Below are 72,089 nucleotides of genomic sequence, written 5' to 3'. Positions count from 1 at the left end.
AAGATATCACTTATACACCTTCAAGAGGGGGCCTAATGGGGAAAGGAAAAGGACCTGGGAAATTGAAGATTTAAAGGAAAAGAAAAAGAAAGGAAACTGGGGAACTTTGATGGGCCAATAAAGATAGTGCTTGCAAACTAAGAGACATAGCTGAAAGAGCTCTCTTGATCTCAGGTTAAAAAGGAGGGAAAATTAAAATAAAATGTCCTTTCCCCTTTCTCCACCTGACGTGTTCCATTCATCCTTCAAACTTAGCTCGCACATCATTTCTGTTTCGAAGCTTTATTTGACCTTTCCCCATAGGATTAATTCCTTCTTTTTATAATTTCCATAGCATTTAAATAATACTTTTATTTTAGTATTTATAACCTCATGTAATAGCTATTTGCTTACACATCTGCCTTCTTTATCAGGAGATAACTGATGTTACTTATTAATTTTTGCTCGTCAGGCACCTAGAATTGGCAATGAAAAAATTAATGGTGAGTTGAAGCAGGCATTTTTACAGGACCTCAAGAATTACTTTAGTTTGAACTTAATCTGCAAATTGAGTGGTTTCAGAATCAGCCAGTGTCTGATTGGATGGAAACAGAATTTCTGAATCTAGGTTTGGACTCCAAAGTCAGAGGCATTTGTTTATCACAGGTGGAGAATAAAGGAGTATGGTGCAGCCAGTCTGGCCAGGGGCACTTCCTGGACCAGTGGCCCCATCATCTGACAGAATGGAGAGATGAGAAGAAGGTAGAAGCAGGCTGTGCACCCATTCATTGGACTAGGATAAATTCTGGGGGTGTTAACTCAGCTGCAGGTGCTGCCAAAAGAGATTTACCCTGGAAGTAGAATTTGGCATCACAAATTATAGTCACTTCTGGTCTTCATCCAGGTCCAAAAATTGGCATGAAAAGGTAGAGATTGAGCATGGAGCCCAGAAGCTCATGGTGAATTAGGCATGGAATTCCAGGCAAACAGGATATGGTACCAAGATATGAGATCGGTCCCCTGACCCTGGCAGGACTTCAGCTCCTGGTAGGAGTAATGGTATTGACTCTTATATTCACTCACTAGGCAGACTACTGCAAGCAACTTGCCCTGTCCAAGCACCTACCTGGAGCCAAACATTGCCCTGAACAAACCAAGGAAAGGGAACAGGGACCACAAGAGAAGCCTAGGCATGGGAATTAGGAGAAATGGGATTGAGGCTGGGGGAGTTACGCTTGGAACTAGGGCCCACATATGGTCAGGATCCTAGCTTCAGGGAAATCAATGCTGAAATCCCAGTCTCTATAGCTGGAGCTGTTAGAAGAATTAGGATTAGCCATGAGAATTGGAATGTCAACTGACTCCCAATATGTGGAGGAGAATTGCTGGGTTAGAGGTTGAGTAGGGACTGCCAAGCTCAGTTCTTTTCTGCTGTAAATCCAAGTGGCTTTGTGGCCTTGGGTGCATCTCCCCACTTCTAGTGTTTTTATTTTTTTATAAGCAGAATTTTAAAAATGTTACTATTTATCAGGCACTTGCTAGATGCTCTTAGAATGTTCTAGATGTTTTCCATCATTTCATCCTTGTATCAGTCCTCTGTGGTGCTATTATGAGAGCAAAACCAAGGCACAGAGAGGTTAAGTGACATACCTAGGTAGGAAACTTGGCATTTGAGGCTGGAAGTTTAACCCCAGAGTGTATACACAAATTCTTAACCACTGTGCTGTGCTGCTTTGCTAAAGTGTGTGTGTGTGTTGGGGATGGGATGATGGGAAGAACCAAAATCCCCACTGTTACCTCACAAGGACATTATGGCAGTTGAGAAACATCTGCCAAGAGCCCAGATTGACCCACTTTCTTTGGCCACTGAGTCTCCTCCAGATTAGAGACAAAGCTGTCTTGAAATCCAATCTGATGGCTATGGCCAGAGGCTCAGGCTTCTGTTGTCAGAGACACAAGAGACCTCAGACAGCTTGTGGATATGGATGGCTCGGTCCTCAACAGGCCAGTGTAATGATCCTCCCTTCTCAGGCTTTCTCTGGGTGGATCACAAATAATGCTCTCAGAACAGCCAATAGCATAGTTGGCACCCTTGGTGGCTGCAAGTTCTACATTATGCTGGGCCAAACATCATTGGTACCAGAGTCCCTGCTTTGAGAGCAAATGGTTGGTGTAAATTAATTTCTGTCTTTTCAAAAAGGAGGCAGCAGGTGCCTGCTATGCAAGAAGGCTTTAACCAGGTGTAACGGAGGCTGGTGATACCCACCCATACACACTCTCTTACTGCATCAGTACATGCAGGCCCCAACTAGCAACTGCCAGCACCCACATCCCCTGGGCACTTTCTCTGCCCCCCAGGCCCTACTTTGACCATCTGCACAATAGGCCTGGGATTCTGAGGAATTAACATCCTCAGGAAGTAGCCCTCAACTAATAGGGAACTAGTGGGAAGCCTCCTTGCCCCTCAGTGGGCATAGTTCTGAAATATGCGCTCTACACTGTCTCCCAGGTGTGCCCAGTGGGATTAGTTTCTATTGCCCAAAGTGGTGACTTGCTTGATAACACACCCTGTATGAACTTCCTTCCTTCTCTTCCCCGAGTCACTTCTTTGCACCCCTTTCTATGTTTTCTGCACCACCCAAATAAATTACTGACACTCAATTCATTGTCTCAGGGTCAGCTTCTAGAGAACCCAGACCAAGGCACCAGACAGGATTATTGAAAATTCTGAGACACATTCTCCATCTATAACGATCTCAGGAGTCTAACGTTCCCTGTATTAGTCTGTTTCCATGCTGCTAATAAAGACATACCCGAAACTGGGCAATTTGTAATGAAAAAGAGATTTAATGGATTCATGGTTCCGTGTGGCTGGGGAGGCCTCACAATCATGGTAGAAGTCAAAAGACACGTCTTACATGGTGGCAGGTAAAGAGCAAATGAGAGCCAAGTGAAAGGGGAAATCTCTTATAAAGCCATCAGACCTCATGAGACTTATTGTCTACCACAAAGAACAGCATAGGAGAAACTGCCTACATGATTCAATTATCTCCCACCAGGTCCCACATGGGAATTATGGGAGCTACAATTCAAGATGAGATTTGGGTGTGGACACAAACAACCAAACCATATCATTCCCCAAAGATAGGTAGGTCACAGAAGTAAGACAAGCTTAGAGACGCCTGGAAAGGGGCTTTTAAAATCGGCCTAAAGGAGAGCCTAAAATACTCTAAATTTCCACTACACCTCCCGGGTGGCTTCTAGAGCACTTGGAGTTACTCCTGGACTGTGGTTTCTATCTTTGAAAATGAAGACACAGGTGACCCTATTTCTTTAATATGAAGGTTCCTCTTGTTGTTCTGATCTTCTTCTGCCATATTTAAACGGAAATTACTTTTCTGCTCCAGTTAGCAACAGTTTATGCTTTCCAGGTGAGTAAACATATTTCTCTGTGGGAGTAAAGGAAGCATCCAAGTTGATTCCCACAGTTGGTTCTGGCTGCCCTCACATTTACCCAGGGCAACCTCTCCTAGCTACCCAGCCTCACTTCCTTTGATTTAATACAGCCCTAAATCTGCCAATAGTAAGAATTCTAGTGCCATTCTCACCCCTGCAAGGCTCAGTCTCTCATTAAGAAATGTAGAAAAGGTCAATAAATATGGCATTTCCTTAAGGCAGTGCTTTCTATCCCTTTTCACATTATGGGACCAAAAAAAATGTATAATATTTGTTTGACGCACTGGGGCAAATGAATAAAGATGCTCTTGGCCAGAAGCAATTGAAAGAGGATTTTCTACCCTCCAGGTTCCAGACAGTGGCCCCAAGGGCTGTAAAGATCAGTACTGCCCCAGCAAATCTATAACCTATGTGGCATGCCAGTTGTATTAACTGTATTAACAACTATTTTGAGTTTATTCCATAGAAAGTCACAACATATTGCAGGACAAAAGCACAGGTGGTTCTTCTCAGAAGCCACAGGCTCCCCCTGGGTCCTAGTTCTGATACTTACTAAGGTCTTCTTAAGAATAATAATTCAATTTTAAGTTATATTTTAAAAATTTGCTTATTTTTTAATTGACATAATAATTATATATATTTATGGGGGTATAGTGTGATGTTTCAATACATACATGCAATGTGTAATGATTAATTCAGGGTAATTAGCGTTTCCATCACCACAAACATTTGTTACTTTTTCTGTTGGGAGCATTCAAAATCCTCTCTTGATCTGAAAATGTACAATAAATTATTGTTAACTATAGTCATCCTACAGTGCTATAAAACACTAGAACTTATTCCTCCTATCTAGCTGTAAGTGTATATTCCTGAACCAACCTCTCCTTATTCCTCCATCTCTCCTCCCCTTCCCCACCTCTGGTAACCATTATTCTACTGTCTACTTCTATGAGATCAACTTTAGCTCCCACATAGGTAGTTGTCTATCTGTGTCTGACTTATTTCACTTAATATAATATCCTACAAGGTCATCCATGTTGCTGTGAATGACAGGATTTTATTCATTTTTATGGCTGAATAGTATTCCATTGTGTATATGTACCACGTTTTCTTCACCCATTCATCTGTTGCTGGATACCTAGGTTGATTCCATATCTTAGCTATTGTGAATAGTGCTGCAATAAACGTGACAGGCAGATATTTCTTAGATATACTGATTTATAATTTAAATAGAATAAAATTCACCCTTTAAAAGCGAGCAATTCTATTAATTTTAGCATATTTACAGAGTTGTGCAACCATCACCACAATCTAATTTTATAGCATTTTCCATCATTCCCCAAATAACTCATTTTTAATGTACTCCTGGTTGTGAGGTGTCTTAGCCATTTACAAAGTACCATCCTAACCTGGCCCCCTCCTCCAGGTATTTCTGGGAGTCCACAGAGTGTTCCCCAGGTGTGTATGAACATGTCTGCTTCTCTCAAACTGTGAAATCTTTGCCAGGTGTTGACACCAATACATACTATCCTCAAAGTGCTAAACCTAAGACAGGGTCTGTAGCAAAGCCTGCGTGGGCAGGAGGAGGCCTCTTTATAGTTTGTGTAGTTGCCTTTGAAGGGATCCTAAAGCTGCATTCTTCATTAGCTCTTTATTGAATACCTGCTATGTGCCAGGTTCTGTGCTAGTACTGGAGACTCAAAGCCTAGGTGGAATCGATGCACAGGAAAGTTCCCCGGTTTCTATTGCAAACTAAGTTTTGGAATTCTTCCTCACCTCTTCACTTCAAGCTATGCTTGGGTTTGTTTGATGCCCAGTGAGGTGCACACAAGGATCCTGGTTTCATCCATGTATTCACCACTCGGAATTGGCTATTAATTGTATTTATGATTTGGGCATCATCTTTTCAAAAAAATTAAATAAATAAAACATTATAGAAAGATAAGAGCCTGTTCCCTTTCCTACCTCTCAATGAAAATCACGAATTTGTTACATATCATTCCACTGTATTTTTTGTACCCATCGTGTGTGCTGTCGGTACTCCCTCTAGACCTATGATCTTTTTTACTAGCCTCTTCCTGGATTATGTGGACTCTTGTTTCTGATGACATACCATAAAGACTCTGGAGATTGCCCAGGGGTTCCAGGAGCTTCTTTGCTTGCTGTCACAGGGAGTCAGAAGTGCCTGGGAATCTATATCTTCCAAGGGGTCCCTTATCAGTGACTGACTGGTACAAAAGAAGAAAAACCCAGAGCTCCACTTCTGGATCAGCTGAGACTGTGAGGACGTGGCCTGAAATCAACCCTTGCTTGGCTTCTCCCCTTTGTCTACCCTGTTTCCCCGCTCTCTCACTGGCTTCCAGGAAGACCACTTTCTTTTTTCATAAATACTCCCAACACTCTTAGAGCACAACAAATTAAAATAGCCTCATTTCACACATGTATATGTCTTTCTGCAGAAAAATGATATTGTCTTTAAAGTATAAACTTAGAGCAATTGCTGGGTCATAGAGCATGCACAGTTTCCATTTTACTAGGTGTTCCCAAAGTGCTTGCACTCATTCACAGTTCTACCAGCCTTGACTGTGAATCTCTGTTTCCCTCCGTTACTGAAAGTCTGTGATATTGTCAATCTTGTGGTTAAGAAGTGGTGCCACATTATTTTACTTTGTCATCTTAGCATATATTTTTTGCCCCTTCATTTTTTCTATCCTGTGGCTAGCCTGTTCATACCATTTGCCCATTCTTCCATTGTGTTGTCTTCCTTTTGCCATTTGACTTGTAGGAATTCTAGTGTGTTCCAGGTGCTTTGCTGTTACAAAATTTGGAAACTCTGTATTGTTTAAAAATATAGGTACAATTTAAAAGTTATAAAATAAAATGTCTATTATAAAATTTAAATAATCCAGAGGAAGTAAAACTTATCTTTAGTAATCTTCAGTATGTCCTCAGGCTTCACCCCCACCCAATGATAATGAAAATAACTACTGTTAACAGGTAGTCACATATTGTTCCAGAATGTATAATGCATATGTAAATACAGAGAAATAGATTTACATGAATTACTTCACTAAATATTATTAAGCATCTGTCATGAGTCAAGTTTGAGTGGTAAGAGAATATGCAAATCATTCAAAATATACAAAATAAAGCAAAACACTCTCTAACTAGCTTTTATCAATACCCAGTTTATTATGGATATTTTCCTATGTGAAAAACATAAATTCCCCTGACTCAGAATAATATTTCTTTGGAAAGCTCCATCATATTTTATTAAACTGATCTGCTGCCAACAAACCTTTTGGCTGTTTCCACTTCTTATATTTCATAAAGACTCCTTCAGTGAAAAACCTTGGACATATGCCTGTCTTCTTGAAACTGTCTGAATCTTTCCTTAAAACAAATGTCTACAAGTTGGATCAAGAAGTGCCCATTTAAAATTTTTTATACATGTTGTCAGATTGCCCTCCAGAAATTTTGTGTTTACACCTTCACCAACAGTATGCAAGTACTGTATGTCCCTTTCCTCATACTATCAAACTCCTCTTTAAAATAAAATCCTTGAAAACTATTTCTAGAACACCAAATATAGTCAATAGTATTTCCTTTCTTTACAAATTTTGAAAAAATAACATAGAGAAGAGCAACCTTAGTGAGTGTTTACAGCTCTCATTTAACAAGATATTTTAGTCCTTTTATTAATTACTGAATCCTCTCTATGAAACTATTTATTGCAAAGTGAAATATGTTTGAAGGAAGACATTTGATTGAGAAACTCACTCAATGGCATTTAAATTTCAAGTATCTGAAAGACTTCTTCCTGAAGTATCTTTCCCCTAGTATGCTCCCATAGCAAGGACCTCTGTTTCTCATTGCAAGGCTTCCTGGCCCACCTACACCTCTTGTGGGATTTTTAGCTACATGTGTTTCTGTGACATACAGAAATATACCACTTGCCTTGATGAGCTCTCCCCCTTAGACACACATGCTAAGTTTTACTTTGCTAAAATCTGGAACCAGAAAGAAAAAAATTAACAGGTGGAAGTAGAATGTGAATACTTGGATTTTCACACTAGAATTCTGAAGTCACTTAGCATCTCTAACCTAAAGCACTGGCCCATATCTACCCCACCTCTTGAATTAAAATCTAGAGAGACTTTGGTTAACCAGCAGTCAGTAAAAGTTACGGAAAATAAATTAACAATGCAAGAATATGAGTGTGCTAATTTTCTAATGTGGCAACAAATTCTAACCCATAAACCTCTTTGTCATCAAGATCTTGATTTCAAAAAGTCTGGAGGCTCAGAAGGAATTGTCCACATGGGTGATTTCTGTTTGCCTCTCTGTGTGGTCTTTCCAGTATGCTTCCAGCTCTGCTTGACTAAAGATGCAGCCAAAATGACAGGGTGAAGGCAGATAGCAGCAGAGCTCTGATATCATAAAATAGAGTAAAGAAATGCCTGGGTAGTGTTGACATCCAAAGATAACTTTGTTTATTTTTGTATTAACATGTATGCTTTATTGATAGGTGTTTTAGAAAACGATTCATTGCAGGAAACAGACACCCCCATATTATGCAAAAAATGAATTTAATACAGAAAACTGGAGGCTTATGATATCATTAGAAGGCATGAAAGAGTGGTTTCTAAGCTGCATTTCTATGAATGATTCATGGAACAATAGAGTACTGATCCACCAGAGTAGCACTACCTCTGAGCCCACCACCAGGATATTGAGTTCCAGGACATAGCATTGTACTGTGATCGAGGAATCAGGAAACCAGAATAAAACAGGGGTCATTAACCTTAAATCCATTGCCACCAGTGCCTCTGGAGAAGAAGCATGGAGAATGGACATGGGAACCTTGCATTTTTACCAATGTCCTTTATGCAAAAAAAGCCAAAAGGCAGGACTATGGCCTCCGTCTCACTTCTACTTTCCAAAACTCACATGAGTTGAGTACATCTAGTCAGCAGAGCCTAAAATTCACATCAAGAATTCAAACTGCCAAGAGCAGTAGTCCATTTGTGTTGCTATAAAGGAATGCTTGAGGCTGGATAATTTATAAAGAAAAGAGGTTTATTTGGCTCATGGTTCAACAGGCTGTACAAGAAACATGACACCAGCATTTGCATCTGGTGAGAGTCTCAGGAAGCTTCTACTCATGGCAGAAGGCTAAAGTGAGCCCACTGCAAGGCAAGAACAGAAAATGAGGGAGAGGATGGAGGTGCCAGGCTCTTTTTAAACAGTCATTTATCATGGGAACTAATAAAGTGAGAACTCACTCATTACTGTGAGGATGGTACCAAGCCATTCAAGAGGGATCCACCCTCATGATATAAACACCTCCTATTAGGTTCCACCTCTAACAGTAAGGATAAAATTTCAACATGAGATCTGGAGGGGACAAATACCCGAACTATATCACCAAGGAATCTAGGAAAATGTGGTTTTAGCTTTCTAGCCTGTGCAGTATAGAAAGGTAGCTGAGAAGCTGAGAAATAGAGTGGAATAAAACTCAAGCAACCCAATCCCAAGATGCACTACAAAAGACAAGTGACCACCCATGAAAAGACCACACACACACACACACACAGAGAGAGAGAGAGAGAGAGAGAGAGACGTAAATGATACTCAATTAGAGAGAAACACTATGTTAGAAATGGTGCTTCCAAAGGTAATGGTGGCTTCTAGAAGGAATGACTGTTGTTGTTAAGCAGGTTTGTCATCTCCATCAATTCACAAGCTCAGCATTGACATTGTTTTTGTAAAACTTATGATTCACTTATGACTCAAATAGTCTACATGACTCTGTTGCTTCAGGACAGAGGTTTGTGTTTATAGGGCCAGTTGTTTCTTTGAATATGTATATATCTTGTTTCCTCCCCCTTCTAAACAGGTGATAAGGGGCTCTTCTGTGAGTGTGTTTTATTGCAGACTTGCTCCACAATATAAATATTGGCAGGACCTTTTGACTGTCGGTATTATTAGGTGGACCTTAGTGATCAACTACTACAATTCTCTCATTTTGAAGTCAAGTAAACTGAGACACAGAGAAGGGAAGTAAGTGATTTCTTCAGTCTCACAGTAAATTCGTATGACAGGTAGAACTAGAACCTAGATCTCTTGAATAACTGACCAGGGCATTGGCTGTCATCTCCTTATGAGCTGTCTGTTGAGTCCCTTCAGGAAGAATAATATATATCCCACTAGTCTTGGGATGTGGCAGATCCCCTGTGGCTGACCCAACAGTCATGCCCAAGTCTCTTCTCCCTTACTTCCCTCCACTATAGAAACTGGAAACCAGATATTCAATTCTCCAGCTAGAAATGTACATGGACCCAGTTTGGATCAATATATAAAAGGGAAGTCCTTCAGAGGACTGCTCTGATAAAAGGAGTCACTGAATGTAAAAGCCTTTTTGTCTGTTTGATCACCAATACTTCTTTCTGTCCTTGAATGAAGTTGTGATGCTTGGAGTTACGGCAAGCATCTTTCAACTGAGTCTATAAGCACGGGGGCAAGATCCAACACACAGAGCTTGGCAGAGCAGAATGGAGGAAAATGCGTGAGTTATTGATGAGATCATTTGACTGCCTAAGATCTTGAAGAACACTTTCTTTGAGGTGAAGCAGAGTATGGGAAAACGCAGGTGATTGCATGATCTTTAAAAGTCTTTAATAGGATTATATAAGTAGAACTATGCATTATGGAAAAATAGAAAATGCAGCCAAATAAAGAAACAACGATAAAACCACATGTAATTCCACTATCTTGAAATAATGACTCCTGACCTTTTTTGTGTGCCTTTTGAGACACACACACACACACACACGCCCACATCTAATAGCGTAGTGGTTGCAAGAACAGGCTCTCAACCCAGACTTCTTGGGTTCAAATGCCTGCACTGCTATTTTTTAACTGTGATTTTGGGCAAATTACTTAACTTCTCTGTGCCTCAGTTTTTTGTTTGATAATAAAAATACCTTATCTCATATACATCTTATTGAGATTAAATGAGTTCATTTTGGCAAAGCACTTGGATCAGTGCCTAGCAAATAGTAATTATTTAACACATATTGGCCATTATTATTGTTATATATCTACACAAATTATATCCGATTGCATTTACAGTCTCATGATGCTTTGTTAACTGAATAATTGCATCCTGAACAGAAGGACCTAAATTATTCGCATACTTCAGGATCTAAGTGAGTCAGTTGGTATTGTTTATAGGTTCTTGGTGCCTCTAGGATAGGTTCTGGAATCAATCGACCTTCGCATAAGCCCATTCTTATCATCTGAGAGTGGATCAACATTCTGCTCCAAAAATTTTGGCTGCTTTCTGTAATTTTATTTTCATGACTGGCTTTACATCATCTTTTTTAGTAGTTACTTCTTTGAAGTTGTTTTTCACCACAGTGTAATGAAGTAAACTATTTTGTCTTCTGTAAACAGAGTTTCTTATATTCTTATTTTGTTTGTTGTGGTTTCAAGTGTTCATCTTAATGTCAAGAAGATGGCAAGAAATACCAGTGTGATAAAATCAATTGACAAACCCATACACATGTAAATGCTATTTGCAATTTTTGATGAGTTGTGACCCAAGTCTTCCCTAGCCAAAAAGAAGCTAAAAAGCAAGGTGAATAGCCTAGATTTCAAGTTAATAACTCTTCTGCTGTATAATTTATGTGGGAGTAATTAATACCTGTCAAATCCTGTTAAAATGAAGTTCAAGGGACTACCCAATAATTTGATTGTATCAGGATTTCATGGCATAAAATATTGCTGATAATAAATATGCATTGGTTAGGAGTTTGTGGTAGATCACAGAAAATGGCCATAAAATCTATACAGCTCCACCCACCAAAAGATGGAGTCTATTCCTCTGCCCCTTGAATTTGAACTTGGCCACGTGGCATACTTTGGCTGATGGGACATTAGTAAGCATGACTCTAGTAGAAACTTAAAAAGTGCTGTGCATGAGGGCTTAACTCTCTTGTTGCTTTGAACTCTTTTGCCAACATATGAACTAGCCTGAGCTAGCATCTTGGAGAATGAAATACAATGTTCCCTAGTCATTTATCCATTCCAGACATTTCAGCTGAGGCCATAGACATATCAACGAGGCCCTTCTAGACCATCAGTTCCAGCCAATCCAGTTCAGATCAGAGAACTGACCAACTGACCCACAAAACAATGAGCAAATAAAATGGTTGATTTTCTTAAGATACTAAGTTTTAGAGTAACATGGCAGGCAGAATTCTAAGATGGATCATAGGTTGTCCTTCCCTAATCCCTCTGGATTGTAATATGGTAAGATACCACTCCTGTGATTAGGTTATCTTATAGGGCACAGTTAACTTTTCGAAAGGAAGATTAGACTATTCTTGGAGTGCTGTCAGCAAGATGGTTGCATAGGAAGCCTAGACTTTGTTGCCCCACAGACACACTGACTTAACAACAATATATGGTCCAAAAGCTTTTATGAGAATTACAGAAACAGTTAGGAAGACACAGTACCCCTGTCAAGGTGAAAGCCAAGATCAGGCATATTGAAATCGTAAGAAAAGCTGTTTTATTTCAATTGTGTCAGCCCTTCCCCTAAGCCTGCACAGGTCAACACCACTGCCTGAAAAAGTCCAACTCATGGCTTCTCTTTTGGGAAGGAGAGAGAAGAGTGGAGCATATGTCCAGTGTTCTTGCCTTTGGGAGGCTGCCCAAGGGAGTGGTTTCTGTTTCATCTGACTCAGAGTGCTTACAGAGAACTGGCATGTTTTGGATGGCTGGGGGCTGCTGGGAACAAAATAAAACTCAGTGGTTTGTTGCAGCATGAAAAAAATGTTAACACCACAGACAGTAGCTGATATAGCTTTGGGTGATCTGGGGAAAATGCCTTGTTTACGGCTTCAATCTCAGGAGGAAAAGAGAAGAGTGAAATGTATATCCAATGTTCTGGATTTTCTGGGGGCTGCCCAAGTGACTGGATTGTGTTTTCCCCAACTTGGGTCCTAGAGACTTAGCAAACTAGAAGACAGGTCATTTGAAATGATCACAGCAGAGGAACAGAAAGAAGGAAGCATGAAAAAAAAATTAAGAAAGCCTAAGGGACTTATGAGACACCTTCAGCTAGACCAATATATGCATTTTGGGAGTCCCAGAAGAAGAAAGAAAGGCGCAGAGAACTCATTTGAAGAAATGATAACCAAAACCTTCCCAAATCTAAGGAAGGAAATTGATGTGCAAATTCAATTTTCAATAAGTTCAAAGGATTCCAATAGGATGAACCCAGAGGCCATACCAAGACACATAATAACCAAATTGTCAAAAATCAAAGACAAGGAAATACTATTGAAAGCAGCAAGAGAAAGGCAACTCCTTATGTACAAGGGAGCACCCATAGGATTATCAGTGGGTTTCTCAGAAGAAATATTACAGACCAAAAGCAAGTGGGATAAAGAAAAAACTGCCAACAAAGAATGTCATATCCAACAAAACTGTCCTTCAGAAATAAACTGAAAACAAAGACATTCCCAGAAAAACAAAAGCTGGGGGATTTCATCACCACTAGACCTGAATTACCAGAACTGCAAAAGGGAGTACTTCAAATTGAAGCACAAGGACACTGGACAGAAATATAAAAGCAAAGCAAATAAAAATATACAACTTTTTAGTAAAGGTGAATATTAATATATAGACAAATACAGAATCCTGTAATGCTGTAGTTGTGGTGCATAGATCACTTAATTCAGGTATAGAATTTCAAATATAAAAGAATAAGAACAACAGGTGCTGGAGAGGATGTGGAGAAATAGGAACACTTTTACACTGTTGGTGGGATTGTAAACTAGTTCAACCATTATGGAAAACAGTGTGGCGATTCCTCAAGGATCTAGAACTAGATGCACCATATGACCCAGCCATCCCATTACTGGGTATATACCCAAAGGATTATAAGTCATGCTGCTATAAAGACACATGCACACGTATGTTTATTGCGGCACTATTCACAATAGCAAAGACTTGGAATCAACCCAAATGTCCATCACTGACAGACTGGATTAAGAAAATGTGGCACATATACACCATGGAATACTATGTATCCATAAAAAAGGATGAGTTTGTGTCCTTTGTAGGGACATGGATGCAGCTGGAAACCATCATTCTTAGCAAACTATCACAAGAACAGAAAACCAAACACCGCATGTTCTCACTCATAGGTGGAAACTGAACAATGAGATCACTTGGACTCGGGAAGGGGAACATCACACACCGGGGCCTATCATGGGGAGGGGGGAGGGGGGAGGGATTGCATTGGGAGTTATACCTGATGTAAATGACGAGTTGATGGGTGCTGACGAGTTGATGGGTGCAGCACAGCAACATGGCACAAGTATACATATGTAACAAACCTGCACGTTATGCACATGTACCCTAGAACTTAAAGTATAATAATAATAATAAATAAATAAATAAATAAATAAATCTTCCTCCTTTAAATTTCCTCTGGGGAAGTATATCAGACCCTTCTAGAGACCCTCATCATCCCCTTGGCCCACCTCCAGTTTCAGCCTCAGCTGCGATGAACAGACTTACCTCTAGCCGAGTGTCTGTCTTCTTTCTGCCCCTGAACCTTCACTACTTATGTGAAAGTTTGCCTTGGTCATGTGCTTGTGTAGATCAGAAATGGGAGAAAGTTAACATCCTCAGGGACAATCCTCATCAGAGTCAGACAGTGGCTAGTGAATAAATGCCCCAGCCTCCTGCCCTGCCAGTGGACACTTCTACAAGGCATTCTATATGCTTTCCTGGGAAATCAGTCCTGTTGCCCTCCATTATATTGATATTTGTTCCTAATCTGTCTTAATCCCTTCTTTTTTCTCCATTCATTCACTTTACTTCTTCACTGGGATCACCTTTGAAATAAGCTACCTTCACCCAGGACTTTGTGTCATGCTTTGCTTTCAAAAGAACCCAAACTGAGAAGATAAACTATTTCTTTCTCCATCCAGCCTCTGCCATGAAGGCTAAACCATGAGGAAAGTTGGATCAGGAAGACAGTATATATAGCATGAGTGAAACCTCAACTAGACCAGAAAATCCTGCTTCTTCTAGCTCTGTCTGGATGAAAGTTTCAGAGAGGGGAGTTGTCTGATTGGAATGAAGGAAAAGCCAACGGCAGAAGTGCAGTCATTTTACTCTCTGTCTGGGACTCCAGGAGGAGCCAGCCTAGCATTGTGTACCTGCAGTAACCTCAAGTAGCTACTGGTGAGACAGAGAGCAAGTAGAGTTAGCATTCCTGAGCTATCCTGGGCTCATTTGGCACACAAAAGATGCTAGAAATGCTCAAATGCCCCTAGGGGAACATAGATGTTGGCAAGACACAGGCTGAAGAGCTCAAAAAAGGAAAAAATTCTAGAGTCAAGTGAGTGAATTGGGCCACCTGAATGGGAGAGTGAATAGAGGTCATGGCCATGTCTCAGGGGACATTCAATAGCAGCCAGGGCTGAGTAGGGACCGAGTCAGCAGAGAGGACACCACAAGTTCACTAACCAGGAACTACAGCAGTTGTCAGCATTGTGGGACATCTGTTGTGGTGGAGACATGAAGGGCCCAGGAATTGGAATGATAGCACTGTATAGATACCCTTCCTCCACCACCAGAAGGATGTGGCATGTTCCCACCCCATACCCAGGTACCATCTTGGAGTGGATCAAGTAAAGGAAAGCAAACTGGAGAGACAGAGACTGCTCTGTTTGAGTATTTGTCCCCTTCAAACCTCATGATGAAACTTGATCCCCAGTGTTGGAGGTGGGGCCTAATGGGAAGTGTTGGATGGGGGTAGATCCTTCATGAATGGCTTGGTGCCATTCTGGAAGGAGTGAGTGAGTTCTCACTCTATTAATTATTAATTCCCTTGAGAGCTGTTTGTTAAAAGAGCCCAGCGTCTTCTTCCTCATTCTCTTGCTTTCTGTTTCACCATGTGATCTCTGCACCCATCAGCTCCCCTTTGCCTTCCACCATGAGTGAAGGCAGCTTGAGGCTCTCACCAGCTACCTGATCTTGAACTTTTCCAGACGTCGGAATTGTGTGCCAAATAAAATATGTAACAAACCTGCATGTTATGCACATGTACCCTAGAACTTAAAGTATAATAATAATAATAATAATAAATAAATAAATAAATAAAAAGAATAAGAAAATAACTATAGTTATAAGCTATGTTAATGGCTACAAAATATAAAAATATATAATTTGTAACATGGATAGCATAAAGTAGGGGGAGGAAGGTATAAAGAAGTAGAGGTTTTGTATGTGACTAAAGTTGTTATCAGTTTACAATAGATTGATATAAATATATAATGTTTTATGTAATTCCCATGGTAACAACAAAAATACCAATAGAAGATGAACAAAAGAAAATGATAAAATAATAAAATCATGTCACTGCAAGAAAATGAAAGCAATGTGAAGAAAGGCAGCAAGAGAGGCAAAGAGGGACAAAATAACTACAAGATACACAGAAAACAATTAACAGCGTAGCAATAGTAAGTGCTTTCCTATCAGTAATTACTTTAAATAGATTAAACTCTCCAATCAAAGACATAAAGTAGCTAAACAGATAGGAAACAAGATCCAACTATATTTACAAGAGACTCACTTTTTTTTAACTTTTGTTTTAGGTTCAGGAGCATATAGGTGCAGGTTTGTAATATATGTAAATTGATTGTCACGGGGGGTTGGTGTACAGGTTATTTTGCCACCCCAGTAATTAGCATAGTACCCAATAGGTAGTTTTTCAATCCTTATTCTTCTCTCTCCCTCTACCCTCAGGTAGGCTCCAGTGTGTGTTGTTCCCTTTGAGAGATTCACTTTGGATATAAGGACATATGTAAGCTAACAATAAAAGTATAGAAAAATATATTGCTTGCAAATGGTGAATTAAAAAGAGCAGGAGTGCCCATACTTATATCAGACAAAATAGAATTTAAGAAAAAAATCTTTCATAAGAAACAAAGGAGATTATATAACGATAAAAGAGTCAGTTCACCAGGAAGACATAACAATTATACATACCTAACAGCAAATCACCCAAATATATGACGTAAACATTGATAGAATTGAAGGGAATAGTAGATAGTAATGCAATCATAGTAGGAGATCTCAATAGTCCATTTTCAGTAATGGGTAGATCAACCAGACAGAAAATCAATAAGAAAACAGGGAACCTGAACAACACTACTAATTGGCCCTGAAAGACATACACAGAACACTCTACCCAACAACAGCAGAATAAACTTTTTTCTCAAGTGCACATGGAGTGTTCTCCAGGTAGATCACATGTTAGACCACAAAACAAGTCTTGACAGATTTATGAAGATTTGAAGCATACCAACTATCTTTTCTGACCACTATAGAATGAAACTAGAAATAAACAGAAAAAGCAAAACTGGAAAATCCACAAATATGTGGAAATTAAAACCACACTCTTAAAAAAATAGTGGGTCAACGAAGTCGCAAGGAATTTGAAAATATCAGGATACAAATGAAAATGAAAATATAGCATACCAAAACTTATGGGATACAGCAAAGGCAGTACTGAAAGGGAAGTTGATAGAGTAACTGCCTACATTAACAAAGAAGAAAGATCTCAAATGGCAACCTGACTTTTCTTCTTAAGGAATTAGAAAGAGAAAAATTAACTAACTCCAAAGATAGCAGTAGGAAGGAAATCATAAACATTAGAGTAGAAATAAATGAAACAAAGAAGAGAAAAACAATAGAAAAAAATAACAAAACAGGAGTTGTTTTTGAAAATATCAAGAAAATTGGCAACCCCTTAGCTAGACTAAAAGAAAAAGAGAGGAGATTGAAATAACAAAAAGAGGAGGGGACACTTCCATACTCATTTTATGAGGCCAATATTATTATGTTACCAAAGCCAGACAAGGGCACTACCAGAAAATAAAATTACAGACCTATATACCTGATGAACATAGAAGTAATAATCATCCGCAAAATACTAACAAACTGAATTCAACATCACATGAAAAGGATTATACACCATGATCAAGTGGGATTTACCCCTGGGATACAAGGACGATTCAACATGTGCATATTTATAAATGTGATATGCCACATTTTAAGAAAAAGGATAAAAGTCACATGATTGTTTCAACAGATGCAGAAAAGTATTTGACAAAATTCAACCTTCTTTCCTGATAAAAACTCTCAACAAATTAGGTATAGAAGAAGTATAACTCAACATAATAAAAGCCATATATGACAAGCCCACAGGCAGCATCATACTCAATAGTGAAAAGATGTAAGATTTTCCCATAAGATCAGGAAAAAGACAGGAATGCCCACTCTTGCCACTTCTTTTCAACATAGTAGTGAAAGTCCTAGCCAGAATAATTAGGTAAGAGAAAAAAAAGCATCCAAATTGGAAGGAAATAAGTAAAATTGTTTCAGTTTGCAGATTACATGATCTTATGTAGAGAAAACCCTAAAGACTCCACCAACCATCAGAACAAATAAATGAATTCAGTAAATCTTCAGAATACAAAATCATTATACAAAAATCAATTGCATTTCTATATACTAACAATAACTATCCCAAAAAGAAATTAAGAAAACTATTCCAATTACTATAGCATCAAAAAGAATAAAATACTCAGAAATGAATTTAACCAAGGATCTGAAAGATCGGTACAATGAAAACTATAAAACATTGATAAAAAAGATTGAAGAAGACACAAGTAAATAGGGATATATCCTGTGTTCATGTATTGGAAGGATTAATATTGTTAAAATTTCATAATTACCAAAGCTATTTTGAGATTCAGTGTAATCCCTATGAGAATTCCAATGATATTTTTCACAGAAATAGAAAATTAATTATAAAATTCATACGGGATTACAGAAAATGTCAAATAGCCAAAGCAATCTTGAGTGATAAAAACAAAGCTGGAGGCATCATACTTTCTGATTTCAAATTATATTACAAGACAATAGTAATCAAAACAGTATGGCACTGGCACAAAAAGAAAAAACAGACACATAGACCAATAGAACAGAATAGAGAGCCCAGAAAATAGGGTCAAATAATTTTTGACAAGGTGTCACAATGAGGGAAAGACAGTCTCTTTAAAAAATGGTATTGGGAAAACTGGATATCCACATGCAAAAGAATGAAACTGGACCTGTGCCTTGCACCATATACAAAAATTCACTTGAACTGGATTAAAGATCTAAGCATGAGATCTAAAACTATAAAACTTCTAGAAGAAAACCTAGGAGAAAAGCTTTGTGACATTAGATAAATGGAACTACATCAAACAAAAACTGCACAGCAAATGAAAGAATCAAAGGAGTGAAAAGGAAACTTACAGAATGAGAGAAAATATTTACAAACCTTCTATCTATTAAGGAGTTAATATTCAGAATACATAAAGACCTTCAACTCAACAGCAACAACAAAAGAATAAACAATCCAATTTAAAAATGAGCAGATGACTGCAATACAAATCCCTTCAAAAAAGATATATAAGTGACCAATAAGCACATGAAACAATGCTCAACATCACAAATCTTCAGGGAAATGCAAATGACCCTTTAGGATGGCCACCATCAAAAAAAGAGAAAATAACAAGTATTGATGAGGATGTGGAGAAATTGAAACCCTTTTGCACTGCTGGTGGAAATGTAAAATGGTACAGTCACTATGAAAAACAGTATGGAAATTCCTCAAAAAATTAAAAACAGTATTACCACATGATCCAGCAACCTCACTTCTGGGCATATATCCAAAAGAATTAAAAAACAGGATCTGAGAGAGAGATTTGCACACCCATGTTCATTGCAGCATTATTCACAGTAGTCAAGAGGTGAAAGCAACCTAAATGCCCATTGCCAGATGAATGGATAAACAAAATGTAGTATATGTACAATGGAATATTATTCAGGCTTAGAAAAGAAGAAACATGCTACAACATGGATGAACCTGGAGGATGTTATTTGAAGTGAAGTGAGGCAGTCACAAATAGACAAATGCTGCATGATTCCATTTATATGAGGTATCTAAAGTAATCAAACTTTTAGAAACAGAAAATGGAATGGTGGTTTCCAAAGGTTGGATATGGGGGAAAAGGGGAGTTGTTTCTCAATGGATATAAAAATTCAGTTTTGCAAGATTAAAGTTCTAGAGATCTATTGCACAGCAATGTGCACGTGGTTAACACTACTATACTGTACACTTAAAAACACTTAAGATAGTAAATTTTTGGCCAGGTGCAGTGACTCATGCCTGTAATCCCAGCACTTTGAGAGGCCGAGGTGGGCAGATCACCTGAGGTCAGGAGTTTGAGACTAAACTGACCAACATGGAGAAATCCCATCTCTGCTAAAAATACAAAATTAACCGGGCGTTGTGGCGCACGCCTGTAATCCCAGCTACTCGGGAGGCTGAGGCAGAAGAATCGCTTAAACCCGGGTGGGGGTGGGGGGGTTGTGGGTTGCGGTGAACTGAGATCGTGCCATTGCACTCCAACCTGGGCAACAAGAGTGAAACTTCGTCTCAAAAAAAAAAAAAAAAAAAAAAAAAGGTAAATTTTTATGTTATGCATTTTTTACCACAATTTTAAAAGAAATAAAATAAGATTATTCTGGGTAGATTGACCTAACTGTATACAGTTTTTAAAAGTGAAGTTTTCTCTGGCTAGAAGCAGGAAGAAAGTCAGAGATTCAAAGCATAAGAATAATTTGATGCACAGTTGCTGGTTTGAAGATGAAAGCAGTTATATGGCAAGGAATAAAGGTGGTCTCCAGGGTCTGAGAGTGGCCCCCAAATGATAACCAACAAGGATATGGGACATCAGTCCTACAATTGCAAGAAACTGAATTCTGCCAATAGCAAAAATGAGCTTAGAAGCTGATTTTTATCCCCAGTGTTTTCCAGATTAGAATTTAGCCTGATAACTTGATCTCAGTCTTGTGATGCCCTGATCAGGGAATCCAGACCGGCTATGCTGGGCTGCTGACTTACAGAATTGTGAGCTAAGAAATGAGGGCTGTTTAAAGCAACTAATTTTGTATAAATGCATCATATAACAATAGAAAACCAATGCAGTTGATTTGTTATGCAGCAGAAGTTTGCTGAAACAAGGTGGAAGAATTTATATGTACAATTGTAACAGAATTATTTGCAATGCAATTTAACCTATGTGTCAAGGGTACACCCAAAATGTGACACATTCTGGATAATGAAGGTCAGGTCATCAAAAGACATACAAGATGGCCGGGAGCAGTGGCTCACGCCTGTAATCCCAGCACTTTGGGAGGCAGAGGCAGGTGGATCATGAGGTCAGGAGATTGAGACCATCCTGGGTAACACGGTGAAACCCTGTCTCTACTAAAAATACAACAAAAAAAAAAAAAAAAGAAAGAAAGAAAAAAGAAAGAAAGAAAAGAAAAATTAGCCGGGCATGGTGGTGGGCGCCTGTAGTACCATCTACTGAGGAGGCTGAGGCATGAGAATGGCGTGAACCTGGGAGGCGGAGCTTGCAGTGAGCGGAGATCGCACCACTGCACTCCAGACTGGGCGACAGAGCGAGACTCCTTCTCAAAAAAACAAAACAAAACAAAACAAAACAAAAAAACAGAGAGATACAAGACTATGCCCTTATCCCTTGTTTAATGACTTCCATTAATTCCTGAAAAACCCATTGTTTAGGGCAATACCGTTATATAGAAAAAAATCCATTAAAGTCTTCCTTAATGTGAAAATAAAGAAAATGTATTCTCAAGATATAGAGGGGACAAATCGTAACCACTTGTGATATGACAACAAATAATATTTCTTAACTTTTTATTTCATAATTATTACAGATTCACAAAAAGTTGCAAAAATACTACAGAGCGGTCTCCTGTACCCATGACCCAGCTTCCCACAATGGGAACATTTTACATAACTATAGCACATGATCAAATCCAGGAAATTGACATTGGCATAATACAATTAACTAAACTACAGACTTTATTCTGGTTTTGCCAGTGTTTTCATCACTTATTTAGTATGTACAATTCTATGAAATTTGATCACTTGTATAGATTTATACAACCACCATCACCAACAATATATACAACTGTCATGTCACCATAAAAGAACTCTTCTGTGTTGATGCTTTATACTCATACCTTCCCACTCCCTCCCCAAATCCTTGACAACCACCAATCTGTTCTCCTTGTCTATAATTTTGTCATTTTGAGAATATTATACATATATCATGTTATCTTTTGAGATTGGTTTTATTGACTCATGATAATAACCTTCATCTATCCCAGTTGTTACATGTATCAATAGTTCATTACTATTTATCGATGAGTAGCATTCCATGGTCTGGATGTACCACAGTTTGTTTATCCATTAACTTGTTGACGGTCCTTTAGATTGTTGCCAATTTTTAGCTTTTGCACATATAAACCTGCTAAGTATATTCATGCACAGCTTTTTGTGTAAATGCAAGTGTTCATTTTTCTAGGATAAATGTCCGGAAGTGTGGTTGCTGGATTATATGATAAATGCATGTTTACCTTCTTAAGAAATAACTAAATTGTTTTCCGAAGAGGTTGTAAAATTTTACATTCCCACCAGAAATGTACGAGAGATCCAGTTCCTCCAGTATACCACCAGTACTTGGTATAGTCAGTATTTTTTCTTAATTCTAGCTATTCTAAAAGATGTGTAGTGGCTTTAATTTGCATTTTCCTAATGGCTAATGATGGTGAACATTTTTTTAAAATGTACTTAGTTTCCACCCATATATCTTCTTTGGTAAAATGCTGTTCAAATATTTTGTCTGTTTTCTAACTGGACCGTGTTGTTTTATTACTGTTGAATTTAGATAATTCCTTATATATTCTGGTTATGATTCCTTTCTCAGATATATGATTTACAGATATTTTTCCCAGCCTGTGGCTTATCTTTTCATCCTCTTCATCTCACAGAGCAAAAGTTTTACATTTTGATTAAGTAGATTTGGGTGATCTTTTAAATCTATGGATAGTGTATTTTGGCATCACATTTAAGAACTCTCTTGCTAACAAATATGTTTTCTTATGTTCTCTTCAATAAATCTTATAGTTTTACATTTATAAGCCATTTTGAAATAAAAATGTTCATATGAGGTGCAAAGCTTGTTCTGTGTGTTCGTATGTGTGTTTTGGCCCATTGATGTCCAATTGTTCTAGTAACATATGCTGAAAAGACAATAGTTCCTTCCTTGAATTCCTTTTGTGTCTTCGCAAAAATTAGTTACACATATTTGGTGAATATTATTTTGGGGTTCTCTATTCTATTCCACTGATCAATCTATGTATGTGTGTATGTACAGATGTATGTATCTATATATGTACGTATGTATCTATCTGTTTGCCTGTCTACCCCTCCACTAATGCTATGCTGTCTTTGTTACTGTAAATATACACTAAGTCCTAAAATTTGGTAGTATGATTACTTCAACTTTATTTTTTTTTTCAACATTGTTTTAGCTACTCTAGTTTCTTTGTCTTTCTGTATAATTTTTATATTAAGCTTGTCTATATCTACAAAAGATACTGCTGGGATTTTTATGGAAATTGTGTTGACTCTATAGGTCAATTTTAGGAGAAATAACATCTTTACTATGTTTAGTCTCCCAATCCATGAACATAGTATTGTCTCTCCACATATTTTTGTTAATTTCTTTTATCAAAATTCAACAGTTTTGGCATATAGTATCTGTATATGTTTTACTAAGTTTATACCTTGGTGTCCCTTTTCTGGGAACAATTATAAATGGTATTGAATTTTTTTCATTTTATTTTCCAATAGTTCATTGTTTGTATATTAAAAAGTGATTAATTTTTGTGTAAATTTGCTAAATTTACTTATTATTTATAGGGGTTTTCCTATAAAGTCCTTGGGATTTTTCTACATGGGCAATATATCTTCTACAAATAAAAATAATTTATTTCTTCCTTTCTAATCTGCCTGCCTTTTATATCCTTTTCTTGCCTTTTATATCCTTATTGCACAGGCTAAGACTTGTAGTACTGTGTCAAATGAGGGTAGTAGCAGTAGCCATCCTTTTCTTGGCTCTAGCAAAACACATTCGGTCTTTCACATTATGTATAATGCTAGCCATAGAGTTTTTTGTTTTGTTTTTCTGCAATTGCCCTTTTTCTGGTCAAGAATATTCAAGTTCCTTTCAATTCCTAGTTCGCTGAAAGTTTTTCCCAAGAATGGAATTTGGTCTTATAGACTTGTCTTGTTCAGATTCTGTATTTACCCATTTTGTTGAAATATATACTAAGTTCCATGTATTTTTGTTACAAATCTTCTGAAAAATACAAAACAATGTGAAACATTAAAAGGCGTTAAAAAAAAAAAAAAGAATGGAATTTGGAATTTTTAAGTATCTTTTCTGCATCAGTTAATATGATCAAGCAAGTTTTCTTATTCAGTTCTGTTAGCATAGAGGATTACATTGATTGATTTTCAAATACTGAACCGCCTTTGCATTCCTGGAATAAAATTCCTTGGTTGTCATCTGTAATTCCATTTATATGTTTTTAGATTTGATTTGCTAATGTTTTGTTGAAAATTTCTGTGTCTATGTTCCTGAGGTATGTTGCTTTGTAATTTTCTTTTATTGGGCTATAGTTGAATTTATGTATGTAAAGATGTTTGTAGAATCATCTTATTACTCCTTTAATAACTGTGGTGTTCACAGTGGTATCCCTGTTCATTTCCAATGTTGATAACTTATGATTTTTCTGTTTTTCAGTTGTGCTAGGATTTTATCAATTTTCTTAACATTTCCAAATAACCTGCTTTAATTTTTTATTCATTCCTCTCTATTTTCCTGTTTTCATGTATTTGTGCTCTTATTTTTATCATTTTTCTTCAGTTGCTTGCTTTCTGGTTTATTTTATTGTTTGTCTAATTTGTTGAGGTAGAAATTTAGACTACTGTTTTGAAACCTTTCATCTTTCCTAATATAAGCATTTAATACTATAAATTTCCTTGTATGCACAGCTTTAGCTGCATTTCACAAGCTTTAAGTTGTTGTATTTTCATTTTCCTTCAGTTCTATGTAGGTTTTTATTTGTATTGAAACGACCTCTTTGACTCATGAGTTGGTTAGAAGTATGTTGTTTAATTTCCAAGTATATGGAGATTTACCAGTTGTCTTTCTGTTAACTTTTAGTTTGATTCAGTTATGATCAGAGATGATATCTAAACAGTTTTAATTCTTTTCAGTTTGTTGAGTTTTATTTTATGAGCCAGGATATGAAGTATCTTTGTGACTGTTCTATGCCTGATTTAAAAAATGTGAATTCTTCCCCATCTCTACTAAAAATACAAGAAATTAGCCGGGCGTGGTAGCAGGCACCTGTAATTCCAGCTACTTGGGAGGCTGAGGCAGGAGAATGGCGTGAACCCAGGAGGCGGAGCTTGCAGTGAGCTGAGATAGCGCCACTGCACTCCAGCCTGAGCAACAGAGCAAGACTCTGTCTCAAAAACAAAACAAGACAAAAAAAAGTGAATTCTTACGTTGTTGGGTGAAGTGTTTTACAAGTGTTAATTAGGTCCTGTGGCTAATACTATTGTTCAGTTCCCTTATATCTTCACTGATTTTCTATGTGGTGATTCTATGAATTATTGAGAGAGGGGTATCGAGCTCTTGAAGTATAATTGTGAATTTATCTATTTCTCTTTTCAATTCTGTAAGTTTCTATCTCATGTGTTTTGTTAGCACCATTATTTGGCAATACACATTTACAATTGTTATGCCTTCTTGGTTGATGGACCCATTTATCATCATGGAGTATCTCTCCTTGTAACTCATAATTTCATTTGCCTTATCTGCTTTATCTGATATTAGTATAGCCACTCTAGCTTTCTTTTGGTTAGCGTTTACATGGTATATCTTTTTCCATCTGTTTACTTTTATTCTTCCTGTCAAACTATCCCTGGTTGCAGATGACATGATCCTATATCTAGAAAACTCCATTGTCTCAGCCCAAAAGCTTCTTAAGCTAATAAACAACTTCAGCAAAGTCTCAGGATACAAAATCAATGCACAGAAATCAACAACAGTCATACCAAAAGCCAAATCAGGAACAAATTCCCATTCACAATTGCCACAAAAAGAATAAAATATCTAGGGATACAGCTATCTAGGAAGGTGAAAGATCTCTACAAGAAGAATTACAAACCACTGCTCAAAGAAATCAGAGATGATACAAACAACTGGAAAAATTCTCCATGCTCATGGATAGGGAGAATCAACATCGTTTAAATGGCCATATTGCCTAAAGCAATTTATAGATTCAATGCTATTCCTATTAAACTACCATTGACGTTCTTCAGAAAACTAGAGAAAACTACTTTAAAATTCATATGGAATCAAAAAAGAGCCCAAATAGCTAAGGCAATCCTAAGCAAAAAGAACAAAGCTAGAGACATCACATTACCCAACTTCAAATTATACTACAGGGCTACAGTAACTAAAACAGCATGGTATTGGTACAAAAACAGACACATACACTAAAGGAACAGAATAGAGAACCCAGAAATAAGTCTGCACACCTACAATTATCTGATCTTTGATAAACGTGACCAAAACAATCAACGGAGAAAAGATTCCCTATCCAATAAATGATGCCGAGATAACTGACTAGCCATGTGCAGAAGATTGAACCTGGACCCCTTTCTTACATCATTTACAAAAAAATTAACTCAAGATGGATTAAAGACTTAAATATAAAACCCAAAAGTATAAAAACTCTGGAAGACAACCTAGGTAATACATTTCAGGACATAGGCACAGGCAAAGATTTCATGGCAAAGACGCCAAAAGCAATTGCAAGAAAAGCAAAAATTGACAACGTGGGTCTAATTAAATAGCTTCTGCACAGCAAAAGAAAATAGCAATAGAGTAAACAGACAACCTAAACAATGGGAGAAAGTTTCTGCAACCTATGCATCTGACAAAGGTTTAATATCCAGCATCTATGAGGAACTTAAACAAATTTACAAGAACAAAGCAAACCCCATAAAAAAGTGGACAAAGGACATGAACAGACACTTTTAAAAAGAAGACATACATGTGGCCAACAAGCATATTTTAAAAAGCTCAACATCACTGATCATTCAAAAATGCAAATCAAAACCACAATGGGATAGCATCTCACACCAGTCAGAATGACTATTATTAAAAAGTCAAAAAATAACAGATGCTGGCGAGGTTATGGAGAAAAAGGAACACTTATACACTGTTGGTGGGAATGTAAATTAGTTTAACCATGTGGAAGACAGTGTGGCAATTCCTCAAAGACCTAAAGACAGAAATACCATTTGACCTAGTAATCTTATTACTGAGTATGTACCCAAAGGAATAGAAATCATTCTGTTACAAAGACACACGCACATGTATGATTATTGTAGCACTATTCACAATAGCAAAGACATGGAATAAACCTAAATGCCCATCAAGGATAGACTGGATAAAGAAAAGGTGGTACATATACACCACAGAACACTATGCAGCCATAAAAAATAACAAGATTGTGTCTTTTGCAGGGATATGGGTGGAGCTGGAGGCCATTATCCTTAGCAAAGTAATGCAGGAACAGAATGTAAATACTGCGTGTTCTCTTTATAAGTGGAAGCTAACTGATGAGAACACATGCACGCATAGAGAGGAACAACAAACACCAGGGCCTATTGGAGGGTGGAGGGTGGGAAGAGGGAGAAGATCAAGAAAAATAACTAATGGGAACTAGGCTTAATACCTGGTGATGAAATAATCTGTACCACAAACCCCCATGACACAAGCTTACCTATGTAACAAGGTAAACTTTTCATTTTTTAAAACCTTTTTTTAACTTTTAAGTTCAGTACCCCTGAACTTAAAATAAAAGTTAAAAAAAATTACCCTTCCTATAGCACTGTATTTGAGATTCCTATAGACAGAATATAATTGGGTCATTTAAAAAATCTGTGCCTATTATTACCTTTTTCTTGGTATATTTATATAAATTACATTTAAAACAATGATTGTTAGGATATATATCTGATACTTTATTAATTGTTTTCTAGTTGTTTTGATTTTTGTTTCTTTGTTTCCTCTTTTCTGCCTTCTTCTGGTTTACTTGAATTATTTTTAGCATTGTATCATGCTTTATATAGAGGATGTGAATATATAGTCAGCCCTCTGTATCTGTGAATTCAACTGCTGATCAAAAACATTTGAAAAAAACAACATAACAATAAAAACAATACAAATAAAAAGTCAGTGTAGCATAACAACTATTTACATAGCATTTACATTGCATTGGGTATTATAAATAATCTAGAGATGATTTGAAGTATATGGGAGGATGTGCATAGGTTATATTATATTATACTATGCCATGAGTGTTTTGGGGTGAGAAAATTATACCAAAATACAATAGAGAAATAGTAAAAAAGAAACGGTTGCCCTAAAAGTGGTATAGCTTTCTAAAAGCTGATATGACAGGAAGTCATTCACTAAGCAGACATTATGATAAGTAAATATATATAATTTAAGCCCAAATCATGTTGAGATAGCTGGAGATCTGTTAATAAAGCAAGGAGACTTGGTATAACTTCACTGAGATTTCCTGAGGTCATCCTGGGAAGAAAGGAAAAAGGCTCCAGTTTGACCACATTCTTGGAGGAAAGCAAGGATTCTGAGTATGCCTAGTAGTAGATGTCACATAAATTCATTCCCACCCCAGCTCTAAGGGTTCTTAGGAAGAGAAGGACCATGAGTAAAAACCATTTTATTAAGGTTTCTAAAAGACTCAAGGTTACATGCATCCATCTTTCAGACTGTAACAAAGAGGAGAGCACTAAATTTTTCTCCTTCCTCACAGCTTGGGACTTGTCATGGGTCTGGTGCCTCCAAAATGGACCTGGCCATGGTACGAAGCAGCGGTGGCACCTGGTGGAAGATTCTGGTGCCTGATGAGAGAAAGAGAGCAGCATCTCTTGGCAAGTGTGGTACATGGCATTAATGCTACAATATTTATTTCTTCCTTGTTTCTGCACCCTTTGCCATCAGAGTGTGTACTTCTTCTTGATTCTGGGTTCAGCCATGTGATTGTTTTGGCCAATAGAATGAGCCAGAAGTGAGGGTGGGGCAGGTCCAGTGAAGCAATAATTGATTCTGATCCTTTTGCCATTGCATGAGAAAAACATGCCTGGGTTAGCCATTGGTCTCAGAAAGATGAGGGAAACATGGAGCAGAGTTGAGTCACCCAGGTAAGCCCATCTTGGATTTTTAGAATCTCCAACTTAAAAGTGTAAGAAGCCCAGTCAAGGTTAGTAGAACTGTTTTTCTGAGTCCATCCTAAAGCAGCCTATGCTTATGCAATATTCTAGTTGCATAAAAAATATAGTTGAATGCCATGGAAGTTTTTTAGTTCATTTGTTTTTCAGCAATAATATGAAAATAGGTAGTTGATGCAGTGAGAGAGACTCTTTCATAAGCACATGAAAACACCTTGTGGAGAATAATTTGTATAGGGGTCCATTAACACTGATGGGACAAGAACTAGTGAAATTTGATTCATTACCGTAAAGGTGATTCCCATTAGTATTTACTGTGCTGTGAGCATTGAGGATATTGTCTTTAGTGGTTGATAAAGAATTTCAAAAGACTATGGCAGGATACCTATATATATGTGTGTGTGTGTGTGTGTGTGTGTGTACATATCATATACACATATATACATACATATGTGAACATTTATCAAACTGCATGTTTAAGATTTATTGGATTTATGTAAGTTATATTTCATTTTTTAAAAATTAAAAAGAAAAAACTCTATTTCAATATAACCCATGATATCCTTTTTAACAGAAATCTAGCAAGAATAAAGGGCCTGTGCACATGTAAAATGTACCTGGCCCTGCTGACATGAGACTCTTACTAGTCCTTGGCACCCTTATTCCAGGAGCAGGAAGGTCATGCACAGTCCTGATTTCAGAGTGTGTGCTATTCCATGGAGGAAGAGAATGAGGCTAACTCAGAAATCCATCATCATCAGCAATGGCCCCACGCTTGGACAGCCAGTCAGCATGCAGGCTGAGACAGCCAGACCTGCAAAATGAGGAATCCGTGATGCAAATAAATAATCATCAGGCTTCTTCAGCAGAGGTGCTACTCAGCAGTCCACCTGAACAGCTGTGGCTTGCTCCCAACCAGGGAGCATGTTTGTGATTTCTTTATTATAGTAATCATCCCCAAATAGACTACAGAAGGAATTTAGACCTTTTTCCCCTCCAGCATCCACACTCTTCCACTGTCCATCCATTCTCTTTCCTAAGTCTATTCACTTCCTTCTTCCCCTTTCCTTTCTCCTCTGAGGAGCTGCATTGATAGCTACAACTGGCTTATTAGTCCCAACACATTATTTTTTTAAAGCTCAATTCTGAAGCATGATGCTTGCGTGGCCAAATCTACTGAGGGTTAGACAACTACTCATAGCCAAGGCTGCTAGTGCAATAGAGAGCTGACTGTGAAAAAGGGTGCTTTCTGTTTGCTGCACAGCACTGCACTCTGGAACTGGCAGCGTGTAATTAACTGCCGAGTTGCCTTCTATCAAACTGCAGCAGGAGGGAAAAAATCTCTAGAGATAGCAATAACAGAATAGAAAGAACACTGGGCTCTATCTCTGATAATCAGCATGTGAATCTTGGTCTTGATTTAGTAGATGTGGAACATTAGGCCCTGGCTACTCAAAGTGTGGTATATGGACCAGCAGCATCAGTGTCCCAGGGAGAATTTCAGGACTCAACCCAAACCTACTGCATTCAAATCTGCATTTTAACCAGATCTCCAAATGAAGTATGAGGAATACTGAATTAGGGAAATCGCTGGGTCTTATTTTCCACATTTGAGTTAATACACAGAGAGAAATTAGAACAGTGTCTAGCATAGAGCAAGTGCTATCTAAGTGGTGCCAATAATATGGTTATAATTAGAATACTGTTCTACTTCACCCCCCAAATTTTTACTGTGGTGAAATACACATGAAATTTATCATCTTAATCAGCAAATGTGCAGTTCATTGGTATTTAAATACATTGGGGATGTCGTGCAGACATCACCATCATCCATCTGCAGAACTCTTTGCATCTTGTAAGACTGAAACTCTATGCCCATTAAACACCAACTCTTCATTTCCCACTCTTCCCAGCCCCTGGTAACCACCATTCTACTTTCTGTCTCAGTGATTTTGACTACTCTAGGTACCTCATATAAGTGAAATTATATTGTACTTGCCTTTATGTGACTGGCTTATTTCATTTTGCAAAATGTCCTCAAGGTACATCAATGTCGTAGTATGTTGCAGAATTTCCACTCCTTTTAAGGCTGAATAATATTCCACTGTATGCGTATACCACATTTTGCTTATCCGTTCATCCATCAATAGACACTTGGGTTGCTTCCATGTTTTAGCTCTTGTGAACAATGCTGCTATCAGTATGAGTGTACAAATAGATCTTCAAGACCCTGCTTTCAATTATTTTGAGTATATACCCAGAAGTAAAATTGCTGGGTCATACAGTAATTCTATTTCTAATTTTCTGAGGAACCACCATACTCTTATACACTGGCTATACTGTTTTATATTCCCACTAACAGTGCATAAGGGATCCAGTTTCTCCACATACTCATCAACACTTGTTTTCTTCTGTTGTTTTGATAGTAGCCATCCTAATGGATTTGAGTTGGTGTACCATTGTAGTTTTTTGTTTTGTTTTGCTTGTTTTAATTATACTTATAACATATATATTATATTATATTATTATATTATATATAATTATTAATATATAAAGCCATTATCTTAATCATATTAATCTGTTATTAATTAGATTATTAATAATAAATTAATTATATTAAATATAATATATTAATATATAATGTATAATTATATATAATTATATTATATATTGCAACTTGTATATATATATATATATAAGTTCTGAATACATGTGCAAAATGTGCAGGTTACACAAGTGCCATGGTGGGTATACAAGTGCCATGGTGGTTTGCTGCACCCATCAACCCGTCACCTACATTAGGTATTTCTGTTAATGCTATCCCTTCCCTAGTACCCCACCCCTGACAGGCCCTGGTGTGTGATGTTCCCCTCCCCGTGTCCATTGCTCAACTCCACTTATGAATGAGAATATGCAGTGTTTCATCTTCTGTCCCTGTGTTAGTTTGCTGAAAATGATGGCTTCCAGTTCATCTATGTCCCTGCAAAGGACATGAACTAATCCTTTTTACTGCTGTATAGTATTCCATGGTGTATATGTGCCACATTTTCTTTATCCAGTCTATCATTGATGGGCATTTGGGCTGGTTCCAAGTCTTTGCTATTGTGAACAGTGCTGCAATAAACATACGTGTGCATGTGTCTTTGTAGTAGAATGATTTATAATCCTTTGGGTATATACCCAGTAATGGGATTGCTGGGTCAAATGGTATTTCTGGTTATAGATCCTTAAAGAATCGTCGCACTGTCTTCCGCAATGGTTGAATGAATTTACACTCCCACCAACATTATAAAAGCGTTTCTATTTATCCACATCCTCTGCAGCATCTGTTGTTTCCTGATTTTTTAATGATTGCCATTCTAACTAGTGTGAGAATGTATCTCATTGTGGTTTTGATTTGCATTTCTCTAATGACCAGTGATGATGAGTTTTTTTCATATGTTTGTTGGCCACATAAATGTCTTCTTTTGAGAAGTGTCTGGACATATCGTTTGCCCACTTTTTGATGGGGTTCTTTGATTTTTTTCTTGTAAATTTGTTTAAGTTCTTTGTAGATGCTGGATATTAGCCCTTTGTCAGATGGATAGATTGAAAATTTTTTCTCTCATTCTGTAGGTTGCCTGTTCACTCTGATGATAGTTTCTTCTGCCGTGCAGAAGCTCTTTAGTTTAAATTAGATCCCATTTGTCAATTTTGACTTTTGTTGCCATTGCTTTTGGTGTTTTAGTCATGAAGCCTTTGCCCATGCATATCTCCTGAATGGTATTGTCCAGGTTTTCTTCCAGTATTTTTATGGTTTTAGGTTTTATGTTTAAGTCTTTAATCCATCTTGAGTTAATTTTTTTATAAGGTGTAAGGAAGGGGTCCAGTTTCAGTTTTCTGCATATGGCTAGCCAGTTTTACCAACACCATTTATGAAATAGGGAATCCTTTCCACATTTCTTGTTTTTATCAGGTTTGTCAAGGATCAGATGGTTGTAGATGTGTGGTGTTATTTCTGAGGCCTCTGTTCTGTTCCGTTGGTCTATATATCTGTTTTGGTACCAGTACCATGCTGTTTTGGCTACTGTAGCTTTGCAGTATAGTTTGAAATCATGTAGTGTGATGCCTCCAGTTTTGTTCTTTTTGCTTAGGGTTGTCTTGGCTCTACAGGCTTTTTTAAATTCCATACAAAATTCAAGGTAGTTTTTTCTAATTTTGTGAAGAAAGTCAATGGTAGTTTGATGGGGATAGCATTGAATCTATAAACTACATTGGGCAGTATGGCCATTTTCACAACATTGATTCTTCCTGTCAATGAGCATGGAATGTTTTTCCATTTGTTTGGGTCCTCTCTTATTTCCTTGAGCAGTGGATTGTAGTTCTCCTTGAAGAGACCCTTCACATCCCTTGTGAGTCATATTCCTAGGTATTTTATTCTCTTTGTAGCAGTTGTGAATGGGAGTTCACTCATGATTTTTCTCTCTGTCTATTATTGGTGTATAGCAATGCTTGTGATTTTTGCACATTGATTTCGTATCCTGAGACTTTGGCTGAAGTTGCTTATCGGCTTAAGGAGATTTTGAGCTGAGACAATGGAGTTTTCTAAATGTACAGTCATGTCATCTGCAAACAGAGACAATTTGACCTCTTCTCTTCCTATTTAAATACCCTTTATTTCTTTCTCTTGCCTGAATGCCTTTGTCAGAACTTCCAATACTATGTTGAATAAAATGGTGAAAGAGGGCATCCTTGTCTTGTGCCAGTTTTCAAAGGGAATGCTACCAGCTTTTGCCCATTCAGTATGATATTGGCTGTGGGTTTGACATAAATAGCTCTTACTATTTTGAGAAACGTTCCATCAATACCTAGTTTTTTGAGAGTTTTTAGCATGAAGGGGTGTTGAATTTTATTGAAGGCCTTTTCTGCATCTATTGAGATAATAATGTGTTTTTTGTCATTGCTTCCGTTTATGTGATGGATTACGTTTATTGATTTGCATATGTTGAACCAGCCTTGCATCCCAGGGATGAAGCCGACTTGATCATGGTGGATAAGCTTTTTGATGTGCTGCTGGATTCACTTTGCCAGTATTTTATTGAGGATTTTCGCATCGATGTTCATCAGGGATATTGGCCTGAATTTTTTATGTTGTTGTGTCTTTGCCAGGTTTTGGTATCAGGATGATGCTGGCCTCATAAAATAAGTTAGGAAGAAGTCACTCTTTTTCTATTGTTTAGAGTAGTTTCAGAAGGAATGGTACCTGTTCCTCTTTGTACCTCTGGTAGAATTTGGCTGTTAATCTGTCTGGCAGTAATTGTTGTTGGTCTATTCAGGGATTCGGCTTCTTCCTAATTTAGTCTTGGGAGTATGTATGTGTCCAGGAATTTATCCATTTCTTCTAGATTTTCTAGGTTATTTGCATAGAGGTGTTTATAGTATTTTCTGACGGCAGTTTGTATTTCTGTAGGATCAGTGTTGATATCCCCTTTATCATTTTTTATTGTGTCTATTTGATTCTTCCCTCTTTTCTTCTTTATTAGTCTGACTAGCAGCTTATGTTGTTAATCTTAAAAAAAACCAAAAAACAAAAAAAAAAAAAACGGCTCCTGCATTCATTGATTTTTTTTAAGGGTTTTTCATATCTCTGTCTCCTTCAGTTGTGCTCTGATCTTAGTTATTTCTTGTGTTCTGCTAGCTTTTGAATTTGTTTGCTCTTGCTTCTCCAGTTCTTTTAATTGTGATGTTAAGAGTGTCAATTTTAGATCTTTCCTGCCTTCTCCTGTGGGCATTTAGTGCTGTAAATTTCCCTCTGAACACTGCTTTAGGTGTGTCCCAGAGATTCTAGTACATTGTGTCTTTGTTCTCATTGGTTTCAAAGAACTTATTTACTTCTGCCTTAATTTCATTATTTACCCAGTAGTCATTCAGGAGCAGGTTGCTCAGCTTCCATGTAGTTGTGCAGTTCTAATATGATTGCACTGTGGTCTGAGAGATTGTTTGTTATGATTTCCGTTATTTTGCATTTGCTGAGGAGTGTCTTACTTCCAAGTATGTGATCAATTTTAGAATAAATGTTATTTGGTGCTGAGAAGAATGTATATTCTGTTGATTTAGGGTGGAGAATTCTGTAGACGACTATTAGGTCCACTTGTTATAGAGCTGAGTTCAAGTTCTGAATATCCTTGTTAGTTTTCTGTCTCCTTGATCTGTCTATTATTGACAGTGGCTTGTTAAAGTCTCCCACTTGTGTGGGAGTCTAAGTCTCATTGTAGGTTTCTAAGAACTTGCTTTATGAATCTGGGTGCTCCTGTATTGGGTGCATATATATTTAGGATAGTTAGCTCTTCTTGTTGCATTGATCCCTTTACGGTTATGTAATGCCCTTCTTTGTCTTTTTTGATCTTTGTTGGTTTAAAACCTGTTTTATCAGAGACTACGATTGCAACCCCTGCTTTTTTTTTTTTTTTCCTTTTTGCTTTCCGTTTGCTTGGTAAATATTCATTCCTCCATCCCTTTATTTTGAACCTATGTGTGTCTTTGCGTGTGACATGGGTCTTGACTCTTTATCCAATTTGCCAGTCTGTGTCTTTTAATTGGGGCATTTAGCCAGTTTACATTTAAGGTCAATATTGTTATGTGTGAATTTGATCCTGTCCTTATGATGCTAGATGGTTATTTTGCACCATTAGTTGATTCAGTTTTTTCATAGTGTCGATGGTCTTTACAATTTGGTATGTTTTTGCAGTGGCTGGTACCAGGTTTTCTTTTCCATGTTTAGTGCTTCATTCAGGAGCTCTTGTAAGGTAGGCCTGGTGGTGACAACATCTCAGCATTTGCTTGTCTGTAAAGGATTTTATCTTTCCTTCACTTATGCAGCTTAATTTGGCTGGATATGAAATTCTTGGTTGAAAATTCTTTTCTTTAAAAATGTTGAGCTGGGCGCGGTGGCTCATGCCTGCATTCCCAGCACTTTGGGAGTCCAAAGAGGGTAGATCAAGAGGTCAGGAGATCGAGACCATCCTGGCTAACATGGTGAAACCTTGTTCTACTAACAATACAAAAAAATTAGCTAGGTGTGGTGGCGGGCACCTGTAGTCCCAGCTACGTGGGAGACTGAAGCCGGAGAATGACATGAACCCAGGAGGTGGAGACTGCAGCGAGCCAAGATCACACCAGTGCACTCCAGCGTGGGTGACAGAGTGAGACTCCGTCTCAAAAAAACAAAAACAAAAACAAAAAAAACAAAAAAGAACATTGTTGAATATTGGCCCCCACTCTCTTCTGGCTTGTGGGGTTTCTGCAGAGAGATCCACTGTTAGTCTGATGAGCTTCCCTTTGTGGGTAATCTGGCCTTTCTCTCTATCTGTCCTTAACATTTTTTCCTTCATTTGAACCTTGATGAATCTGACAATTATGTGCCTTGGGGTTGTGCTTCTCATGGATTATCTTTGTGGTGTTCTCTGTATTTCCTGAATTTGAATGTTGGCCTGTCTTGCAAGGTTGGGGAAGTTCTCCTGCATAATATCCTGAAGAGTGTTTTCCAATTTGGTTCCATTCTCCCCGTCACTTTAAGGTACACCAATCAAATGTAGGTTTGGTCTTCTCACATAGTACCATATTTCTTGGAGACTTTGTTCTTTTTCATTCTTTGTTCTCTAATCTTGTCTTCATGCTTTATTTCAGTAAGTTGATCTTCAATCTCTGATATTCCTTCTTCCGCTTGACCAATTTGGCTATTGATACCTGTGTATGTTTCACGAAGTTCTTGTGTTGTGTTTTTCAGCTCCATCAAGTCATTTATGTTTTTCTTCAAACTGGTTATTCTAGTTAGCAATTCCTCTAACCTTTTTTCAAGGCTTTTAGCTTCCTTACATTGGATTAGAACATGCTCCTTTAGCTCGGAGGAGTTTTTTATTACCGATCTTCAGAGGCCTACTTCTGTCAATTTGTCAAACTCATTCTCTGCCCAGTTTTGTTCCCTTGCTGGTGAGGAGTTGTGATCCTTTGGAAGAGAAGAGGTATTCTGGTTTTGGCAATTTTCAGCCTTTTTGTGCTGTTTTATTCCTCATCTTGGTGGTTTTATCTACCTTTGGTCTTTGATGCTGTTGACCTTCGAATGGGGTGTCTGTGTAGACATCCTTGTGGTTGATGTTGATGTTATTCCTTTCTGTTTGTTAGTTTTCCTTTTAACAGTCAGGCCCCTCTGCTGCAGGTCTGCTGGAGTTCACTGGAGGTCCACTCCAGACCCTGTTTGCCTGGGTATCACCAGCAGAGGCTGCAGAACAGCAAAGATTGCTGCCTGTTCCTTTCTCTGAAAGCTTCATCCCAGAGGGGCACCTGCCAGATGCTAGCCAGAGCTCTCCTCTATGAGGTGTCTATCTACCCCTGCTGGGAGGCGTCTCCCAGTCAGGAGGCATGGGGGTCAGCGATCCATTTGAGGAGGCAGTCTGTCCCTTAGCAGAGTTCAAGCACTGTGCTGGGAGATCTGCTGCTCTCTTCAGAGCCAGCAGGCAAGAACGTTTAAGTCTGCTGAAGCTGCGCCTACAGCCACCCCTTCCCTCAGGTGCTCTGTCCCAGAGAGATGAGCGTTTTATTGATAAGCCCCTGACTGGGTCTGCTGCCTTTCTTTAAGCGATGCCCTGTCCTGAGAGGAGGAATCCAGAGAGAGACAGTGTTGCTACACTGTCTTTGTCAATCTGCAGTGGGCTCTGCCCAGTTAGAACTTCCCTGTGGCTTTGTTTACACTGTGAGGGGAAAACCACCTACTCAAGCCTCAGTAATGGTGAATGCCCCTCCCCGCACCAAGCTCAAGTGTCCCAGGTCTACTTCAGACTGCTGTGCTGGCAGTGAGAATTTCAAGCCAGTGGATCTTAGCTTGCTGGGCTCCATGGAGGTGGGATCCGCTGATCTAGACCACTTGGCTGCCTGGCTTCAGCCTCCTTTTCAGGGGAGTGAATGGTTCTGTCTCACTGGCATTCCAGGTACCACTGGGGTATGAAAAAAAATTCTTGCAGCTAGCTTTGTGTCTGCCCAAATGGCCACCCATTTTTGTGCTTGAAACCCAGAGCCCTGGTGGTGTAGGCACCTGAGGGAATCTCCTGGTTTATGGGTTGCGAAGACCATGGGAAAAGCACAGTATCTGGTCCAGAGTGCACCATTCCTCGTGGCACAGTCCCTCATGGCTTCTTTTGGCTAGGGGAGGGAGTTCCTTAACCCCTTTTGCTTCCTAGGTGAGGCAATGCCCCACCCTACTTTGGCTCACCCTCTGTGGGCTGCACCCACTGTCTAACCAGTCCCAATTTGATAAACCAGGTACCTCAGCTGGAAATCCAGAAATCTCCCACCTTCTGCACTGATATTGCTGGGAGCTGCAGACTGGAGCTATTCTTATTTGGCCATCTTGCCTGTCACCCCCCACCATTGAAGTTTTGATTTGAATTTTCCAAATGATTAGTGATGCTCAGCATCTTTATTTTCTTATTGGACATTTGTATATCTTCTTTGGAGAAATGGTTATTCAAGTCATTTGCCCATTTTTGAATTCATGTCGTTGTTCAGTTTTAGAAATTTTCTATACACTCTGTTATCAATTCCTTATCAGATAAATAATTTGAAAGTATTTTCATCCATATCAGTTGTAAGATTTAAAAATATTCTCATCTGAATACTTTTACCCTATTGATATCATATTTTGAAATATACATTTAAAATTTTTCCTTTGTTTCTTTCATTGTCTGTGCTCTTGGTGTAATATCTAAGAAATCATTTCCAGATCTAGTGTTGTGAAGTTTTTGCCATATGTTTTCTCCTAAGAGTTTTATAGTTTTAGGTCCTATATTTAAGTATTTGATCCATTTTGAGTTTATTTTTGTATACATTGTTAGGTAAGAGTTCAACATCATTTTTTAGATATGAATATCCAGGTTTCCCTGCCTGCTTTGTTGAAAAGACTGTCTTTCCCTCACTAAATGGTCTAAGCATCCTTGTCAAAACTCATTTGACCATACATGCAAAGATTTATTTCTGGGATATCTATTCTGTTTCATTGGTCTATATGTCTATCTTATGCCAGTACTACACTGCTTTGATTACTATAGCTTTGTAGTAAGTTTTGAAATCAGGAAGTGCCTGTCCCCCAGCTTTGTTCTTCTTTTTAAAGATTGTTTTGGCTATTTGAGGTTTCTAAAGATGCCTTTCGAATTTAATTTTTCTTTTATTTCTGCAAAAAAAGTCATAGGGATTTGATAGAGATTACACTGAATCTGTAGAACACTTTGAATAGTATGAGCATTTTAACAATACTGTCTTCCAATTCATAATCATGGATGTTTTTCCATTTATGTCTTCTTTGATTCATTTCAGCAATGCTTTTAGTTTTCTTTATACAAGTCTCTCACTTCTTTGGTTAATTTCTAGACATTTTATTATTTTTGGTGCTGTTTAAATGACATTTTTTCCTAATCTCCCTTTCAAATCATTCATTGTTAGCATATCTGTAGAAATGCTATTGGTTTTGTGTGTTGACTTTTTATCCTGTTACTTTTCTGAATTAACTTAACAGTTCTAACAGTCTTTTGTGGAATTTTTAAGGTTTTTTAAAATATAATATTATATCATCTGTGAACAGAGATAATTTTTCCTCTTCTTTTTCAATTTGGATGTCTTTTACTTATTTTTCTTGCCTAATTGCTTTAGCTATAACTTCTGGTACTATGCTAAGCAGAAAAAGACAAAAGTGGGCATTTTTGCCTCACTTCTAATTTTAAAGAAAAAGTTTTCAGTCTTTTACCATTGAGTATAATGTTTGCTGTGGGTTTTTCATACATGGCTTTTATTTCTTTGAAGTAGTTTTATCTCTATTTCTAGTTTTTTTAGTCCTTTTTTCATGAAAAGGTGTTGAAATCCATCAAATGCTATTTCTGTATCAATTGAGACAATCGTGTGGCTTTTCCCTTTCATTCTGTTAACCCGTTTCCCATTCAGAAAAAAAGTGCAGTGAGCTGCCAGCACTTGTTTAATTATACATAAACACTCTCTTTGAGGCTGAAGCAAATATGACTGATTTTTAATGTGAAAACAAAATATAAAAGCTGTTCCTGGAGTTATCTCTAAACAGAAATAACATCTGAATAGTCTGAATCATCAGAATCATCTATTATTTGGGAAAAATTGGATTTATCAAATGAATCTTCAAGCAAAAAACATTCGAGAATGATCATACATAGGAATGCTATGTTTTATAGGATTTGACGTTTTCAGTGATTAAGAATTATTATATTTTGTAAATGGAAATATCATTACTAAAAACAGAATGCTATAAATAGTATGACATCTTTTGATATATTAGAGTGATATAAAAATTATAATAAAAGTGAGATATTTTGTGGCAAAGTTGTCTTGGGATAAATGCTACAGTTGCAAGCCTACCAGTGAATATTCTCAGGGCAAATGGGAAAAGGGTTAATGTGGTGTATTATATTCATTAATTTTCATATGTTCAACCATCTTTGCATTTCAGGGATAAATCACACTTGATTATAATGTGGAAACCTTTTAATAAGCTGTTGCATTTGGTTTGCTAGTATTTTGTTGAGGATTTTTGCATCAGTGCTCATAAGAGATATGATCTGTATTTTTCTTGTAGTATCTTTGGCTTTGATGTCAGAGTAATTTTGGCCTCATAGAATGAGTTAGGGAGTATTGCCTCCTCTTCAATTTTTGGAATAGGTTGAGAATAATTGTTAGTTTTTAATCGTTTGGTAAAATTCACCAGTGAAGCCATTAGCTCCAAGAGTTTTCTTTGTCAGGAGATTTTTGATTACTGATTCAATCTCTTTACTAGTTATAGGTCTATTCAGATTTTATATTTCTTCATGATTTAGTCTTGGTAGATTTTGTATTTCTAGGAGTTTTCCCATTTGATCCAGCTTATCCAATTTTTAAGATAGTACTCTTTTACAATACTTTTTATTTTTATGGAATTGGTAGTAACTTTCATTTCTGATTTTAATATTTTGAGTCTTCTCTCTTTTCTTCTTGGTCCATCTAGCTAAAGATTTTATTGACTTTCTCTATTGGTTTTCGATTGTCTATTTCATTTATCTCTACTCTAGTCTTTAGTATTTCCTTCTTTCTGCTACCTTTAGTTTTATTTTGTTACTCTTTTTGTATTTCTGTAAGTTGTGAAATTAGGTTGTTGACTTGAGATCTGTTTTGTTTTTAAATGTAAGCATTTTTATCTGTAAATTTTTTTCCTGATCATTGCTTTTGCTGAGTTCCAAAAGTTTTGATATAGTGTGTATTTATTTTCATTCATCTTTCAGTATTTTCTCATTTCCCTTGTAATTTCTTCTTTGATCCATTGGTTGTTGAAAATTATTAATTTCCAGAAAGTTGTGATTATTTCAGTTTTACTTTTGCTATTGATTTCTAACTTTACCTTATTGTGGTCCAAGAAGCTACATTTTGTGATGTTTATCTATTTGAATCATATAAAACTTAATCTGTGTCCTAACATATAGCCTATCCTGGAAAATATTCCATGTGCACTTGAGAAGGATGTGTATGCTATTGTTGTTGGGTAGAGTCTTCTGTATGTCTGTTAGAGCTACTTGGTTTATTGCATTAAGTCCTCTGTTTTCTTGTTTACCTTTTGTCTGTTTTTCTATACATTATTAAAAATGTAATATTAAAGTATCCAACTACTATTGTAGTACTGTCTCTTATAACCTTTTGTTGATTTAAAGTTGATTGTGTCTGATGTTAGTATTAGTTACCCTTGCTCTCTTTTCTTTATTTGCATAAAATATTTTTTAATCCTTTCACTTTCATTATATTTGTATTTTTGGATATAATGTGAGTCTTTTGTGGAAAGCATATAGTTGGACTTTGAAAATTCATTCTGCTAATCTGTCTTTTTATTGGAGGGTTTAATCCATTCACATTTAAAGTAATTACTGATAAGGAGGGACTTACTTCTTTCATTTCGATACTTTTGTCTATATGCCTTATAGAACCCAAAAATTTCTTACTCTTCATTTCCTGCATTACTGTCTTCTTTTGTGTTTATTTGCTTCTTTGTACTGAAATGTTTAAATTCCTTTTGTATATATTCTATAAATATTTTCTTTGTGGATACCATGGGGATTACATTCAGTATCCTAAAGTTATCACTCTCTGAAGTGAATTTATGTTTTTATTGACTTTCTACTCCTTTAATAGCTCTATCCTTGCCTCTTTTGGTTACTGATGTTACAAATTACAACTTTGTACATTTTGTGTCCAAAACACAAACAAACAATTATTTTAAATGCTTAGTGTCTTAGGTTGTGAAGAAAATAAATTGTGGACTTATAAAGCTAAATTATAGTAACACTCGCTTTTCAGACTATTTTTTAAAAGGTATTAATCTCCGAAATCATGAGAGAAAATGTGGAATTACGAATTGTTAGAATAATATTATCTTTTATAATTGCCCATGTATGTACTTTTATTGAGATCTATATTTCTTCGTAGAGAATTAACTTGCTGCTAGTGTTCTTTCATTTTACCCCGCAAAACTCTCTTGAGCATTTCTTGCAGGGCAGGTCTAGTGGTAACAAACTCCCTCAGTTTCTGCTTATTTGGGACCATCTTACTTTCAGCCTCACTTTTGAAGGATAGTTTTGCTGAATATAGGATTCTTGGTTGACTTTTTTTTTTTCATTTAGCACCTTGACTCTATTAGCCCACTTCCTTCTGGCCTCCAAGTTTCTGATGAAAAATCTGCTCATATTATTACTGAGGATTCCTTGTATCTGATGAATCACTTCTCTCTTGTTGCTTTTAATATTCTCTTGTCTTTGTCTTTCAAAAGTTTGATTATAATGTGTCTCAGTGAGGGTGTCTTTGAGGTCATCTTACTTGGAGTTTGTTGAGCTTCTTGGATATTTATATTCATGCCCTTCAGCAAATTTGGGGAGTTTTTCTTCCATTAACTGTTCAAATATTCTCTACCTTTTTTGTCTCTCTTCTCCTGGAAATCCCACAATGTATATGTTGGTCCATTTGATCGTGTCTTACAGGTCCCTTAGGTTCTATGCAATCTTATTCAATCTCCTTTCTGTCTGTTCCTCAAGACTGAATAATTTCCATTGCCCTATCTTCGAGTTAACTGGTTCTTTCTTCTGCCTTCTGAAATTTGCCTTTGAAGTCCTCTAGTGAATTTTTTAATTTCAGTGATTATATTTTTCCATTCCACAATTTCTTTTGGTTTCTTTTTCAGCTTTCTGTCTCTTGATTGACATTCCCATTTCATTCACACATTGTTTTCTTGACTTTCTCCATATCTTCCTTTAGTTCTTTGAGCATCTTTAAGATAGCTATTTTAAAGTAGTTGTCTAGTAGTCTGTCATTTGCTCTTTTTCAGGGACAGTTTTCATTGACTTATTTTTTCCCCTTTGAATAGGTCACACTTTACTCTCTTTTTGTATACTTTGTCAGTTTTGTTGTTGAAATCCAGACATTTGAATCTAGTAATGTGGTAATTCTGGAAATCCAATTCCCCCCCTTTCTGAGGATTCGTTATTTTTGCTATTTTTTTTTTCTTTGTTAATTGTTGTATTCTGTCTCTGTGCCAAGGATCAGCCTGAGGTGTAAACTTAAGACCTTCCCAAGCCTTTTGTGAGCCTGCACCTTTCCCTGGTCATGTACAGTCACTTTCTAATCTCTCTCATATACATAGTTGCTTGTGAATCTTTCTTTTTTTTTCCGTAGAGATGGGGGTCTCACTATGTTGCCCAGGTTGGTCTTGAGCTTCTGGAATCAAGTGGTCCTCCTGCCATGGCCTCACAAAATGCTGAGATTGCATGTGTTAGCTACTGCACCCGGCCTGAATATCTTAGTCTTTAGTGGCTGGCTCTAAAAAGAGGAAAAAGAGAAAAATGAAGGGAGAAAAAACGGGTGCCAGCACTTCAAATCTCCTGGAAGTCATTTTAGCTAGGGGGGAGGCTCTTGCAACAATGTGGGAAGGTGCAACAACAGTGGCGTCCCACCTCTTTGTGTTTCTATGATCAGAAATAGCAATCAGCAATCTGAGCACAGATCCTCGGTATTTGGAGGGCTGAGTTCTTATGCGTATCCCGGGCACTGCAAGCTATGTACAGGTTGTTCCAGGGAAAATGCACAGATGACTGCCACAAGGCTGAGAGTGGGTAGCTACTACTGTGCTAAGAGCTGAAATTAACCACAGTTTACCACCCATGCCTTCCGCTGGAAGTTAAAAGCCTTCAATAAACTCTACAGTTCCAAAATAGTTACATCACACAGAGTTTGCTAGTGCAATTATTGTCTTCTTGGGGAAACGTATTTATGGTGCTTTCTACTCTGTCATCTTCCCAGAATCCTCTTGTTTAATCTTTTCTTTTTCAAATTTTATTTTTTAGATTAACATACAGTCAAATGGATTTTTTTTTTTTTTTTGTGGGGGACATGTATTTCTATGACTTTTAACACATGTTTTAATTCATGTGACCACCACCAATATCTGGATAAAGAACATTTACATTAGCCAAAAGACTCACTCACGAAATCTCTTTGTAGCCACTCCGTGCCGCTACCTCTAACCCCTGGCACCCACCGATCTATTCTCTATCACTATCATTTTGTCTTTTAGAGGATGTCATATAAAATGGAATCATATAGATTGTTACCTTTAAGACTGGATTCTTTTACTTAGCCTTTTAGAGTCATATAGCTGTTTATTTTATCAATAGTGCATTCTTTTTTATTGCTGAATAATATTCCATTGTATGGCTGTAACACTGTTTTTTTAATCCCTTTTAAAGGGCATTTGGGTTGTTTGCAGTTTTTTGTGATTATGAATAGAGCTGTTCTAAACATTTGTGTACAGGTTTTGTGTGATTTACACATAAGTACAGCTGCTTCTTGACTTATGATGGAGTTGCATCCTAATGAACCCATCATAAGTAAAAAGCATCATAAATTGAAAATGCCTTTAATGTTAGGAACACAATTGCCCCTGATTTATGATGTTTCAACTTGCAAACTTTTGACTTTATGATGGTGCAAAAGTGATACACATTCAATATAAACCATAATCCCATTATAAGTTTTAAGGAGCTCCTCAACTTATGATGGAGTCACATCCTAACAAGCCTGTAATATAGTCAGAAAATTGTAAGTTGAATCATGGTAACTTGGGGAATGTATTTCATTTTTTTTAGAGTATATAGAAATGGTAGTTTTTAAATTTCAGCTTACAAATGTTCATTGCTAATATGTAGAAACATGATTGACTTTCTATTTCATCAATGTATTCTTAACCTCTCCTAAAATCGGTCATTTTTTAAGGAGTTCTGAATTGTTTTGTTTTGTTTTTTATTCTTTCAGGTTTTTTATGTAAACCACAATGTCATCTGCAAATAGGAACAGTTGTATTTTTTCCTCTTTAATCTTTATCTCTTTTGATTTCTTGCCTTATTGAACTGGCTAAGATTTCCACTATGATGCTGAATAGTAGTGAGAGTAGACATCCTTGCTTTGTTCTCAATCTTACGGGAAGCATTCAGTCTTTCACCATGAAGCATATTATCTAGTGCTTGCTTCGGCAGCATGTATACTAAGTTTAGAACAATATGGAGAAGATTAGCATGGCTACTGTGCAAGGATGACACACAAATTTGTGAAATATTCCATATTTTTACACTATAAAGCAACTACATAAACAAGTCTGCAAAATAACCAGCTAACATCATGATGACAGGATAAAATCCACACATATAAATACTAACCTTAAATTTAAATGGGCTAAATGCCCAAATTAAAAGACACAGAGTGGCAAGCTAAAAAAAGATCCAAGACCCACTGGTATGCTGTCTTTAAAAGACCCATCTCACATGCAATGACACACATAGGCTCAAAATGAAGGTATGGAGGAAAATCTACAAAACAAATGAAAAACAGAAAAAAGCAGAGGTTCGCGCCGTTTCCGGTGGCAGGGTCTGGGGAAGGGGCGCCAGGCGCGATGTCCGGCCGCGAAGGGGGCAAGAAGAAGCCACTGAAACAGCCTAAGAAGCAGGCCAAGGAGATGGACGAGGAAGATAAGGCTTTCAAGCAGAAACAAAAAGAGGAGCAGAAGAAACTCGAGGAGCTAAAAGCGAAGGCCGCGGGGAAGGGGCCCTTGGCCACAGGTGGAATTAAGAAATCTGGCAAAAAGTAAGCTGTTCCTTGTGCCTGAGGAGATGGTGACCCTTTATTTCATCCTTATTTAAACGTCTATATTCCCTGCCATAACATCTGTTGCCACCTAAAGCTGGAATTAAGTGTTGTCTTGGAGCTGTTGTACATTTAAGAATAAACTTTTGTTAAAAAAAAAAAAAAAAAAAAAAAAAACTTACAGTGGTTCATCATCTCTTTAGTTGTTTTCACTAAGTCATTCCTACCATAACTGTGAATTTAAAGTAAAACCAGCTCAGAACCTTGCCAGAGTCTGCTCTTTGGTCTTTGTTCTACCCTAAACTTTGTATCACCTGAAATTAAACCAACTCGTTTGTTTGAAAAAAAAAAAAAAAAAAAAAAAAAAAAAAAAAAAAAAAAAAAAAAAAAGCAGAGGTTCAATTCTTATTTTTGAAAAAAACTGACTTCAAACCAACAAAGATAAAAACAGACAGAGAAGGGCATTATATAATGATAAAGGGTTCAATTCAACAAGAAGATTTAACTAACCTGAATATATATGCACCCAACACAGCAGCACCCAGATTTATAAAGGAAGTTCTAGAGACCTGCAAAGAGACTTAGACTCCCAGACAATACTAGTGGAAGACTTTAACACCCCACTAACAACATTGCATGGATCATCGAGACAGAAAATTTAAAAATATATTCAGGACCTGAACTCAGCACTGGATAAAATAGACATGATAGATATCTACAGAACTCTCCACCCTAAAACAACAGAAAATACATTCTTCTCATCACCAAATAGCGCTTGCTCTAAAATTGATCACATAATCGGAGCAAAACACTTCCTGGTAAATGCAAAAGAACTGAAATCATAACAAACAGTCTCTCAGACCACAGCACGATCAAATACAAAATCAAAAGTAAGAAATTCATTCAAAACCACACAATTAGATGAAAATTTAATAACCTGCTTCTGAATGACTTTTGGGTAAATAATGAAATTAAGGAAGAAATCAAGAAGTTCTTTGAAACTAATGAGAACACAGAGACCACGTGCCAGAATCTCTAGGACACAGCTAAGGCAGTGTTAAGATGGAAATGTATAGCACTAAATGACCAGATCAAAAAGTTAGAAAGACCTCAGCTTAACAACCAAACTCAAAACTGAAAGAATGAGAGAACCAAGAGCAAACAAATCCCAAAGCTAGCAGAAGACAAAAATTACCCCAAATCAGAGCTGAACTGAAGGAGATAGAGACATTAAAAAACCATTCAAAAGATCCACAAATTCAGGAGATGGATTTTTGAAAAAATTAATAAAATAAATCAACTGCTAACTACACTAATAAAGAAGACAGAAGATTCAAATAAACATAATAAGAAAAACAAGAGGGATATTACCACTAACCCCACAGAAATAGACAACCATCAGAGAATATTACGAATACTTCTATGCATGTAAACTAGAAAATTTAGAAGAAATTGATAAATTCCTGGACATATATACCCTCCTAAGACTGAACCAGGAAGAAATTGAATCCCTGAACAGACCAATAACATGTTTTGAAATTGAGGCAGTAATAAATAACTTACCAACCAAACAAAACAAAACAGCCCAGGACTAGACGTATTCACACCTGAATTCTATCAGATGTACAAAGAAGAGTTGGTAACATTCTTACTTAAAGTATTCCAAAATATTGAGGAGGAGGGACTCCTCTCTAACTCATTCTATGAGGCCAGCATTATCCTGATACCAAAACCTTGCAGAGATAAAACAAAACAAAACAAAACTTCAGGCCAATATCCTTGATGAACATCAATGCAAAAATCCTCAACAAAATACTGCCAAACCAAATCCAGCAGCACATCAAAAAGAAGGTTATCCACCATGATCAAGTCAGCTTCATCCCCAGGATGCAAGGTTGGTTCAACATACACAAATCAATAAATTTGATACATCACATAAACAGAACTAAAGACAAAAACCACATGATTATCTCAATAGATGCAGAAAAGGCTTTTGATAAAATTCAATATCCATTCATGTTATGAACTCTCAATAAACTAAGTATTGAAGGAACATACCTCAAAATAGCAGGAGCCATATATGACAAACCCACAGCCAACATCATACTAAATGGGCAAAAAAAGCTGGAAACATTTCCCTTGAAAACCAGCACAAGATGCCCTCTCTCACCATTCCTATTCAACATAGTATTGGAAGTTCTGGCCAAGGCAATCAGTCAAGAGGAAGAAATAAAGGGCATCCAAATGGGAAGAAAGGAAATCAAACTATCCCTGTTAGCAGATGACATGATCCTATATCTAGAAAACCCCATCATCTCAGCCCAAAAGCTTCTTAAGCTAATAAAAAACTTCAGCAAAGTCTCGGGATACAAAATCAATGCCCAGAAATAACTGGCATTCCTATACACCAATAACAGTCATTCCAATAGCCAAATCAGGATTGAATTCCCATTCACAATTGCCACAAAAAAGAATGAAATACCTAGGAATACAGCTAACTAGGAAGGTGAAAGAGCTCTACAGGAACTACAAATCACTGCTAAAGAAATCAGAGATGGTACAAACAACTGGAAAACCTTTTCATGCTCATGGATAGGAAGAATCAACGTGGTTTAAATGGGTATATTGACCAAAACAATTCATGCATTCAATACTATTCCTATTAAACTACCATTGACATTCTTCACAGAACTAGAGAAAACTACTTTACAATTCATATGGAATCAAAAAGCCTGAACAGCCAAAGCAATCCTAAGTGAAAAGAACAAAGCTAGAGGTATCACGCTACCCAACTTTAAACTATTCTGTAGGGCTACAATAACCAAAACAGCATGGTATTGGTACAAAAACAGACACATACACTAATGGAACAGAATAGAGAACCCAGAAATATGACTGCACACTTACAACTATCTGATCTTCTCCAAACCTGACAAAACAAGCAATGGGGAAAGGATTCCCTATTCAATAAGTGGTGCCAAGATAACTGGCTAGGCAGTGCAGGAGATTGAAACCAAACCCCTTCCTTACATCATATACAAAAATTAACTCAAGATGGATTAAGGACTTAAACGTAAAACCCAAAAGTATAAAAACCTTGGAAGACTACCTAGGCAATACCATTTAGGACATAGGCACAGGCAAAGATTTCATGACAAAGACGCCAAAAGCAATTGCAGCAAAAGCAAAAATTGACAACGTGGGTCTAATTAAAGAGCTTCTGCAGAGCAAAAGAAACTATCAACAGAATAAACCGACAATCTACACAATGGGAGAAAATTTGTGCATACTATACATCTGATAAATGTCTAATATCCAGCATCTATGAGGAACTTAAACAAATTTACAAGAATAAAACCCCATAAAATCGTGCGCAAATGACACAGACAGTTTTTTAAAAAGAACATACATGCAGCCCATAAGCATATTTTAAAAAGCTCAACATCACTGATCATTAGAGAAATGCAAGTCAAAACCAGAATGAGATAGCATCTCACACCAGTCAGAATGTCTATTACTAAAAAGTCAAAAGATAACAGATGCTGGCAAGGTTGTGGAGAAAAAGGAATGCTTAAACACTGTTGGTGGGAGTGTAAATTAGTTCAGCCGTTGTGGAAGACAGTGTGGCAGTTCCTCGAAGACCTAAAGACAGAAATACTATTCATCCTAGCAATCCCATTATTGGGAATAAAAGAATAAAGGAATAAAAATCATTCTATTATAAAGACACATGCACATGTATGTTCATTGGAGCACTATTCACAATACATGCAATCATCCTAAATCCCCATCAATGACAGACTGGATAAAGAAAATGTGGCACATATACACCATGGAATACTGTGCAGCCATAAAAATTAACAAGATCTTGTCCTTTGCAGGGACATGGATGGAGCTGGAGCCCATTATCCTTAGCATACTAACGCAGGAACAGAAAACCAAATACCGCATGTTGTCCCTTGTAAGTGGAAGCTAAATGATGAGAACACATGGACACATTAGAGGTGAACTATACATACTGGGCCCTATCAGAGGGTGGAGGGTGGGAGGAGGAAGAGGGTCAAGAAAAACAACTAATGGGTACTAGGCTTAACACCTGGGTGAAATAACGTACAAAATAATGTGTAGAACAAACTCCCATGACACGCGTTTACCTGTGTTACAAACCTGAATTTTTACCCCTGAACTTAAAAGGTGTTTTTGTTTTGTTTTGTTTTGTTTTGTTTTGTTTTGTTTTGTTTGTTTTTTGAGATGGAGTCTTGCTCTGTCGCCCAAGCTAGAGTGCAGTGGCACGATCTCAGCTCACTGCAACCCCTGCCTCCCAGGTTCAAGTGATTCTCCTGCCTCAGCCTCCCGAATAGCTGGGATTATAGGCATGTGCCACCATGCCCAGCTAATTTTTGTATTTTTAGTACAGATAGTGTTTCACCATGTTGGCCAGGCTGGTCTCGAACTCCTGATCTCAAGTGATCCGCCCCCCCCACCACCCCCGCCTTGGCCTCCCAAAGTGCTGGCATTACAGGCATGAGCCATATCATGCCTGGCCGAATAAAAGTTTTTAAAAAGTATAGTATCTATAGGTTTTCTGTAGATGCCCTTTATCAGGTTGAGTGAGTTTCCTTCTATCAGGTTGGTGCAAATGCAATTGCTGTTACTTTTAAAGGCAAAAGCCACAATTACATTTGCACCAACCTAATGTTTCTAGTTTGTGGAAAGGTTTTTATCATGAATTTTAAATTGTGTCAAATGCCTTTTATTGTATTTTATTTTATATTTTATTATTACACTTTAAGTTCTAGGGTATGTGTGCACAACATGCAGGTTTGTTACATAGGTATATATGTGCCATGTTGGTTTGCTGCACCCATCAACTTGTCATTTACATCAAATGCCTTTTATGCATCAATTGATAAAATCATATGATTTCTTTTCTTTTGACTATCTATGTGGTGGATTCCATTGAGTGACTTTTGAATATTGGACCAGGTTTGCATTCCCAATTTAAAACCCACTTGATTGTAGTGTGTTCTTTTTATATATTACTAGATTTGATTTTCTAATACCGTTTGAGGATGTTCGTGTCTTCATGAAAATATTTGTCTGCTTTTTTCTATTCTTGTACTGCCTTTTTCTGGTTTTGATATCAGTGTAACAATGTTGGCCTCACAAAATAAATTTGGAAGTGTTCATATGCTTCCATATTCTAGAAGAGATTGTATATCATTGGTGTTACTTCTTATACAAGTTATTTATTTCATCTTGGGTGAATATCGGTCGTTCACGGTTTGCAAGGAAGTGGTCCATATCTTCTACATTGTAAAATCCATGTGGGTAGGGTTGTTCTTCATAGTATTCATTTATTATCTTCTTAATGCCAATAGGATTTTTTTTGTATTGTCCCTTCATTCGTTACTAACATTGTCAATTTGGGTTATTTCTTTACTTCTTTGTAAATATTGGTAGAGATTTATCAATTCCATAAGTCTTTTCAAAGAACAGCTTTTGGTTTACTGCTCTCAATTTCATGGATTCTGTCTTATCTTTATTTACTTCCCTCTGCTTGCATTGCCTTAGTTATGTACTTCTTTTTCTAGAATGTTATGGTGTAAGCTTGATTAATTTAGACCTTTATTCTTGTCAGATATAAGCATTTAATGCTATAAATTTACCTATTAGCACTGCTCTAGCTGTATCCCACATATTTTGAATATTGTATTTTTATCTATGCTTAGTTTAAAATATTTTCTAATTTTCCTTGGGACATTTTTTTGACTGATAGATTATTTAGGAGTGTGTGGTTAATTTTCAAGTGTTTGAAAAGCTTTCTTTTATCTTACTGTTATTGAGTTATAGTTGAATTCCATTGTGATCAGAGAACATACTTTGTATGATTTCAAACATTTTAAATTTATAAAAATCTGTTTTATAACCTAAGATATGGTCTACGTTGGTGAATATTCCATATTTACTTGAAAATAATGTATATACTGCTGTTTTTAGGTAAAATGTTCTAAAAATGTCAATTAGATCCAATTGGTCGATGGTGTTGTTGAGTCCTCCTATATTCTTGCTCATTTTCTGTGAACTAGGTCTATAAATTACTGAGAAGGGAGTGTTGATGTCTTCAACTACAATTGTGGACTTGTCTATTTGTCATCTCAAGTTAGTCAGTTTTTCCTTCATGTGTTTTGTTGTTCTACTTTTAGATGCATATACGTACATATTTAGTATTGTTATGTTCTCTCAGCAATTGGCTCTTTCATCATTATGTAATTTCTCTCTTGATATCTGGTCATTTTCTTAGCTCTGAGGTCTACCTGATGTTAGTATATTCAGTCCAGCTTTCTTTTGATTAGTGTATACACTTTTCTATTATTTTACTTTGAACATAGCGATGTGTTTGAGGTGAGTTTCTTGTGAACAACATATAGTTTGAAAATTTTAGAAAATCAATTCTGAAAATTTCGATCTCTCAATTGCTGTGTTTAGACCATTTTCATTTAATGTAATCATTGTTAAGTTTTGATTTCTACCACTTCATTATTTTCTGCTTATTTCCTCTGTTTTCCATTCTCATTTCTCCTGGCTTATGTTCTTTTATTTATTTGTATATTTTCAGAAACATTTTAATACATTTATTCTGTTTCTGACCATATCTCTGTATATGCTGGATGTTCTAGGTATTAGAATGTACACGTTTAACTTTTCCCAGTCTACTTAGAACCAATATCTTGTCACTTTAAATGGAATATAGAAACTTAGTACTATATAGGGTCCTGTACCCATTCACATTTATGTTGTAATTGTCTCATATTTTGCAATAAAAACATGGAAGTCTCTATCAATGTTACACTTTTTGCTTTCAACTGTCAAACATATTTTAAAAACTCAATAGGAGAGAAATAGTCAATTTTATTTCTCAGCAAATAAATATTTTTAGTATTAATAAATAAGCATGTGTTATTTACTGTACCATTTCTGGTTCTCCCTTCCTCTCTCCTAATGTTCCAAATTTTCTTTTGATTTTATTTCCTTTCTATTTAAGGAAATTTCTTTAGCAATTATTTTAGAATCATTCTTCTAGCAATGAAGTTTCCCTTCATCTGAGTATATCTTTAGCTCACTTTCATTCCTGATACTTTCACTTGATATAGAATTCTGGGTTTACCGTTTGTTTGTTTGTTTTCCAAGTACTTGAAAATACTGTCATTTCCTTCTTGTCTCCATGATTTCTTAGGAGAAATCCACAGTCATTGAAATCACTGTTCCCCTTTAAGTAAAGTACTGCTTTTCCACTTTTGAGGGGTTTCTTTCTTAAGATTTTTTTCTTTGTTTTTATTTTTCAGCAGTTCCATTATACTGTCATTGTCTATGGATTTCTTTTGATTTATTTTATTTGGAGTTCATTCATCTCTTGAATTTATAAATTTATGTATTTTATCAAACTGGGGGAATTTTTAGCCAGTATTTATTCAAACAATTTTCAACATAGAATTCTTTCTTCTCTTCTTTGGGGACTCTGAAGACATAATTATTAGACAATTTGGTATTGTCACGTAGGTTCCTGAGGCTCTGTTCATTTTGTTTTAAATCTTTTGTCTATTATGCAGATTGCTTAATTCCTAATTATTCTGTTGTTAAGCCCATCCAGTGAGGTTTTTGTAAAATTTCAGTTACTGTATTTTTTAGTTCTAAAACTTCCACTGCTTCTTTGTTTCCTTTTTGTTGTTGCTGTTGAGGCTTTCTACATTTCCATTCATTTTAAGCGTGTTTATCTTTACTTCTTAGAGTTTTTAATAGTAGCCGTTTAAAAGTCTTAGTCTCAAAATTTTAGCATATGTGTTATCTCAGTATTATATCTTGGTTCTTTGTATACTGAGTAATTTTGGATTGCATCCTAAATGTTTGCATATGATGTTATTAGATCCTGGATCTTATTTAAATCCTGTGGAGAATGTTGCTATTTTTGTTTGTTTGCTTTAGCAGGCAGTCAACTTGTACGTTCAGGCTGCAAGTTCTGATTAGCCTTCTGTGAGTTGTGTTGTCAATATCAGTCCTGTTTTTAAAGCCTTTGCAACATAGTTCAGCTCTCTCTCATGTGTGCACAAGGAAGTGGCCAGTCTTGGACTTGTACATTGGTCTATCTCCTCATTTGTGTTTAGGATCACGTCCATGCATATGCAGATCTGGAATAACCCCAGAAATTCATAACAACTTGTCTCTTTCGCAAGCTTCTCCTTTACTGTGGTATCCCCAGTTTTTTCCAATTTCTCTGGCTCTCTCCTTTTAGTGCTCTAACCAGACATATCCATAATCCATTTGCAGCATGCTGGTGGGGAAGCTCTGATACAGAGTACCTCATTACAGGGCAGTTCCTCCTGAATAGCATTTACTGCATACCTGCCTAGTAGGCTCTATTCTAAGCACTTTACATATATTGTTCTATTTAACTTACAAAAATCCGATTTAAAAAATCCTTATTGCCAACCCTGTATTACAGTTTTGGAAACTGAGGCCCAGAGGGTCTAGTCAACTTACCCAAGGATGCACAGCTGTTTACAGTGAAGTAAGTAGTGGGCTAGGATTTGAATCTAGGCAGTTCTTCTAACTGTTACATAGTTCTGTTTCTATTATGTGACATCATTGTATGAGCCATTCTTCTTCACTCCTACATCACTTTACATGCCCCTCCATTAAAGCAATTACTGTATAACAATTATTTTTAAAATAAATAATAAATAATATTTTATGCCACTATCTGCAGAGCAGTAATTCCTTCTCTTCAAATTTAAATCACTAACATAATACACAAGTTCCCCAGGGCTGCCATAACCAGTTATCACAAATTGGGTGGCTTAAAACAACAGTAATGTATTATCTCACAGTTCTGGAGGCCAGAAGTCTGAAACCAAGATGTCAGCAGAATTGCTGTCCCCCTGGAGACTCTAGGGGAGTATCCTTCTTTGCCTCTTCCAGTTTCTGGTGGCAGCTGGCATTCCTTGTGACTCTATCATTCCAACTTCTGCCACCATCTTCACACGATCTCCTCTTCTGTGTGTCTGTGTCTTCTCCTCTTCTGTCTGTTTTAATCTGTGTGTCTCAAAACAACACTCATCATTGGATTTAGGGCCCATCCAGATAGTCATATGATCTCGTGTTGAGATTTTGAACTTAACTGGAAAAGATCCCTTTTTTCAAATATAGCGTCTGGGTTGCGGCTATGTCTTTTTGGGAGCCAACCTTCAACCCATTACACCTAGCATAACCAACATTATGTGCTCAGTAAATACTGCATTAGACATTTTCTCCATTGCAAATCATATAAATTCGAGTCAAACTAGCTTGAGCAAAAAGAGAGTTTATTAGTCCCAAAACTGGCAAGTCTGAAGGTACTTGTAGTATAGGACGTGGCTAGATCCAGGGACCCAACAATATCTTTCAGTCTCTCCAGCTTTTCTTTCTTCCAGGTACTGCTTTATTCTTTTTTTTTTTTTTTTTTTTTTTTTTGAGACGGAGTCTCGCTGTGTCGCCCAGGCTGGAGTGCAGTGGCGCGATCTCGGCTCACTGCAAGCTCCGCCTCCCGGGTTCACGCCATTCTCCCGCCTCAGCCTCCGAGTAGCTGGGACTACAGGCGCCCGCCACCACGCCCGGCTAGTTTTTTGTATTTTTAGTAGAGACGGGGTTTCACCATGTTAGCCAGGATGGTCTCGATCTCCTGACCTCGTGATCCACCCGCCTCGGCTTCCCAAAGTGCTGGGATTACAGGCTTGAGCCACCGCGCCCGGCCGGGTACTGCTTTATTCTTAAGAAGGTTCACCATTCTTTATCTGCCAGCATCAATATATTGAATTTTAGTGAAGACTTTGATTATTCCTCTTTAAGTCACACATTCATTCTTGAATTAATCACTGTGACCTGAGGAATGGAGGTATTTGATGGCTGATTCTTTCATGATCACCCCTATGTCTGGAATATGTGATGGTGGTGCTGGAGGTGAGCACGGAGTAAGGCACTGTGATTAATATACCACCAAAACCACATAAAATGGAAGTGATTCAATTCTCCAGAGGAGGGAACACTGAGAAGATTAATAATATATGTTTACTATAACTTTGTATAAAGTTCACTATTAACTTTTAAGACTGTGGTACTGGGAGGCATCAGTGTATTTCTAATGGGTCACTTAGTAGGTCTTTTCTATACATATCTTCTATTATCCTTTCATATACTTAATTAGTTCAACCTCACAGGCTTCATCTTACTAATCTGCGACGCTTGTAATCTTCAGGCTCTTTCTAGAAGTTAAGTATTTACAATATGAATGCCACAGAGGGGCTTTCCTTTCTTGTAAAGGAAGGTTTGAGCTTGCAGTGCCTCAGAGATCCTTGACTACTCCCAAGGTGTTTTGCTGCAGGTAGAAGTGGCAATGACAAGGTCTAGACTCTGGCTCTGTAGGGCATATAGCTCCAAAAGTCTAATCAAGATTCCAGCTCAAGCCTCCCCTGTTTTCAAGCACTCTAAGCTTTCCAAACGCTCTCACAAAAGCATGACTTTGGTATAGCTTTGAAATCAATACTATGTAAGGCATTCTTGTCCCTGCCCACAAAGGTTTATTAAAGTTGGATCCAGAAGATCTCATTACAGTGTAGTCTCACCTCCTTTATCACCCCGTGTTGAGATCTCTGCTGGTTCAGGTATCAAGGGCATTCTAATGCTCAGGACGCTGGCTATCCAGAAAGATTTCCTCCCTTTTTTTCTGACAGTATCCCATCCAACTCCCCGTAATCCTCCTCAACTCTTCTCTTAAGCCTCCTCACTTTTGTCAGTTTGAATAATTATATGCCAACTTATTTTCTGAGGACTTTTGTCCAAGTTCCCTTCGTTTTTGGCTCCCCAGTGATAGTATGGTATCTTTTTGTTCTCTTACCCTTTGGCAGACTTACATCCTGTAGTACATATGTCTGGTGCCCTGTCACACATCCTATCGGTCATACTTCTAATTCCAGAGCTGACTGGGGTGGAAAGCTCTGTGTGAGCTTAGACTCACCTGTCTCACCATGAGTGAGCACCACACCTTTGCTCTCTGCCCCAAGGCACTTATGAGGCCAGGATACTACATGCCCAGCTGGGAATTTCAGGAATGTCAACACATACAGGGGCAGCCCTCAGCCAATGAAGGATGGGAGCCAGCTCCTGCCTCCCATCTTTAAGATGGACATTTTTGGGAAGTCTTCCGCATGCTTCCTAGGGAATTCTGGCAGAACGGTTCTCCAACAATTCATGCTTGTATTGACTTTCTCTATATCCGTACCTCATACGCCCCACTCCCTCACTCCTGCTCTTTAGAATGCCCTTCCAAACAAACTACCTGTTCTCGAATACTTGTTTCAGGCTCTGCTTTGGGATAACTCAAGTAAGAAATAACCTCACTTGCCAAACTGTGTGCTCCTAGTGGCTGTCCAACCCTCACTGTTTCTCTTTTCCCACGGCCCAGTGACAGCAGCTGGCTTTAGCTGTGGATGACAGAAGAGTGAACACAGATGAAGGTGAGGCCAGGAGATTAAATGAGGAGGTAGTGTGGGATGATGGGAAGGGACTGGACTATGTTCTATCCCTGCTTTGACTGACTGAATCACATCATTGAATCCCATAGTGCTAGATTTTGACTTCAGCCCTAATTTTAACGAGAGTCTGCCATTCCCAGTGATGCCACCTAGGTTGCTCTGAATTTGCCGTCTCACATTTCCAGGGGTCATACTCTGATTTGGCAGAATAGATTTGCCCCCAATCTGTGATTTATTAATAAACTCTGTTAAACCACAAAGCCAAGGGGCTTGGTCCTCATGGTGGTTCATGTTACCAGGAGTGATAAAGCTTGTTATATGACTTGTGTTTTCTTACAGCTACCTCCTATGAAGAATCCAGCACATCTTTTACAACTGCCTGTTTCCTGGGTTCCCCAACCAGGGTCCTCCAACGAAACTCATGTCCCCAGACCTCTTTCCTCTTCAAGGTGTATTCTTCTGCACAGGAAGTGAATGGGAAAGCCATATTCCATGACTATTTAGCTGTCCCTGTGCTGAGGCAAACAATCTTCCTTGCTTCCTGTGACTGAGTCAATGACAGAAGCATTGGCTGGGTCCTTGTTGGAGGATCCTCACTGTACTCTGGCTGTGTTTGCATGAGTTGCCCTATCTGGCAATCCCCCATCATCTATGAAACAAGCCCTAGAAACATTGGCCCAGCCCAACATTCACAGATGACTCCTGATATCTTTCATCTCTCGGGCCCAGAGGACAAACTCTTTTCCTTTGTGTTCTATTTTGACATTATTCTGCTTCTTTGTTCCCATTTTAGGGCAGTGCAAGGAGAGCTGTGCATTAGCTTTTGTGGGCTTTAATGAAGCAGGATTTGACAGCATTTCATATCAGGTATCATCTTTTGTGTGCAAGGGGAGAAAGCATGAGAAACGTTCCTTTAACTGGTGCCAGAAGAGAAGGCAGAGCAAGACAAGAAAAAAAAATCTGATAACTACTTTTTTTTTTCCATTAAAGTCCTGGCCCCTTTCTAAAACATGCTATTTGTCTATATTTCAAATCAGTTGGGAATCATATCTTTCCACAACAGCATTTCCTTACTTCCTGGAAACATATATCACAGGATGTATAATAAATGTTTATACTAGTCATAAAGAGGAAAGTAACATTTCATAAAATTTACCATAGACCCCAAGGTGAATTTAATATAGGAGCCTGAGTGACAAATCCCAAAGCAAGTGAATTTTGGCTTAAAGCCCATCCCGAACTGACTTCATTATGCTTACTTGATGTTGGGACTGGGAGGGAGGGGGATGCAACAAGAAAACTTCCTGAGGTCCCTGCATGAATGAATTGCAATGTGGCTCTCGAATTAACCCTGCATTTTCTTATGTGTCTCTTACATGCTGCACATGAAGGATTATTACTGAGCAGTTGGTGGCTGGCTCCTCCCTATATCTTTGAAGGACAGAACAAGAAGAAACAGCTGAAATAGCTGCAAGAGGAGGTAAACTAACTGGAACAATTTAAATCACACAGAAAAGACAGATTCTTCCAGAGACAACTGGAAACCAAAAATAAAATCTTAAGGCCCCCCAACCATCTGAATAGACCCCTCTTCTCAGCCAAGGGTATTCCAGAGTTAACCCAAAGACTAGTTCAAGCCATGATGCAAAAGGGGATTGGGGTCAGACATGCCTCATTACCTCATTATGCCCTCCTCCCTTTTGGAATTCAGGAAAATCCCACCAGCATTTAACATCAACACAGACCTTAGGTCTGATAAGAAACATTTACAATCTGTTCTCTCTGAAACCTGCTACCTAGAGGCTTCATCTGCATGATAAAACCTTGGTCTCTACAACCTCTTTATATTAGTTTGTTCTTGCATTGCTATAAAGAAATACGTGAGATTGGGTAATTTATAAAGGAAAAATGTTCAGGTGGCTTAGGGTTCTGTAGGCTCTGCAGGAAGCATGGTACCTGCGTCTGCTCAGCTTCCGAGGAGGCCTCATGACACTTACAATCATGGCAGAAGGCGAAGTGGAAGCAGGCATGTCTTAACATTACTGGAGCAGGAAGAAAAGAAGGTTGGGGGGATATGTTACACACTTTTAAGTGACCAGATCTTGTGAGAACTCTAGTATGAGAACAGCACCAAAGGGCCTCCTACCAGGCCCCACCTCTAATATTGGGGATTACAATTTGATGTGAGATTTGGATGGGACACAGATCCAAATCATATCACCTTTATAGTAACCCAGACATTCCTTTCTACTGATAATAACTCTTTCAAACAATAGCCAATCAGAACACTTTTGAATCTACCTAAGACCTGGAAGCCCCCTCCACCCCCTGCTTCAAGTTGTCCTGCCCTTCTGTACCAAACCAATGTATATCTTACAAGGTTGGTGCAAAACTAATGGCAGTATTTGCCGTTACTTTTAATGGTGAAAACCACCATTATTTTTGCACCAGCCTAGTACATGTATTTATTGATGTCTCATGTCTTCCTAAAATGTAAAAACCAAGCTGCACCCTGATCACCTTGGGCACAAGTTCTCAGGGTCTCCTGAGAGTTGTGTCACTGGCCATTGGTCACTTATATTTGGCTTAGAATAAACCTCTTCAAATATTTTACAGAGTTTGACTATTTGTATCAACATAACAATGCTATCATGAGACAGTCTTGAGGCTGAGAGAGGGGGTAGCCCCTGAAATCAGGACTGCCATAGACCACAGCTTGCCTTCATGAGAGGCCATTAAAAATAGAACATGGAATACTATGCAGTCATCAAAAAGGATATGTCCTTTGCAGGGACATGGATGAAACTGGAAACCATTATTCTTAGCAAAATATCACAAAGACAGAAAACCAAATGCTGCATGTTCTCACTCATAAGTGGGAGATGAACAATGGTAACACATGGACACAGGGAGGGGAACATCACACACCGGGGCCTGTTGGGGGTAGGGGGCTGGGGAGGAATAGCATTAGGAGAAATACCTAATGTAAATGACGAGTTGATGGGTGCAGCAAACCAACATAGTACATGTATACCTATGTAACAAACCTGCACGTTGTGCACATGTACCCTAGAACTTAAATTATAATAATTAAAAAAAAATAGAACAGAGTTTGATCTGCTCAGGACTATTGAGGCCCAATTCAACCCAGAGTCAGGGGCATGGATAATTCAGCTGCATGTGGAGGCTCCCAGAGGCCCTGTTTATTTGCAAATCAGGATACCTTGAATTGGATTCAATGCCTTTCTAGAAAACTGTAGGAGGAGCCACACTAAGGGAACTAGAATCAGGGAGCCATTCTGAACTTTTTTGCAGATGATGTTTTATAACAGCCAGGCAAAAAGAATTCCATGGATAAGATCTGATATGAGTAACTTCCGTGTGGCCTGAAACTTCAAATAAATATCTCCTGAAACAAAATGTTTCTGGCCTGAGGCAATGGAGGGAGAACACTAAGCACAGCTCTATAATGGGACAGACTGTCTGTGCCACTGTGATCTGGTCATATGAGCAAAATCCTTGAAATTACAGAGAACATGATCAAGAGTTGACGCATCCTCAGATTCATTCCTTCTCATTCTACCTTCCTGGTCCACACGCTATTCATTTCTAGTCTCGGGGAAACAAGAGCAAGTGGAAATATTATGTATCTGGAGCAAAGGCAATCATAGTTCATCCAAAGAGAATGTTTTATAGCAAGACCAACACTAAAAGCATTTTCCCTTACATCTTGGAAGACAGCAGCAGTAGGCTGACACTAACTCAATATTTAAGGAGGTGCTCACTCTCAAGGGTCAACTCTGCACTTGCACAAACATGAAAGTATGTACCTCCTTAAATACTGTCCCCAGATACCTTGCTTGCTTTGCTCTACCCTTGAAGGGAAGGATCACCAGCCTGGGCCGTAGGAGACTGGAAACAGCTGTAATTCCACCCAGAAGGGGCTCAAAATGACCTCAAGGAACCAACCTGGGTCTTTCTGGACCTGCTCACAGCTACAGCCCCGGCAAGTTGTAAAAGGATAATTTTTTATTCACAGCACCACTTGCCTAGGAGGTATCATAACTGAATGCTGTGTGGTCAAAGAACCCAAGATGCCAGTCCTCACTCAGCCTAACTGAAGACACTTTCCTAAGCTAAAACTGGACTTGCTTTTAACCAACTGTGTGTAAAGCTTTATACTCTCTCGTCCTATCCTCAACGCTAGCTTTTTATTCTTAATTAGCATAAACATCAAGTGCTTTTCCATTTAGAAAAAATAAAAACTCCTGACCCGTCCCCTCAGAGAACCACTCACAGGTCTATGCTCCCATGCCTAGAAAGCTAATAGACTCGGCTTTATATATATATATATATATATAATTTATATATATATTTATATATATATATATAATTTATATATATATTTATATATATATATATAATTTATATATATATTTATATAAATATATATATATATTTATATATATATTTATATATATATATATATATATATCAGCTTGGATGGTCTTATTTTATTCTTTGATAATGCCAAGTTCCACGAATGTGTTCCCAGGAAATGGGAGAGAAAGGAAAAGCACTAACCACTGTCCACATTAGTCCAGTGAAGCAAAAAGCCATTCTTGCTGTCTCAGATCGGGCTTCTGCATGCTTTTAAGTAAGGAGCCAACAAGGCCCAGCCTTGGCAATCCAATAACCACCCAATTAAGTAGCAGCATCACTGAGGTTGCTTCGTGATCCCTCAGCCAGTTCTTCAGCCTGCCTTTCTCCTCTCCATGCCTCTGAAAACAAGAGCCCTACAAGGCTGCCTCAGACCAGTGCTGCACAATCAAGATGCTCAGGGCTACCCTGGACTTCCTGGCTGCAGGTATGAGAACAGAGTGAAGAGGAATAAAGAATAGTCCTATCATATCTGCTACAGACAAAGAGTGACGCAACCCAACCAGTGGGTCTAAAACCAGAAATCTAGGGGTGGGGGTGCGGTCCAAGGGGTCTAGGAACTGGTATTGTCAATAACCTCCAGAGTGTTTGTTCCTGACACCTAAGTTTGAGAATCAATGAGCTGAGGTAACTCCCTATCTCCAGGATTTCTCAAATAGACCAAATCATGAAAGATATGCCTAATGCTTATTAAAAAGGAGCCAGCAAAGCTCCTCCACTGGATAATCTGGACTGGTGGGGCAGAAATAGAAATGTCCCCTGGCAGGTAGATATGGTGATTGAAATACCAGAAAAATGTTCTTTATGTCCCACTGGTGCTAGGAGTGTGAGCTGAAGAGGTTGTATAGTGCAACAGCTGAGCACACAAGGTCTGGAATCAGACTCTGTTTGGATCACAGCTCTACCTCCTATTAGCTGTGCTACTTTGGGTAAGTTACTTAGCCTCTCTGTGCCTCCTTCACCTAATCTGTAAAGTAGGGATAAGAATAGCACCTATCTCATAGTGTTGTTGTGAAAATTCAATGCAGTAATACATGCCCAGTGTTTAGAACGATGTCTGGCACTTAGTAAAAGCTGTTAAAGTGTTGGCTCTTACCCTTGGGAGGCTACTAAGACCCCTATGTAGGCTGATGCTGGATCATTACGGCAGGTGAAAGCCATCAACCACACCAGACAAGAGTCCAGGTAGTAGGAAGCAGCCCAGTTTGAGACAGAGACCGGGCCCAGGCCTCTAGGCAAACATCCTCCACACTATGCTCACAGCTCAGCCAGCCTCCCAGGAACAAGGAGGAAAATGGGCTTTCTCAGCGGGAGTCAAACAGATAGACACTATTTCCTAGCAGTGGGAAGTGAACCACCAGGGAAGAGAGCTGGGCATTGTCCTACCCTCACCCTCAGGCATGAACCTTCTTTAATAAGTAGTTACCCTTCCCCAGACCTGACATCTCAATCCGTCCAAACCCCCTCCTTGCTCGCTGAGCTGCTGTCTCCACCGCCACCATCAGGCTGGGAGAACTGCCAGGAAGAATCCGCACAGCAGTGAGCTCCAATAATGCTAAACAATGGATTAATTACACTCCTCGCCTGTTTAGCTGGAGCTCCCAGGGTTGCCTGCACGTGTGGTCGCAGAAGACAACAGGTGCGAGACGCTGGTGAACACATCAACTGCCCACAGCGCAGCCCTCTGCTACCCGTCCCTCCACCTCCTGAGCCCCATTCAAGTCATTAAGCCTCCCCCTCCCCGCCAGAGATATGAAAGGCTTTTGTCTTCTCTCTTCCTTCCCTCATTTTTAAGGAGTTTCATGCTGGGAGTACTCCTCGTTTGGAGCCATAGATGGAGAGCTGAGGGGTGAGGCAAGACTTCTTTCCAGGAGGGCATCTGCCATGGGGTGACGGCTGGGCTGGCACTGCTCTGAGCCCACCTGGCCAGGCAGGGAAGAGGCGACAGCTGCTTTATGCTCCTATGAGTGCCAGCTTTCCCGAAAGGAGGTCAGCCTCAGAGACCAAACTGCTAATTAGGTCGCATTCTGCTTCCTGCTGCCACTTTAATTTCCACCCCAGAAAACCTTCAGCTGTGAGTCCAAGACCATCAGCTCCTTTCACCCAAATGCAAATGTCTCCAAGGCCTCTCTGGCTGGCACGTCTTTCACTGGCACTGGCGAGCAGTGGCAGCGACAGAATTCTGCTAAGGACAGGAGCTTCCGACAGAGAGGGGTACTTAAGACAAAATTGCATTAGAAAATTTGGAGTCTGCCTGAGTTTGAAGTTGCTTTTAAGAAGATAGGCAGCCGGGCGTGGTGGCTCACACCTGTAATCCCAGCACTTTGGGAGGCCGAGGCGGGTGGATCACCTGAGGTCAGGAGTTTAAGACTAGTCTGGCCAACATGGTGAAACCTCTTCTCTACTAAAAATACAGAAATTAGCCAGGCATGGTGGTGGGCACTTGTAATCCTAGCTACTTGGGAGGCTGAGGCATGAGAATTGCCTGAACCCAGGAGGTGGAGGTTGCAGTGAGCCAAGATAGCGCCATTGCACTCCAGCCTGGGCGACAGAGCGAGACTTTGTCTCAAAAAAAAAAAAAAAGAAAAAGAAAAAGAAAAAAAGAAAAGAAAAACAGGCAACCCCATAAAGATTTCTAGAAGCTGGGTGTTATAAATGAGCCCTGAACCAGGCGTTAGGAACTTTGGGCCTATTTTTGGTTAAGGAGCTGCTGGGAGACCTTGGGCAAGTCACTTCTGCTCCCTGAATCTATTTCCTCATTGGTAAAATGAGTGGATAACTTACCCATCCCAGCTTCTGTCATTCTGATAACGATTTATATCTTACTTCATATTAACAAAGTTTGTTTTTATCTGTGTGTCCCTTGCTGAAAATATAGATGTGGTGTGTTATATCTTTTCCCCCTAAAGACTGAAGTCCCTAGATGAGGTTGGCATCACCAGTCCTCATTTGCCAAGTGGGAGAGCTGAAATAGAGAACTTCCACTCAAGGTGTCTCAGAGGTAAGGCGCAGTTCCAGGTCCTGGACAACTCAACTCGACTCCTGTGCTGCTAGCAGAATTCCACAGCAGGAAGCCCCAGGGCAGGTCTCCACAGTCTGAACCCAGATTCTCCTTCCTTGACACTCTGCACATCCTCTTCCTCTCTTCCCTGATCTTGGTCTTGTTCATTTCGATCTCAAATCCACTTCCATGATTCTTATCCAAAAGGGCTCTGGATCAGTCATTTACTTCTTGGTATCCATTGAAAACCATCTGTTGCTTTTCTCAGGTATATTTGCATTTTCAGCCTCCTGTGGCAGATGCTGTGATGTCCAGGTGCTCTTTCCCAGGCACTTCCTCCCTCAGCCACCATGACTGTTGGCTGGTAAGTCCTCCTCTGGGAACTGCTCTCAGCTGATAAGAGCTTTTTTTGTCCAAGGTCACCCCCTCTTTCCGAGGTGGGGGCAATACAAAGGCCCAGCCCCTTTGCTTCAATTTGGGCCAATTCCGCAAGGCCACCCCGGCTCTGGAGGCCCTTGAGGGATGAACTGAGGCCTCTGTGGCAAGCACATTGGCACTGCAGTTCAACTTCTCCCTCTTGCCCCCCTGCCCTCTCCCTCCCTAATAGGTGTTGCTCCCCAGGGCATTCCCAATAAACTTCCTGCACGTCAATTACTGACTCAAATTGGGTTTTCCAGGAAACGCAACCTAAGACACCTCATTTCCTTCCGGGGTGAAAGAGAGGGAAGAAAGACTGCATCCTTGGGTAAAGGGATGTGGCTCAGTGGGTGGGGGCATGTTTTGGAGCAGTTTCCTCCCTGAATTCACATCGCTTATACAGTTACCGTCTAGCAGAGCAAAAAGACAATTCTTTGGGTCCCGTTTTACATCTGCCCCAATACTGTGGAAAGGGTGGGTGGCCCAGGCTTTCAGTTCCCTTCCTGACAGGACACACAGGTTTGTGAAATTCACAGAGGCAGCATCACCCAGATACACTCCCTGAAGCACAAGCTCTTAAAGCTCTGGACCTGGTCCAGAGGCGTCAATCCTGTTCTCCTCTCATGTCACTTCCTCCTTGCTGGGTGTTGCAAGGAGGCCCTTGCATCACACTTTGACCTCATCATATTGCCTCATGACCTGTTATTACATATGTAGTGGCACCAGCATCACTTCAAAGGAGCCTGTAGCATCTTTCCTATACACAATACTGAGATAATGCTGGCCAGGGCTCCTGGAATCAGAAAGGGGCTGTGGCAGTAATTCATCACTACCACTCCTGGCTTATATCCAGTAGCAAAACAGTATATACCTGGGATATTTGTTCAGCAAACTCTTGTGTTCTCCTAGTCTTTGCCAGGCTCCATGCCACCAGCTGAGGCCCAAAAGATAAGTAAAATCTGTTCCTGCCTTCGAAGAGCTCCCAAAGTGACAGAAACATAAAGAAATAATTATAAACCAGTGTGACAAATGCCATAATAGGAGTGTGTAACCTGCTGGCTGGGAGAATACAAGGAGGTTCTAGTCTCCCTAGATAAAGATTTGGAAACAGGTGCCATTTTCGTACTTCACCCAAGATGACCGAGCCAAATAGGAACATTTTTCATCAATGTATGTTCATTTACAATGTGCTAGGTGATGGGCACTGATTTATAGTCCACTAGCTTGCAAGGGTCATCTACCCAGATGAAAGGAGCTTGCAGGTATGCCTGGAATTCTTGCTGGGTCTTCTGCCCTCCCTATATTGATGCCAGACAGGGCACAAAGAGGAAGCCCATTGGGAGAAAGAACTGCTGCTGGCCCTGCACTGAGGATCTGCCTATGAACCCACCTTACTCTAAGCCTCAGACCAGTCCCTCACCTAGTCTAAAGGTGTGCTGGAAAATAAGTTCTTATTTAAATAATGGCTTCTTCATTCTGTGTCCCTATGTGCCAGACTCTCTGATAAGTGTAAACTATTATGGTGAATAAGATGAACCAAACACACAGATATGGCTGGAGTGGAATCCAGGCAAATAAGGAGGCAATAACAGTACAGTGAGATCCCAAAGCAAGGATACCTACTCCAGTCTTGGGCTGGGAGTGGGGAGATCAGGGAAGACATCCCAGAGGAGGTGACACCCCTTTGAGGCTCTGTAGTTGCTGGCATCTTCAGTTTTTTTGGATGCCACCGCATCCCCCTCATCCAGATGGCACCAAAGGTGGAAACTGGTCATAGCATGCCTAGACCAGCTACAGGCTGAGTGCAGAGCCATGCTGGGCATGGGGTCCAGGCTGGTAGCATGATCTGCTGGACAGAGTGGGAAGATCGAGTCCAGTGGATCCAAGTGAAGTTCAGACAGAGGTGCTGCCAACCATGGAGATTTCTGGCTGGTGAAGCGGCACCGAAAGAGTCCTGTGCCAATGTGAGCAAGAGTTCTGTTTACTCAAAGAAACTAGAACTAATGGGGTCAGCCAATTGGAAGTCCTGCAGCTGGCCGCTGAGGAAAGAGAAGGATCAGAGGGTCAGCCTCACTCCCGGGCAGAGCAGGCCGCTCCTGGCAACTGGCAGTTAGAGTGAAGAGAAGCAGGCCACATTGGAAAGATGGCCTGGCCCATTTTATTTTTTATCTTACTGTATTTTTCTGAGACAGGGTCTTGCTCTGTCACCCAGGCTGAAATGCAGTGGCATGATCATGGCTCCCTGCAGCCTTGCTCTCCTGAGCTCAAGTGATCCTCCTGCCTCAGCCTCTCGAGTAGCTGGGACTACAGGTTCATGACACAAAACTCCTGGCCTCAAGCAATCCTCCCACCTCGGCCTCCCAACGTGGTGAGATTATAAGCATGAGACACTGCACCCAGCCCAACCTGGTCCATTTTAAAAGTCTGATCTTTAAGGAGAGTGACTTTTTTGTTAGTTTTTTTTTTTAGGTTATTGAGGTTAAGAAGAGGCCATTATAAAAACAAAGCCTCAACACTTCCTAGGTTTGAGAGCAGATAACCTTCCAAAAGGACTGTCTTTAGAATAGGTTGTCAGGTCAGGGAGGAATCCCCAACTTAAGTTTCATCATTCCTTTAGTGTCCTTTGGCTCCCATAGCTGCCATTCATGACCTTAGTGGCTAGTCTTGGGGGCTTCTGCCTTTAAAACTCTGGCCCTAGCATAGATAAATGATCCTTTCCTTTTAACCATGCAGGCTGCTGTGAAAGTTATGAATTTTCAAAATAAAATCTCTCTAAAATTCTAGGAACAAACAAAGGAAAATGAATACAATCCCCCACTCCCCCACCCTACCCCTCACACAAATATTAAGCAAGTCATGTTTATCAAGTAAAGGATTCTGATTCTATTCTAGCTGATTCTTCACTTGGCTCATGGGACCATTTTTCAGGACTCTAATGCCCTAAACAATATATTTTCTAGATTCCTAGGTTTTCCCCAACTTTCTTTCCTTTCCCTTCCCTTCCCAAGCAGAGATCTCTTGTCACACAGACACAAGAACACACATTGTGATGACCCATCCCTGGGAAACACTGCAGCATTCTGCAGTTGCCCATCAGCATAGAAACACCTTAGGCTAGTGGTTCTCACACTTGAGCATGCATCAGAATCACCTGGAAGGCTTGTTAAAACAGAGTTCTGGGCCCACTTCCCTCCCAGAGTTTCTGATTCGGCAGGTCTGGGGTGGGGCCTGAGAATGTGCGTTTCTGACAAGTTGCCAGGTGATGCTGACACTGCTGGGCCACGCTTTGAGAAACACTGCTATAGGCCCAGGTTGATAACTATTCTGGACATAAAACACCAAACTCTGCTCCTGTGCTCATGGCAGAAAGAGCTAACCAGTCAACTCCCACTTTTCTACTAAGCCTGGTAATGACCTTGGAACTCTTATCTTCTCGATACTGTTCCAAATAGTCATTAAATAGGGTTGAATGTCAAGATGCTGCTACTGCTGATAATCTCTAATATACCCAATATTTTTTTAAAAGACCCTACCATTTTCCTAGTTACTCAGGCCAAAAGCCTTGACATCATCCTTGATTCAGCTCTTTCCCGTCCCACTCTCAGTTTATCAGCAAATGCTGTGGGCTCTAACTTTAAAACATATCCCAAATATGACCACTTCTGACCATGCCCACTATTTCTGTCCTGGTTCAAGCCACCAGTATCTCCTGCCTGGATGCCTGGAAGAGCCTTCTAGTTGGTTTCATCACTCCATTCCTGCCCCTACCTACAATCTGTCTCTCGCACAGCAGCCAGAAGAATAATGAAAAAATAAATAAATCATATCATCTTTCTCTGCCCTCACATTCCAATGTTACCTAACATGTTTAGAATAAAATCTAACCCAAAAGATTCCAGTGGCCTACAAGACTCAAATGATCTGACATCTGCCGACCTCTCTGACCTCATCTCCTTTTGCTCTCCCCACACCAGCCCCACATACACTCACGGTGCTTCCCTACTGTCCCCCTTGAATGTGCGGTTCCATCTGCCTGAAATGCTCTTGCTCCCATCATTAGGCGGCTCACAGCCTCACTTCACTTAGATTTCTACTCATAGTCACCTTCTCAGGGAGGTCTTCACGGCACGTTTCTCAGCTTACCTCCCATTCATTCCTTAGGCCCTATCCTCCTTTATTTTTCTTCAAGGAACTTATTATTGTCTGATAATGTATTATGCATTTATTTGCTTACTTTTCCCCTCCCTCAGTGGAATTCAAGCTCCATGAGGGCAAGCATTTGTTCTTTTCTTTTTAATTCTTTGCACTCTCACATCCCCAGTGCCTGGACAGTGTCTGGTCTAAAATACATGCACAGTACATCTTTAGTGAATGAATGAATTTGTTAACATACTTACTGTTATATACTGAGGACTTTCTGAAGATGACTTAATTTCATTCTCATGATGACCTGCGAGTTAGATATTATTATCATCATTGTCCCCATTTTCAGGGTGAGGAAACTGGGCCTGGCAGGCTTAAGCCCTTGCCCCAGGCCTTAAATGTGGAAAGTAGAAGAGCCCAGAGAACTGAAAGCCTCTTTGACCTGCACACCTGGGCCCTTTCCATGACTTCTCACCCAAAGCAGGGCCAAGTTCTTTCTCTGCAAGCACATTAGCAAGCTCATCTTTTAGCACAGGTTATTTTCTATGTATCATCCAGCAGTGAATAAGGCTCCTGAGAGCAGCCAATGCTTCTAGAGTACAAGCGTAGGGAAGAGGTCCAAAGTAAAAGCTCTGCTCCCGTGAAGAGTCACAGAAAGGGCCAGGTGGGGCACAGAACATGACTATGTGCCTTGGAATGGCGTGATGCTTCAATAGGACAGGGAAGGACTCTAAATGGAAGACAGGCAGTGCTAAAGACAGAACAGAGTCTGTCACAGGTTTCAGCCAGAAAAATTCAGGCTATGTAAGGGGTAACACTGGGCCACCTCAGACTGGGCCTAGCCTTGGTGGAGGAGAGTTGAAGGTCATTGTTATTCGGCAAATATGGATTGTGCTTGACATCGTGCTGTTAAAACACATGCCCCAAAGTGCCTTGTGCTACTGTCTGCTTTCAATCACATCAAGGCAGACTTCTGCAGCCCCTTCCTCTCGGAGCCTCAGAGTATTTCACAGGTCTCTCAAAACTCCACATCATATTCTATTATGATTCTCACTTCCCAGCTGTGTTGAATTTGTTACAGCAGCTAAAATGACTATTGTTCTAGCTGGTCCCACACACGCTTCCAGGGTCTGTCTGATCTCTTTCCCCTTTATAGCCACAGTTGTTGACTCATCCTCACTTTCTACATACCTCCTGGCATTCCTTCCTTAGGCCACTGTAATCAGTCAGCAATATGATGGCCACCATATTGCCATATCCAGTGGGCACATTTCTGGCCTCTCTTCCTCAACCATTTTTGGTCATATGAAACACTTCCATCATTCTCTGTGTGTCTGTGACAGCACTCTTCCAGATCTTTCTGTTGCTTCTTGCCTAGCTTTCTCTTCCTCTCCTTTCTTGGTGTCTACTCTAGTCTTTTTCTCATTTCCAAAGGGTTGGGGTTTCCCTGTGCTTCCATTCTATACCCTCTACTCTTCTCTTTCTATGAACACCTCCCAGATGACTCCTTTCAACCCATGGCTTCCACTGCAATTATGCTAGGGTTCCCCAAATATTTTTGTTCATGTTTTCATTTTTTAAATTGAGCATAGTCCCCTCTGTGTGTATGGTTGTTTATTTACAAGGTGACATACATTTGTTACTGTACTTATTTACTCATTATATTATAAAACCTGTATATTATAGAAATGTGAACAATTAGGTAAAAATAAATCTAGATAGAAGTTCCAGTCCTTTCTTTTCCCTCTTAATGGATCATCTTGCTCACATCCTTCTTGGAGACTACTGATTGACAAACTGATGACTCCCTATGGCAGACACAGCCAGCAGTTCATGTTTCCCCTTCCACAGTTGCAGCATAGCTGGAAGGGAGCTGCCTACCTTGTCAAGACGAAAGACCACCATTCAAATACATTGTAAACAAAGCTGGAGATGTATATAAGTGTGTGTGTGTGTGTGTGCGCGCGCGCGTGAATGTGCAACTGTTTGCTAGACACGAGATATCAAAAAGGTATACCAAATTCAAATGCAGCACCATTCAAAGCTAAACATTCAAAGCTAAACACCATTTCTCCCCCAAAACTCTGCCTTTCAGGAAAGTAACAGATGATGCTGGAAAATAATATTATGTCCAAAAGCAAGGAAGTGCTTAAAGGCAACTGTGGATATGCTGGAAGGACAAAATTTTGCTCAAAGGGAATCTTACTGGCCAAATTTGGGACAATCACAACATCGAAAAGAATGATGGCAGTAATAAATCATAACATTGTGTATATAAAAAAACAGAATCCAGGAGTCCACAGTAACACTTTTGAAAGAAGTGTAAAGAAAGTGTGGAAGTAGGGAGGGAAAGCTCTTCTTTCCAAATGAATGCTAGCTAATAAATGTATAAGAAATGACGGGTTTTAGGAAATCAATATTTTACAACCAACTATAGGATAATTCATTTGGGCAAAATCATTAATGGATAATAATGGGTGAAACATCATTTAGAACAAGATATTTACACAGTCACGTAGTATTACCTCCC

General features: G+C 38.8%; 1 protein-coding gene and 1 non-coding gene across 2 annotated transcripts; both read left to right on the top strand.

The window, feature by feature from the left end:
- Positions 1–45,374: 45,374 nt before the first annotated feature.
- Positions 45,375–45,481, top strand: LOC114675161 (U6 spliceosomal RNA). Its single transcript, XR_003726256.1, has one exon. It is a non-coding gene; the product is annotated as a U6 spliceosomal RNA (small nuclear RNA).
- Positions 45,482–45,760: 279 nt separating this feature from the next.
- Positions 45,761–46,259, top strand: LOC144338561 (translation machinery-associated protein 7). The gene has a single exon (XM_077988489.1). It carries the CDS (start codon positions 45,804–45,806, stop codon positions 45,996–45,998), a length of 195 nt encoding a protein of 64 aa, XP_077844615.1. The 5' UTR covers positions 45,761–45,803; the 3' UTR covers positions 45,999–46,259.
- Positions 46,260–72,089: the final 25,830 nt, after the last annotated feature.

This window comes from Macaca mulatta, chromosome X (genome assembly GCF_049350105.2).
Source record: "Macaca mulatta isolate MMU2019108-1 chromosome X, T2T-MMU8v2.0, whole genome shotgun sequence".
Lineage (NCBI taxonomy): Eukaryota > Metazoa > Chordata > Mammalia > Primates > Cercopithecidae > Macaca > Macaca mulatta.
The sequence above is the reverse complement of the archived record's forward strand: the minus strand, read 5'-3'. Positions and strand labels throughout refer to the sequence as shown.

Coding starts and splice junctions, on each gene's coding strand:
- LOC144338561 (XM_077988489.1), top strand. CDS start 45,804: ATGTCCGGCCGCGAAGGGGGCAAGAAGAAGCCACTGAAACAGCCTAAG.